The following is a 72,089-nucleotide window of genomic DNA, read 5'->3' as shown; positions in this document are numbered from 1 at the left end:
CTGGAAACTGCATAATTGTGGGTTAAGAGCAAAGTTTGTATTCTTCTAGTACAGTCAAATGTCAAACAGGCATATCAGGATCTAAAGCACAGGTTTCCATTGAGAGCAGCAGCACATCCAACCCTTTGACTTGTGACAATTTATGTGATTAGATACCCCACACTTGTTATTATAACCTAAATGTTATCCTTACTTCTAAGAGTATGTGAGGGTTTATATAGGCTAGGCCCAGAGAGTGGCACTGTTTAAAGGTGTGGCCTTGTTGAAGGAAGTGTGTCATTGTGGGTGTGGGCTTTAAGACCCACATCCTAGCTTCCTGGAAGCCAGTCTTTTGCTAGCTGCCTTTGAAATTAGAGGTGGAACTCTCAGCTCCTCCATTCCCATGGCTGCCTGAATGCTGCCATTCTCCTACCTTAATGAAAATGTGTTAGACATATGAACCTGTAAACCAGCCCCAATTAAATGTTGTCCTTTATAAGAGTTGCTTTGGTCATGGTGTCTGTTCACAATAGTAAAATTCTAACTAAGGCAGAATACTTCTTATATATGAACTAACACTTTTTCTGACAGCCATGTTTTTGCTTTGTGTGTTTATATATTATATACACACATGAATGTGGCTATATGTGTGCACATGTGAATCTGTGTGTATGTGTATGTGTGTGTGTGTGTGTGTGTGTGTGTGTATGTGTGTAGTTCAACTTCCACCTACTGTGATCAAGCAGTCACAATCCACAAGAATGGTCAATAATTATAGATTATATGGTGTGTACCTCCCAAGGCTGTCACAAAAAAATTTGCCATCATTGGTGCTACCCTGTGTTTTGTGTCTATAACTATAGTGTGATATAGCAGCTTGTGGAGCCCAGCAGCCCATCTCATCACATCCCAAATGGAGCATGCTGAGTCAGTTATTGGAAAAAGCCTATTGGCTTTCTGTCCTCAGGGCAGGTTGCTCACTAGCATTAATTGAATGAGGAAGAAGCTCATGGATTTTTACTGGTGAAGGACACATATTTTTTTTCTATATCAGACAAGCATCCATTCAAAAACTAAAGCTTTTAATTCAGAATCATCTAAAGATTACAGAATGTGATGGAAAATCCAAGCTGAGTATGTAGCCTCAGTGCTCTGTATCTGGCAAATGGAAGCCCATTACAAGGAATAACAATGACAGGAGATAAACAAATATTATCATGAAATAGATTCTCATAATTTTGTTTAGAAATTTATTATGCAATAACTAGCTTTGTGCAGTCAACTCCTGTGATCCCAGGATCGGAGACTTGTTTCTATCAACAGAGTACAGGTTCTAGGATCCTAGGAGACGTACCAACTCTGGACTCTATTTGAAAACTCAGGTTGTCTTCAGAGCTCCTCAGGAATCTCTCACTTGTTACTAGTTATCTGCCTTGAATTTACCAAGAGGTTTAGTGCAAATGTCACCATCTTTTGAGGGCCTGTATTCCATCTCCCAGGAAATGAGCCTATGCCATTTGCGTCCTCTCAGCCCCCTCCTCATACACACAAACAGATCTGTATTCACAACTCTTCCCTCTCCTTATCATCCTAAATTTCCTACTTGCAGTTGCTCTCCTAGCAGGGAATCTTTCTTCCATGTTCTCGGTGGTCCCCTGTTCAGATAACAAGAATAATAGCAAAAGGGAGACAACACCTTAAGTTTGCTGTAGCTCTTCTCTCCTTGCTTGACTGCTGAGCATCTCAAAGGTGGAAAAAAGGAAGGTGAGGAGATGAAGAGGGTTAACTAAGGCTCCCCTCTAACAAGGACTTGAAGTTATTATCAGGATGAATCCCAGCAAAACTCAATGGACATCTTTTAGTCACTTTTCTGAACATACTTCATACTTCCTGATCTAGAGATGGCCTGCTGTGACACCACACTGTGTCTCACACTTTACCCACGCCCTTCCACTGTCTTCTCCAGCTCTTCGACTTGCCAATTAATTTATCACAGGCCCATGACTCTGTCAAGAATTTCAGCTCCATTCTCAGTTCTAACCCAACCCATCCGCCTCTCTCTAGCACACCTGTCTTAATTTTAGAACTTGAACTTGTCTATTTTGCATTCAAGCAACAACTTCCCAACTGTTCCCTCCTGCATTGGCTGCACACTGAGCTTTCGGTGGCCTCTCCCCTGACGTCTACAGTTCTTTTGACAATGCAAAAAAAATTTATTTCTTTAGAAATTGAATCTTCTCCCAAATCCTATTTCCATGAAACCCACACAGCATATCAAATACAAGATTGCATGCCCAGGCCAAATGTGTTTTGGAAGTGAGGAAGTGACCACCGACAGGCCTTTTGGAAGTTGTTCCCAACACAATAGCTGCCAAAAGAGACCATTATGACAGTTTAGTCTAGCGATCTTAATTGGTTTTATTTCCTAATCTAGATCTGGGCAACACTGTTCCATAAAACGAAATAAGTGCTCTCATGGGCAGTGTGGAAGATGACGCTGTTACAGTGAGAGAAAGGTTAAGGCATGAAACAACTCCCACCCCAAGGCAGCCTGGTCACTTCCAGGTCACTTCCCTTGTGGCCAACCTGGGGAGGCAGTAGTAGGGAAAGAGCTGATTTTGTACAACTCAAGCCAGATTGCAAGATCTGCATAAGGAATGCAGAGAGGAACCATCATCTTCAGACAAAGCTGCTTCATGTGGAGAAGGTTATTTTAAAACAATGGTCTCCCGTAATTTCAGCCTTAACTTACCTGGGTACCTAAGCATGGCCTTTGCTTATAGCCAGCATGCAGAGAGTCATAGCCTTCTCAACACCATTACTTTGTTTTCTCTCTCTCTCTCTCTCTCTCTCTCTCTCTCTCTCTCTCTCTCTCTCTCTCTCTCTCTCTCGCCCCCTCCATCCCTCTCCCTCCCCTCCCCCTCCTGATTCCCCCCCTAATACTCTTCATATGGAAGTATGTGTTCTCTCCTAAACTAAAGCTTAAGTTTTGGTCACTGCTGTGCAGTGAAGTGAATGATCTGTCCATTGGCCTCTTTACTCTGCAAGACACTGACTAGGCTTCTCGTATGACCCAGAAGTTTCTACCCAGAACCCCTCTCACCTCTCTAACCTGCCTTCTTTTGATGTTTCCAGCCAAGCTGTGGCTTTCATAACTACTTACTCTCACCAAAGGTTCTCTGTGCTCTTTCTTCCTAAGATGTTTGATTTATGTCTATGAGTGTGGATGAGCTCAGCAAAGAAGTGAGCATTAAGAGACAAAAAAGCCCAGGGAAAAATCCTTAGGGGAAAAAAAAAAACTGAATTTAGAGCATCAAAGAGAAGACATTGGAGAAAAGGTAGGGGAAAAATAGAAAAATTATCAGACAAAAATAAGTTGCAGAAAATGCTGAGAAAACAAAGTTAAATATAATGTGATTATTATTTATGTGTGTGTTTATACATGTATATATCCCTGTGTTGGAATATATATGTGTGTATGGATATATATATATATATATATATATATATATATATATATATATACATACATATATATGGATATATATGCATTTATGTATGTATGTTTATATATTTGTGTGTGTATGTGTATAGATAGGTATTTATGTATATATATTTGTGTGTGGGGGGTGTCTACTTGTGCACTTCTATGTCTTTTACCTTTGGAGGTATTAGAGGAAAAATAGACAACAAGAAGAAATAGGTTTGATATCAGGAAAGTAGTTCGTGCTTTTTAACATGAGAAAACACAGATAAGTAAATGAGACCCAGTGGAAGTGATTGCATTTAGTGACTATGTTCACTTATCCTGGAATAGTTGTTCCAGATAAGTGGACTGGGATGGTAATCTGCCTGCTGGAGTGAGGGAAGAAAGATAGTCTCCTGCCTCATGAGCCAAGGAAGTAGGGCTAGTGACAAGGACTAATAGAGAACTGTGTACCAAGTTCTTAAATGACTATGAATTATAAAATGCCATCTTTGTAAAAGCTGAAAACTAAGACTGATCACTAAGACCATCAGGAAGCTAAAAACAGAAGAGTTCCTTTAACCTTTATGGATACTTGCCATGGGGACCAGGTGGAAGCCCTCTGCTACAGCAGATGGCTAGTGCTCAGACAGAAGCGATCACATCCGAGTCAGTGCCCTTTTGCTTGAAGGCACTGTCATACATTTGAATGATCCAGGAAGAGGCTGCATACCCTCTACAGGGATTTGTATAGATGATGAATATTCAAGCTATTTTCTTCGCCATTTGTCTATACATTTCTTCTTTTTCTCCTTTGTGTGGTAGTTCTTGTTTTTTATCTCTTTCTCCTTCTAGAAGTTCCAATTATAACATGTCTCAATACATTCCTTCAGGTTTGTTTCTACTAAGCTCCCATGTTCAAATTCTTACCTAGGCCCAATGCTACACATCTGTAACAGACCCTGAGTCAGCATGATTAATGGGAGTTTTAGGCCAGCCTGCCCTACTTAATGAATACATAGTTACCATGAGCTACATCATGCACTGTGTCTAATATACGTATGTGAGAATAGATCTAGATCTAGATCTAGATCTAGACAGAGACAGAGACAGAGACAGAGACAGAGACAGAGACAGAGACAGAGATAGAGATAGAGATAGAGATAGAGATAGAGATAGAGATAGAGATAGAGATAGAGATAGAGATAGAAATAGAGATAGAGATAGAGATTTTTTCCCCCAGTTTTTACTTGGGATGTTTTGACAGACTTTTTTGAAGCTAAGAAAATCTTGATTTTTTTTGACTCATAAATTATTTTCTTGCTTAAGAAAAAGCAAAAGAGGAAGTTTTACAAATTCTTTTAGGTAGTTATCTGTTAGCATGTAAAATTTGTACCCAGTTTCAACACTGACTGGCCAGGCATTTATTTTTTTATTCATTACCTCTCTCTAGAAACTTCTACCTATACTACCTCTGACTAAATCAATCAAGTCCCATCCTCCCAGGGCCTTTCTGTCTTCTCAGTCGCACAGTTCTTCTCCCTGTGTCACATCTAATTTATTCTAGGAGGCACTGTTTTTCTCCTCTGCCTAGAAACTTACTTTGTTCATTTTATGTATGTTCACCTGTGCCGCCCTCTATGCGTTTCTGGTGTGATGTAGTATACCCCGCCTTGTGCTACACAACCACATGTGTCGTTTTCCAGCTAGAACACACAGTTACAGGGCTTAATGCCATCTATACAGCCAAACTAACAAAATAGTGAATGAACGCATGAGGGACCAAGTAGTAATGGAAAAGATGCAGGATTAAGTCCTATTTATATAGAACCATGAGGGCTTCTTAGCAGTCAGCTTGTTTATAATATCTGGGCCTTTTTTGAAGAATTGAATCCATTATTTATTAGCTCATTTTTCCAATACAACATGCCAAGTTGATGGTATCAGTGATGGTGGTTTGAGTAAACGAATACCTCTGGCTTGAGTAAACGAAGCACATGGACAGCAGCACCCTCCACTCTTAACCCATGATCCTTAAGATTGGTCACCAACTTAACTGTTAAAACCATGTTAGAAATGTGATTGGAAAAGAGAATAGAATAGAGGCATCCTTGATGAGGGCCATTTCAATCAGTTAGTAGGAGACCATATTGTCAATGGCGTAGGGGTCCCCAAGTTAATAATCTATACACTTAACATCTGGTTTTATTCCATTCAAGTTTCAACATGCACATAGCAGTCTCCCTTCCAATGAGAAAATGAATATCCACAAGCACAGATTTGTCCTCACTCTTGGACAAGAAAGTAAAAATTATTCCCGTGTAAAAGATGGTCCCAGTAGCTTCACCTTGGAAACATTAAAGCTCATTAAAGTTGAGGCAGTTTGAAAGGCAGAAGAGTCAACAGCTGGTTGGAAGCTAATGAATAAGAGGGTGGGTCCCTCTGAGATTAGGAGAAATAGATCCTTTATAGGGATCTGTGTGTGTGTGTGTGTGTGTGTGTGTGTGTCTGTCTGTCTGTCTGTGTGTGTGTCTATGTGTGTCTGTGTCTGTGATGTGGAGGGGATGTTAGGAAGGCATGGAAAGCTAGAAGGGAAGTTTGTGATCCTGCTCTGGTTCCTTCCACAGTAGAATGTAGGATTGCATGCTTTCTACAACTTATTACAATTTTGAGGGAATAATGGGATAGGAACATTATCAAGGAATTTTTTTCTCAAGACAAGTATGCTACTGAAAGAACGTAGAGTGTGATTTAGAGCAATCATAAACCTGCACAGAAGGTGCATCAAAGCACAGATTTGTTGTTTTGTTTATTTACCAGGAGTTTTGTCCCCAAGGTTAATGACATGGATTGCAGCTTCACTCATCGAGGAGAGCTTGGGAGCTGAAGGAGTTGTGAAGTGTTGTCACTGGAATTTGAAAACTTCCCCAGCATGTCACCTTGCCTATCTAAAAAGCTCTTTTAAGTGAGCCAAAGAGAGGTAGTCGAGAGAGGCACAGAAATCCAGGATGAAATGATTAGGCCTCCTTGGTGTACAGTCCATTTCAAAGTAACAAATGTTTCCCAATCACTTTCCTGTGAAGTTGTATCCACTTCCTGTCTCTGCCTATTTCATATGTGTTCATAATGATATATTGATTCCAGGGCCAGCTTGAAATGGGATGAAGCTGCCCCTCCAGTGGCAAATGGGGGCTTTTCTCCAGAGTCTGCCTAACTAGTGCAGATTTTCAATGTGCGATCTGTCAACTGAGTGACGGGTCCTTGAATGACACGAAGAAACAAATTTGAGAAAAAGGGAGAGAGAATGGGAAAAGAGAGACGATGAGACCTTTCTAGTTTCAGAGGTGAATTGAGTTCCAGGGCTGGGTTAGCAATTGTCTATCAACTTCTGTCCAACTCTTTTTCAAAGTCAAGCATTCTAAATCTGACAACTCAGGCACACACTGTCAACTGCAGCTTATCTCAGTGTTCTAATACGACACTGATGGCCAACACTAGGATGATTACCTAGCCTTCATTTATTTAGTGGTTCATGAGTTATATTGATCAAGCAAGCAGAAGGCCTTAGGGAGTTTCCCTTCTAACTTCAGAAAACTTTCATTCTAAATAATTGGTAATGGGGAGTGTATGCAACAAAATATAGAGGGAGCAACCAACCAGAAGCTGTAGAAAAACATTAGGCACATAAAGACCAAAATAAAATGCATAAAAAATGCTCGCCCAATTATGTGTGCTGTACAGTTTTATTTCTTTCAGCTGCACGTGGTAACTTTGAAATGGAGTAGTTTCAGTTAGATGACAACTGTTTCTGCTCTAATGAACAAATAAGATGGATGTCTTCCAAAAGCTTCCATTACAGTGGAGACTCAAAGGCATCATTTTGAAATGCTTCTTGATCTTCAGTAGGGAGAAAGCTAACACACATTAAGTCAGTACTAAACACTGAGGCCTGTAAGAGATAACTCATGTGGCACATCCTTTTGTTTACTAAACTATGAAATATATTTTATACCATTTTCCTAGAGAAAATTGGGTTTGGGAAAAATAGGTAAAGTGTCCAAGTTTATACAATCAGGAAGTGATGGAGCTTCAGTGAGAACTTTGTGGCCTGTGCTATTGTGTCCCAAGGAGTAGATTAAGTGTGTCCAAGGATGTGTGGACTTGATTCTTTTATTAAAATACATCACAGGAGCTAGTACCCAACTTGGAGGTAGAAAATAAGATTCTGTTGATCATTTCAGTTATACAATATATATATATATATACATACATATATATATATATATATATATATATATATATATATATATATATATATATATAATTTAACAAGAGAAAATTTGAAAATTCCTGTATGTTAAACTATCATTAATCCTTTAAAATCTTAATATTTTTAGAAGTCTTTAAAATTGTTTTGGAGCCAATGCATTTCCTACAGGGAACAATATCAATAATTCTTAAGTACTTCTAAGTACTTGCATAGTTTTTACATCACAGTTACTAATCTGAGGTGAGGAAACAGAAATATATTAATAAATGCAGTGGTGGAATCCTTATCCTGTGACAACAGCACAATCTCTCTGGGAGAACAAATATTTCTGTATCTATTTAACACAAAAATGAAAAAAAAGGGAACTTTCTGTATATTTTATGCAAGAAAATTGGCTAATGCTGTACCATTAAATTTAACCTGTGGAATAACTTTGGCATTATTTAAGTTATTTTTTTCTTTCAAACATATTCCGATACTGTATAAAATTAACCCCTTTTGATACACAGAAGAATAGACATGGACGTACAAATTGAAGTCATAGAAAAGGTCATTATTTTCTCTGATTTAACAATGACAAAGCATTCTGAATGTTTTGAAAGAATAGAAAGATAAATTACCCTCCAGTGCATGAGTATTTCACAATGAGAATACCATTTTAAGATGCCTCTGCTTTATCCTCATTAGCATAATGGTAAATGCGGCTGAAAGTGAATTGGATATCTAAGTCAGTTGCTAAATTTAGATTTTATCTTGTGAGGACATTGTTTCCTTTAGAAATTGGTAATTTTACTCAGAGTTCTGATAATTAAGAACATCCCAAAGACTTTGTCACATGCTCTGAGAACAGATAGAAAGAAGGAAAACAAACATATGAAACTGCAACTGTTGGGAATGGAATCCAGATCCTCAGACAATGTGAGACCATTAAGGTAACCGATGAGTCTGCTCATCTGTTTTGACAAATGATGAGATTTTCTGGGTGACTCTTGGGAAAAAGACAACTTGCCTTTGCCCATTGTAACTTTACATGTAATCCAGTCTTTACCCTGAAAAATCACCCAAGTCTGAAATCGTTGAAGGCTAAATGAATGAGCCTTTATTATTGCCATTAAGCAAAATTATCTTCTCTCAGGGCTTGAGTCTCTTTCTAATGAGCACAGACAGCAGAAGAAGAAGAAGAAGAAAAAAAAGAAAATCTTCTTTGGTTCAGAGATGTTTCAAAATTGTCCTTTATATTACCCACTTTGCCTTCCAATCAATCATTTGCTAAATATTTCCTCTTGCTTTTGTTAATCCAATTCAACAAGTGCATCTATGGTTTTGGAGAAGAAAATAGTAACACTGAACAATTATCTGGCTTGCTGCCTGATGCAGAAACCCATCACAAATAATTCAATAATTCAGGCACTGAAGTGGATATTTTAGCCTGAGCTTTTCAGTTTGGTTACCCATCCTACGTTATGTAAGTATACAGGATTTTCTCTGTGTTTAGTGCTGTAAATCAGTGGAAAATGAAAAGAGTTCCTAGGTGTAGTGCAGATAAAAAGAAGACAAAAGCAATTTTGCTTCTGCATCTCCCTTCCTGGGGCTTTAGAGTTTCTGATTATTAATCTGCCCTGGGAAGTTTCTTTCTTTGCTCCTCTCCTGTTATATTGAGAACAGGTGTTCCAGGAGACCTACTCTTTCTAAATCTAACCTTTCAATGGATAAGCAAATATTGCAGAGGCTGGGAAATCAACAACAACAACAACAAAAAAAATCCTTCCTTTCCCCACTCCTCACCAGAAAACAAATATCAATAGTATATTAAAGAACAAGATGGATCAGGGAGCAACCTCTGTGCTATTGAGCCACCCAGCACAATAGGCCTGGGGCAAGGAGAAATCGTAACATGTTATTGCCAATTTCCATGGTGCATTGTCATATAGGTTTACAGAGATGGGACAAAAATTCCAAGTTCACAGTTGGGCCTGGAGTTTAGGGAAGCAAAACAAAACAGGAATGAGACTGGAGGTAACATTAGAAAAATGTAATCAGTGTTTCCACCTTTCTAGAAAGTAACTCAAGCAGGAATGATACTAAGTGTAGGGTGTGACTCCATCTTCTGCAGCCATCCTGGTTTTGTCTTCCAATCTGAGTGCCATGCTCCTTCCTGCAACTTCCATTCCTTTGCACAACTCCTCGAGAGCATGGCTCTGAAAGTCCCAGGCATCGATGCCAAGTAAGCTGCTGGGGCTCTAATGCCAGCCCCGCAGTCAGCCTAGGACAGGGGAGCAGTAGCCGTTCTCCTGGGCTTTTCTCAACATAAACAAGGTCATCACAGAATATAAAGGCCATGAAGAGCAAACACTTAACTGTGCCCCAGACAGAAACAACCCAATTGTTAAAATAGCCATGGGATTTTAGTGACCATATAATGTTTATAGTATCATTACAAACATTTTCATAAAAAGTAAATAACTGTGATTTTAAAGTGCTTGGTTGCCTCTTGTGAGTTGAATTAATAATCAGAGACACACATGAATAAGGCAAAAGAGTTGCTCTCTTGACCCCTGTTAATGGATCAGAATCTAATCCAGGGAAGCTGAAAGCCATTGTGCTGGGCACAAAACACACTGGCATTGTGCTGTATTTCCTGGTGTGCACAGAGTCATAGAAATGAAGGAAAGATCACCTTGAACAACTCACTGAAAAGATTTCCTGTTGCCATCCCTCGGGCTTCCAGCTGGAATGTCCAAAGGTGTTTGAAACTCATGGCCTCCCTTTGTGTCTCAAATGCTCTAAACATATACTAACTCCTAGAGTTCCTTCCTTTGGTCCTGTCTTCTTCTGGGCTGTCTCATTTAGTTCCTTAATAGGAGGCAATTTCTGAAGATCTGCATACTAATTCAAAGTGTTCTCTGTCATTTCTCATCCTGGCACCTGATACTTTTCAACTCCATTCATCACAATTTTTAGCATCTCTTCTATTGCTGGACCTTTAGGACATTTGCAAGCAACTTCTTTGAGTTAAGGCTAAGAAAGCAACAGTTATTAATGACCCCTTCTCATCTTTTTATTATGTTGATGAGTGGTAGCTGTTACCAGAACAAGCAAGTTTTACTTTGCATCTGACAGAGAGATACAGACACACAAACACACGAAGGAAACCCCACTCTGAAGTATGTGAACTTATCTTGGGGCTCAAGAGAATCACATGGAACAGTGATTCTCTACCTCCCTAAGGCTGCCATGTGTTAATTCAGCCCCTCATGTTATGGCGACCCACTTACCATAAAAGTATTTTATTGCTTCTTCGTAACTGGAATTTTTCTAGTGATATAAATTATAATGTATCTGATATGCAGAATATCTGATGTGTGACCGACCCCAAGTGGGTCACACATCACAGGTTGAAAACCACTGGCATAGAAGACCATGGATAAGACTGTATCAATTTTTGTTCTTTTCTACTTGTTTGTTTGAATGAGAGCTTTGAAACCTACAAGAAAATATATGAGCCTAAGACATCAAAGGAAAAAAAAAACTTGCTTTTATTTTTTTATTTACTCAATACCTTATGTTTTATATGAAAGACTATTCCAATTCCTCATAAACACACACACACACACACACCACGGAAATTCTGTGTATACCAGTTTAGTATTAAAGAAACATAATGAATATTAGAGATGAATGTGCTCACAGCTCACATGTGCAGTTTAGAGGGAGATAGAACACCACCGATTGCTGCTCTGCGTGGATGTCTTGTGCTTTGTGGTTCTGAAGAAAGTTTCTGCTGAGGACATCTAGCAAGGGCACACACCAGTGGAGAGAATGGTTTCCCCTGAAGGGAGATATTCAATCTGTCAGCTTCCCTGAAATGAAACAGAAACAGAAAAGAAAAGATTCATGACAGGAAGATGAAGGGAAATTACTTCTTTAACTCTGGCTCCATTGAGCCTCAACTGCTAGACATATGGAAAAGATTAAGCATGTGTGTGGGTACAGTCCTAAAGCAACACTCTCCTGCCAATGTGTTGGCTTAAACATGAAGTGTTTGCCTTAGGCTCACAGTGTTAAAGCTTGGTCCCCGGGCACTGGCATTGTTGGAAGGGAGTTCTGCATACTTTAGGTGATAAAGTATTATTGGAAGAGAAGGTTCTTGGTTTTGGGTCTCTTTTGGGGTCTGTGAATTTCTGGGCCCCTTCCCTTCTCCCTCTGCCTCCTGCTTTCAATGTGGTGAGTCACTTCCCTCCAGTGTGATTTCCCTTTTATGCTTTTCTCCTTCACCCAGGGTCCAGAAGCAGCAGGACCAAAAATTGCACATGGAAACTTCTCAAACTCTGGTCTAAAACAAAGCCATCCAATTTTCCCTCTATTCTCTCTGGTCAGAATGATTCAAGATTAACATTAACATAGACAGGGGGTGGCTAGGGGGAATAATTTACCGGTGTCTTTGTTAGGTAATAGAGGTGCTCTTCTATCTCCTGGGAAGAATCTCCTCTCATAGCCAGTTTTGTTCTATACATCCACTTCTTACTAAACAATCACCTATTCCTTTCCTTTTAGGTAAGAATATAATCAGATTTTAAGTATGCTAAATTAGGTCTTCAAGGTCAGCATGTGAAGAGGGTGCCTTTTAAACAAGGGATCTTTGGCTCTGCTAGAATGCATTTGGTATTTCCTTTTTTTTTTTTTTTTTTTTTTTTTTTTTTGTTTTTTCTTTTGAACTATCATGATTGAGAGACAGTAAGGCTTTGTATATGCTAGGCAAATACTCTATGCCTGAGAAATATCTCCAGCCCCTTTTTGCCTTTTAGTTTGTGGTAGAGCCCCACCAAATTGCTGAGATTGGTCTCACTCTGTAGCCCAGGCTAATCTTGAACTTGTAATTTTCCTGTTCCAGTCTGAAGAATACCTGGGAATGTACAAGTTATCATCCTAGAACATATCATGTTGTGACCTAAAATATTATCAATAACCTTCCTCTGTGGCAAGCAATATGTCTAGCCAGACCCCAAAGATGTATAACCCAGGGTTATGTGGGAAGTCAGGGTGGCCATCTGTAGGCAGATACTGTCAGTGACAGTGACTAAACATTGTGAATGGACATGCATGCATGGCTTACTATGAACAAAATGAGATTCTGAAGTGGAACAAAAACCACAAGGGAGGTGTGTTAAAGCTATGAAATCCAAGGTCAGAAACACTGCAAAAAAGAAGCAAAAGCTTTTGCTCATGGTTTCAGAGATCTTATATTTCAGCACATTGCTTTGACCAGGGTTAAGGCTAAACATCAAGGATGTGTAATCCATGGCAAAACAGAGCGTCTTACCTTCCAGCAGACAGGGAAAAGAGAGAAGGATGTAAAGGAGGAAGTCATGGAAGGATGGGCCTTATGGCTAGACACCACTGACCCATTATCTCAACCCACCTCTCACTGTTATTCACCTCTCAATAATGTTACCATCCTATAAATCTATCAAAGGATGGATCCCGTCCCTAGCTCACATCCCTAGGGATGCAATCAGAAACTCAAAGCCTATCAGCTGACAATCAAGGCTGCACTCCAGAAGTCATTGGGGGACATTTTGAATTTGAACCAAAGCAGAAAAAAAGGCCTTCCTATCATCCTGGGATCATGAATGCCCAAGCTATCATCTGTGGATAGAGGATCAGACCCTGGTTCCTACAAATCCTTCCTGGCTATTAAAGAACACTGTTCCCACCCGGAGACGACTTCAGGTCGCAGAGCAGAGCCTGGCCCAACCACCAGCCGGAAAGGCAGCTCGTACAGGCTGAGCTACTGTGACCAGGAACAAATCTTAGGAACATCTGTTCCCACCCGGAGGTGACTTCAGTACGCAGAGCAGAGCCTGGCCCAGCTGCCACCCGGAACCTGGGCTGCTGGGGAGTAGAGAGATCTCTGAGGAGTGCACACGGAAAGTGTACCAGGGACACAGACCAGATACAAGGGAAAGGCAAGAACATATCACTGACAGCAAAATGGCAAGAGGAAAGAGAAAGAGTATATCCCAAGGAAACCAAGACAATCTAGCAACACCAGAACCCAGCTCTCCGATAGTAGCAAACATAGGAATTCCAAACACTCCAGAGAAAGAAGACACAGACCTGAAAACATGCCTCAAGACGCTGATAGAGTTACTTAAACAAGAAAGGGAGGAAAAGCAAAAAGATTCAGAAGCTTTTAAAGAAGAAACAAGAAAAACACTCAAAGAACTCAAAGAACGAGACGAAAACAGAACCAAGGAAATAAAGGAATGGAAGAGAGAAATTAAAACAGAAATTGACACAATAAAAAAAGCGCTAAAAGAGATAACCCTAGAGTCAGAACACCAAAAAAAGAAATCAGGAGTCACAGAAGCAAGCATTTCCAACAGATTACAAGAGATCGAGGAGAGAATCTCGGGGACAGAAGACAACATTGCAAACATAGACAAAACAGCCAGAGAAGATGCAAAAAACAAAAAGCTCCTAACCCAAAATGTCCAGGAAATACAAGACACAATGAGAAGACCGAACCTAAGGATAATAGGAATAGAAGAGGGAGAAGAGTATCAACTAAGAGGCACAGTAAATATCTTCAACAAAATCATAGAAGAAAACTTCCCTACCCTCAAGAATGAGATGACCACGAGCATAAAAGAAGCCTTCAGAACTCCAAATAGGTTGGACCAGAAAAGAAATACCTCCCAACACATAATAGTAAAAACATCAAGTGCCCAAAGTAAAGAAAGAATACTAAAAGCAGTAAGGGAAAAAGGTCAGGTAACTTATAAAGGCAGACCAATCAGACTCACACCCGATTTCTCAGCAGAGACTATGAAAGCTAGAAGAGCCTGGACAGACATCATGCACTCCTTAAGAGAGCACAAGTGCCAGCCCAAGCTGCTATACCCAGCAAAACTATCAATCACCATCGATGGAGAGACAAAGATATTTCAAGACAAATCAAAATTCACACAATATATGACCACAAACCCAGCACTACAACGAATTACAGGTGGAAAACCCAATACAAGGAGGGAAAATACAGCCTAGTAAAAACAAGAAAACTCCTAAACAAGAAAACTAAAAAAAGAAAAAAAACACGGACACAACTCAACCCAAAAAAGCAAAAATGGCAGGATACAGAAACAATTATTCCTTGATATCTATTAACATAAATGGGCTCAACTCACCAATAAAGAGACACAGACTATCAGACTGGATACATAAACAAAATCCAGCCATTTGCTGCATACAGGAAACTCATCTCAGAGACAGAGACAGACACTATCTCACAGTAAAAGGGTGGGAAAAAAACTTCCAAGCAAACAGCTCCAAGAAGAAAGCTGGAGTGGCTATTCTAATATCGAATAAAGTAAATTTCCAACCAAAAGTTATCAAAAAAGATAAAGAAGGACACTTTTTACTCATTACCGGGGAAATCTGTCAGGAGGAACTCTCAATCCTTAACATATATGCTCCAAATAAAAAATCACCCACATTCATAAAAGAAACTCTACTAAAGCTCAAAAAATACATTTCACCCCACACAATAATAGTGGGAGACTTTAACACCCCACTCTCACCAATGGACAGATCAGGGAAACAAAAACTGAACAAGGACACTGCAAAACTAGCAGAGACTTTGAACCAACTAGAATTAATAGATATATACAGAACATACTATCCTAAAGTAAAAGAATACACCTTCTTCTCACCACCCCATGGCACCTTCTCGAAAATTGACCACATAATTGGACACAGAACGAGCCTTCATCGATATAAGAAGATTGAAATACTCCCATGCATCCTCTCAGATCACCATGGTCTACGGCTGGTCTTTAACAACAACAAAGACAACAAAATGCCCACATACACATGGAAACTAAACAACACTCTGCTAAAGGATAGCAGGGTCAAAGAAGAAATAAAGAAAGAAATTAAGGATTTTCTAGAATTCAACGAAAACGAAAACACAACATACCCAAACCTATGGGATGCAATGAAAGCAGTATTGAGAGGAAAACTCATTGCTCTAAGTGCTTCCAAGAAGAAACTGGAGAGAGCTCACATCAGCAACCTGACAGCACAGCTAAAAGCCCTAGAACAAAAGGAAGCAGATTTACCCAAAAAGAGTAGACGGCAAGAAATAATCAAAATTAGGGCAGAAATAGACCAAATAGAAACAAAAAAAACCATTGAAAAAATCAACAAAACAAAGAGTTGGTTCTTTGAGAAAATCAACAAGATTGATAAACCCCTAGCCAGACTAACTAAAGGGCAAAGAGAGAGTATCCAAATTAACAAAATCAGAAAGGAAAGTGGAGACATAACAACTGAAACTAAGGAAATTCAAGAAATCATCAGATCCTACTACAAAAACTTATACTCCACAAAATTGGAAAATCTGGAGGAAATGGACGAATTCCTAGACAGATACAAGGTACCAAAGTTGAACCAGGACCAAGTAAACCATCCAAATAACCCTATAACACCTAAAGAAATAGAAGAAGTCATCAAAAGCCTCCCAACCAAAAAAAGCCCAGGTCCAGACGGGTTCAGTGCAGAATTTTATCAGACATTTATTGGGGATATAACACCAATATTCACCAAGCTATTCCAAAAGATAGAATCAGATGGAATATTACCCAACTCATTTTTTGAGGCTACAATAACCCTCGTACCTAAGCCACACAAAGACCCTACAAGGAAAGAGAACTTCAGACCAATCTCACTTATGAACATTGATGCAAAAATACTCAACAAAATCCTTGCAAACCGAATCCAAGAACACATCAAAACCATCATTCATCATGACCAAGTAGGCTTCATCCCTGGGATGCAGGGATGGTTTAACATAAGGAAATCCATCAATGTAATCCACCATATAAACAAACTTAAAGACCAAAATCACATGGTCATCTCACTAGACGCTGAGAAAGCATTCGACAAAATCCAACACCCCTTCATGTTAAAAGTCCTGGAAAGAACAGGAATCCAAGGCCCATATTTAAACATAATAAAAGCAATATACAGCAAACCAACAGCCAACATCAAACTTAATGGTGAGAAACTTGAAGCAATCCCACTAAAATCATGGACTCGACAAGGCTGCCCACTCTCCCCCTACCCATTCAACATAGTACTGGAAATCCTGGCTGGAGCAATTAGACAGCAAAAGGAGATCAATGGGATACAAATCGGAAAGGAAGAGATAAAAACATCACTCTTTGCGGATTACATGATAGTGTACTTGAGTGACCCCAAAAATTCCACCAGAGAACTCCTACAGCTGATAAACAAGTTCAGCAAAGTGGCTGGATGCAAAATTAACTCAAACAAATCAGTAGCCTTCCTATACTCAAAGGACAAACATGTGGAGAAAGAAATTAGGGAAAAGGTACCCTTCACAATAGTCACAAAAACTATGAAATACCTTGGTGTGACTCTAACTAAGGAAGTGAAGGACCTGTATGACAAGAACTTCAAACCTCTGAAGAAAGAAATTGAGGAGGATCTCAGAAAATGGAAAGATCTCCCATGCTCATGGATTGGAAAGATCAACATCTTAAAAATGGCCATCCTACCAAAAGCAATCTACAGATTCAATGCAATCCCCATCAAAATTCCAACCCAGTTCTTCATGGAATTGGAAAGATCAATGTGCAATTTCATCTGGAATAACAAAAGACCTAGAATAGCGAAAACCATCCTCAACAATAAAAAAACATCAGCGGGAATCACTATCCCTGACCTCAAGCTATATTACAAGGCAATTGTGCTGAAAACTGCATGGTACTGGTACAGAAATAGGCAAGTGGATCAATGGAATAGAATAGAAGATTCAGAAATGAGCCCTCATGTATATGGTCACCTGATTTTTGACAAAGGAGCAGTAAACATTCAATGGAAAAAGGACAGCCTATTCAACAAATGGTGCTGGTCCAACTGGCACTCAACATGCAAAAGAATGAAAATAGACCCGTTCTTATCTCCTTGTACAAAGCTCAAGTGTAAGTGGATTAAAGATCTCCACATTAAACCTGATACACTGGAATTATTAGATGAGAAAGTAGGGAAAACCTTAGAACACATAGGCACAGGAGAAAATTTCCTAAACAAAACACCAATGGCTCAAGCTCTAAGGTCAAAGATTAACAAATGGGACTTAATGAGATTGCAAAGTTTCTGTAAGGCTAAGGACATCGTCAAGAAAACAAAACGGCAACCAACAGAATGGGAAAAGATCTTCACCAACACCACATCAGATAGAGGCCTAATATCTAAGGTGTACAAGGAACTCAAAAAGCTCGACACCAGAGAATCAAATAACCCTATTAAAAAATGGGGTACAGAGCTAAACAAATCTTTTTCAGTTGAGGAACTCCGAATGGCCGAAAAACATCTGAGGAAGTGCTCGACATCCTTAGCCATCAGGGAAATGCAAATCAAAACAACCCTAAGATTCCACCTCACTCCAGTCAGATTGGCCAAGATCCAAAACTCAGATGACAGCAGATGCTGGCGAGGCTGCGGAGAAATAGGAACACTTCTCCACTGTTGGTGGGGTTGCAAGCTAATACAACTACTCTGGAAATCGGTCTGGCGATACCTCAGAAAATTGGATATAGTACTACCTGAAGACCCAGCTATTCCACTTCTGGGCATATACCCCAGAGACACTTTAATACACAACAAAGATATATGCACCACAATGTTCATAGCGGCTCTATTTATAATAGCCAGAAGCTGGAAGGAACCCAGATGTCCTTCAGAAGACGAATGGATACAAAAATTGTGGTACATATACACAATGGAATACTACTCAGCCACCAGAAACAATGACTTAACCAAATTCTTAAGAAAATGGCTGCATCTAGAGAAGATCATCCTGAGTGAGATAACCCAGTCACAAAAGAACAGACATAATATGCAGTCACTGATAGTGGGATGCTAACCCCAGAGGCTTGCACTCCCCCAGAAACAACTTACAGACTGTATGAAGTCCAAGAAATAAAGAAAACAAAAACTATACATATATTCACAAAACAAGAAGACTTTGACTATTTCCATGTTGCGTTTTGTTTTGCATGTACTTTACGCTTATTGCAACTAGTACGTTTTCAATGCATACTGTCAAGCCCTTGAAAAAAATCAAGTACCGACTAAAAAACATATTCACATGGTTTTATGTAAAATTTATTTTAATGTCTGAAAAAACAGTACTGACAAAAATGTATAATTTTAAGCAAAAAATGTTTAAAATCTTTACATCTATCTTTGTTTTGAAAAATAAAATCGTTTAAAAAAAAAAAAAAAAAAAAAAAGATGTACAACTCTCAGCTCCTCCTGCACCATACCTGCCTGGATGCTGCTATATTCCAGCTTTGACATTGGACAGAACATCGAAACTTGTAAACCTGCCCCAATTAAATGATTTCTTTTATAAAAAAAAAAAAAAAAAAAAAGACAAACCCTAGCAGTTCTTTCTTCCTGAAAGAGCCACCCTCTGGCCATGCATTGCCTCTGACAGGAGTAGACACCATGATGATGTCATAGTGATTCTGAACTTTGATGTGCGCATTGCTATCTGTGTCTTCTCCCTGCTTTGAAGTGAGCTGTCTTGGCAGAGATGGTCTTTTGCTCCATTGTTTGTGAGTTTTCTCCGAAGCTAATAAGTGTGGCATATCTCATGAGCACAATGAAATAATTATGTCAAATCTCACTTGAGAAATGCTGATGTCTATCAAATAGTTATGAATTCTAAGAAGAAGATTGTGTGTGTATGAGAGAGAGAGGAGCATACAACTCATTTTCTCGTTCATTTACTCACTCAACAAATACATAAGCCAATGCCATAATTGATGCGGATAAAATGAGAAAAATACATATTCAAAGAAAGGTGTTTCTCAAACAATCAATAATAGGCAATGTGCAATGTTGATTGGATAGGAATATAGAAATAATGTTCTCAAATATGCTCATATTCTAAATAATAAGAATTCAATGAACTTGGTCAAAGGTTGGGGAGAGCAATGTTATAATTATGTGCTTAGGAATACACATGGACATTGTGCATATTATATTTTCTTGTAAACCTTGTGTCTCTTGATCCAATAAAATTAAATATAAAAAAAAAAAAAAATAAAGAACACAACCTTGACCTGTATACTGCTGCTCTGCACCCTGATCTGGAGAAAATTTTTTAAAGATTTATTTTTATTTTAATTGGATATTTTATTTATTTACATTTCACATGTTATTTCCTTCCCAGGTTTCCCCTTTGCAAACTTCTTATCCCCCTTATGCTGCTAATATGAGCATGCCACCCTCCCACTCCTGCTTAACTATCCTAGCATTCCTCTACACTGGGGTATCCAGCCCTCACAGGACCATGAGATTCCCCTACCACTGATGCCAGATAAGGCCACTTCAGTGCTACCTCTAACTCCTCCGCTGGAGTTCCTGTGATCAGTCCAACAGTTGGCTTTGAACATCCTCATTTATGTTAGTCAGGTTCTGGCAGACTCTCAGGAGACAGCTGTATCAGGCTCCTGTCCACAATCACTTTTTGGCATCAGTAATAGTGTCTGGATTTGGGGGCTGCATATGGGATGAATCCCCAGGTGGGGCAGTCTCTGGATGGCCTTTCCTTCAGTCTCTGCTCCATTCTTTGTCCCTGTATCTCCTTTAGACAGGAACAATTCTAGGATAACATTTTGGAGATAGATGGGTGGTCCCATCCCTCAACCAGGAAGGCCCACCTAACCTCTTGATATGGTCTTGACAGCTTCTCCCTTCCTTTTGTGGGACATGTCAGCTAATGTCATCTCCGTGGGGTCCTGGGAGGCTCTTGCTTTCCTAACATCAGGGACTTCCTGGTTGCTACCTCCAGTTCTCCGTTCACCATTGCTATACACCTCTGTTCAATTTTCTGACCCTCTGTACATCTCCTAAATCTTGTTCCAAACCTGATTCTGCTCCTATTTTCCCCTCCCATTTCTATCTTCCTATCAAGTCCCTCTCATCCTCTTCTTTCCTTGATTATTTTATTCCTCTTTCTAAGTAGGACTGAAGCATCCACTCTTTGGTCCTCCTTCTATCTTGAGCTTCATGTGGTTTGTGAGTTATATCATGGGTGTTCCAAGCTCTTTGTCTAAAATGCACATACCAGTGAGTATATATCATGTGTGTTCTTTTGTGAGTGGGTTACCTCACACAAGAGGATACTTTCTAGATCCATCCATTTGCCTTCAAATTTCGTGAAGTCATTGTTTTTAATATCTGTGTAAATGTACCACATTTTCTGTATTCATTTCTTTCTTGAGGGACATCTGGGTTGTTTCCAGTTTATGGCTATTATAAATATGGCTACTATGAACATAGTAGAGCATGTATCCTGATTACATGTGTCTTTTGGGTATGTATCCGGGATTAGTGTAGCTGGGTCCTCAGGTAGCACTATTTCCAATTTTTTGAAGAACCACCAGAATGATTTCCAGAATGGTTGTAACAGCTGGTGATCCCACCAGCAATGGAGGAGTGTTCCTCTTTCTCCACATCATCACCAGCATCTGCTGTCACCTGAGTTTTTGATCTTAGCCATTCTGACTGCTATGAGGTAGAATCTCAGGGTTGTTTGGATTTGCATTTCCCTGATGACTAAGGATGTTGAACATTTCTTTAGTCACTTCTCAGCCATTTGATATTCCTCAGTAGAGAATTCTTTGTTTAGCTCTGTACCCATTTTTAACAGGATTTTTTTCCTTTGGATTCTAACTTCTTGAATTCTTTCTATATATTGCATATTAGGCCTCTATCCCATGTAGGATTGGTAAAGATCTTTTCCCATTCAGTTTGTGGCCATTTGATCCTATTGACTGTGTCCTTTGCCTTACAGAAGCTTTGCAATTTTAAGAGGTATCATTTGCCAATTCTTGATTTTAGAGCATAAAGCATAAGCTATTGGTGTTCTGTTCAGGAAATTTTCTTCTGTGCTCATGTATTCAAAGCTTTCACCCCACTTTAAATTCTACTAGATTCAATGTATCCAGTTTTATGTGGAGAACAGAACTCCGTGACATCTTGCCTAGAGACACATGATTTAGAGATACATGATCATCACGGTCATTGATTGTTCTATATGTGTCAAAAGAGTACTTTTATCATGCTTTGGAGTATGGCTTCACACCTTTTCATTGAAATTTCTTTATTCCCACATGCCTTCTCCTTAGTCAGCCCTTAGTTTAGCATTTGTCTGAGATGTTAATCCTCTCCATCTGAAATATCTGATTCTAGACTCATTTTCAAAGGCTATTTCTCTGAGCCTTTGATTCTGACTTGGTATCCATCCATGCCCATCTGTGTTCTGCCACCTCTCAACAATAGAGAGTTGTGGGGTATCACCACAGAGTCACTTGCTGTCTTTATCATAGTGCTGTTGTTTCTGAAGTGGTCTTGCTCCAGTTGGCATGTGGTCTCATTTCTGTGTCCTGTATCACAGATCTATTCATCCCTCTGTGAAGGAAGCATGATTATGCCTGCTCCAAATTAAAATTCAACAGATGTGGGGCTTTCTAGTTACAGTTTTGCAACAACACCAAAATATAACAAATCACTTGTTTGTAATAACTTTTTTATATCATTTTATGTTAAAAATTCCACATTCAGGTCTTTAAAGATGACCTTCAAAGCCATACCTGAGAACCACAGGGAATTCAAGGGCTGAGTCTAAGTCACCTTCCTGCATTTTAGCAAGCCATCCTGTAAAACGTTTATGTATTGGTAAACTAAGACTTTCCCTGTCTTCCAGGTTAGCTTGCTGATGTGAATAAACTCAAGGCTTGAAAATGCAATTTGAAATAAAAAAAAAAAAAAAACAAAGAGAATATGGAAGAGTGGTTTATTAAGAATGTATTTTATTCCGTGCTAATGTCAATATAAATGCAAAGTAAAACCCAGCTGGACTTGACTGCCTTGGAAAGATTCTGTAATTCTTCAGAATTTCATTAATCGAGTCACAAATAACTGGGTTGCTCTGTATGCTTGCCCCACCCCCACATTCCCACCTTCATTCCATACTCATTTTAAATAGTTTTAATGGCCTTAGAAGTATTCATGAATTCCAGTTGCTTCACTCCCCTAATCATGTTGTCGGCTTAAAATTCACATTTAATTAACCTCTTCACCCAAGGCATAAATCAATAATAAAACTCCAAATACTTACCATACCCACAGTGATTTCTATTTGGAGAGAAACTGTTGAAAATTAGACAACCATGTGCCTGAAGAAAAGTAGAGGACTAGAGGGGAGGAACAAATACTTCAAGACTAAGAAAGAAGCAGTGCTGGATTTCAGAGTGAATATTCACATACTAAGTCTTCAGTCATAGCATGTCTTAAGTATAGGTTTGGAAAATGCCTTATTTAGAAAAACAATAGGAGCTATATGATACTGAAACAGAACTTAAATGCCTAGGAGAGGAACAAGATAAGAGAAGACTGCCTTACAAGTTGGAGAAAAGGCTGTGTTGTCCAACACATCTAATTCGAATTGTGCCAGGGACATACTAGACTTATGACCTGCAATATGCACTTTAACACCTCTAAGAATTGAGTTGCTTGTCTATCAAATACAAATAGCCATTAACTACATGGAGGAAACATTTCATTGGTATACATACATGCACGTGTATATTCCTGTGCACAAATTTTCACACCAACACACACACACACACACACAGAGACACACACATGAGCACACACACACAATATAAAAAGAAATATAAAGACTGGTTCTTGAAGGTATGAAGTCAGTTTTTCCTTACCTGGGAGAACAGTCACATCCAAGTCTTCCTCCTGTTTCACTGAAGAACTCCATTCATTCACAAAGTGATGTATTCAGAATGGTGTAACTTACACATTAGGCAATATATCTATATAATTAACACACTTATTTGAAGGCTCTTTAGGACATTTAAGAGCTATTGAGCCACCACTATGACACTGGTTTCTACTGCATCCCCACTCCCATCTCTCATTTCAGCAGCAATTTATCCATTTCCTATCTTTACTGGTGGTGTGTTCTTTTTTTTTTTCCCGGAATTTCACATAAAGTTAATCATACAATGTTGGTCTTCTAGGCTGGCTGTCATAACTCAGAATAATGCTCTTGACATTCTCCCATGTTGAAGCATGCCTTAGCAGTTTATTCCTTTATATAATAAATAATATTCCATTGCGTTAATGTAGCATCTTTCCTTTATCTTTCACCAACTGAATCATACTTTGGTTTGAATTTGAGTGTGTTACTAATAACATTATGAATAACATCTATAAGTTTGAGTTGAAATTTTTTGAACCTTATTACTATATTTTTAGGGTAGAATTGCTGGGTTATATACTGCTTGCTTTTAAAGCTTTAGGGAAAAATAACTATCTCAATATGATTCTACTATTTCATACCTATACCAACACCAATACCATTAACTAGTGTTCTGAGTATTATTTGGTATTTCATTTTTGATCAATGAAGAGCTGTGTACTTGGCATAGATTTGGTGCACTGTGCAGTGCACGGTATCTTCCAATGACCACGGCCACTGACTGAGCTTCCATCACTGTAGTTATTGGCCATGAAGACATTCACTATGTTGTCTTTTCAAAGGTTTAGCCCATGTTTTAATTAAGTTGTTTTACTAATGGTCCATATTTACCATACATTACCAAGTCCTATAAAATGACAGATAATATATAAAGATATATTATTTATATTGTATATATAAAAGGTAGATGATATATAAATAAAATATTCTCTCAGACTCTTGAATTTGCTCTTTTGTTATGTTACTGATTTTTTTAAAGAAAGAAAACACCATTTTCAATAGCTCTCTTCCATCGACATTGCTTTCATGTCTAGATGGTGCTTTCACTGTTATATTGAAGATACATTTGACTAATTCAAAGGTACTATGATTGTCTATTTAGTTCTCTTCTAGAATTCTTCTCAAAGTTGTTTCTACATTTAGGTCTAGGATACATTTTAATTGACCTTTTTTGCTAACAGTTAAGAATCTCAGTGCATTTCAAGTGTATTTAAGCATATATGTATGTGTGTGTGTGTGTGTGTGTGTGTGTGTGTGTGTGTATGTGTGTGTGCGTATAAAGATTTATTTATTTATTTTCTGTAAATGAATGATCCATCTGTTTGTACAGCTGCATGCCAGAAGAGGGCATCAGACCCTAGGATAGATGGGTTTGAGCCACCATGTGGTTTCTGGGAATTGAACTCAAGACCACTGGAAGAGCAGACAGGGTTTTTCTTATCCATTGAGCCATCTTTCCAAGCCCCATAATACAAGTGTGAAGGGGGGAGAAACTTGTTGAGATTTTGGTAGATATTATGCTGCATCTACCGTTCAATTTGGGAGCAATTGCCACGTTAAAGGCATTGTCTCATGCACCATACACCTTCCACCCTCAGTGTTTCTCCTGTGCTCTGTCCAGTGATGTTTTCCATCAGTCAGAATACAGATTTCTGAGATAAATTGCCTCGCTTTCTGTTCCATGCTCTTCACTAATTTTTAATCAGTGAATTCTAGACTAAATTTGTAACAAAGCTAGAAAGGAAAGGAAATCAAAGTAGGAAGTGGAGGAGCAAGAATGAAAAGAGGCTAAAGGGACGAAAGAAAAGAAGGAATGGGGAAGATGGAGGGAGATTGGCACTCTCTCTGAAGGAATGCAGTATGAACACTCTAAATTATCAGGCTAATGTCTGCATCATCTAGGGAAAGACACTGCAGGGAAAATGGAAAGCTGGGTGTGTTAGATGAGAAGATACTGCTCAGTCTATAGCTCTGACCACTCCCTAGGCCACTGGACATGAAGGTGTTGCAGAGGTATAGGCAGAAGTCTCAGCAGCTTGTGTCCTTCTTCTAGTGTTTAATTGATAACAGAATATGCTTATAAAGCAGAATGTTAAACCGAATACCCCAAAGTGGCAGGATAACAAAAACCACAATTTCTTTACTATGGATACAATTTTTTTAGTATGGTGTATCCAGATTGTAACGGCCCCTTCCATACCCCTTATGACTATATTAAAGAAAAAAAAAGTTCTAGATGGGTACTGTGGTACATGCCTTTGATCCTAGCATTAGGGGGACAAAAGTAGATCTCTGAGTTCAAAGCCAGAGTGGTCTACAGAGTGAGTCCCAAGACAGCCATGGCTATACTGAGAAACCTTCTCTTAAGAAGAAGAAGGAGAAGAAGGAGAAGGAGAAGGAGAAGGAGAAGAAAGAGAAACACCTTAAAAAAATAAAGCTACCATGAACAATTTTTGTATAATTTTCAAAAGTTCTAAAGAAGTTTATCATAAACTAACATGAAACGAGAGATCACCTGTTTTACTGTAACTTCCAGTCTTAATTACTATAATTTCAGATTTCTATTTTTTTCTGAAAGGATGTTCTTTAATTTTGATCTCATTATTGCACATTTTCTCACTACTCCTAAATTTACCCAATTTGCACTTTAATTATCATGACATTTTTATGTCTTCATTTCCTTTAAAATATACTGTAGTAACAGCTGCTGAAGATATCACATGCTTTTGTCATAGGATGGAAACATCACATTTATAATAAGCAGGAAACTTCTTCCCTGCTTAGTAGGTTTCATAGTACAGGACAGAATTATTTCAGTTTCTGTAGGAGAAAACTCATCAACACTCCTTCCCAGCTGTAAACCCTGCAAAGGACAATGTGGCAAGATATACCCATGAATACAATACTTACCTGAACGCTATTGGTATATACAGCTGCTTTCTGATTGGATCCAAGGTCTGCTCTATAAGTGGAGATGTATGCCTGCTTCTATAAATCTGGATAAGCACCTGTGGTTGAGTCACTCATATACCCCACGAGTAGACCTACTACTATTATTTTGATAAATGGACAAAATCTCAAGCCACCCTTTAAGTTTACATCTCTGTAACTACAAATTAGTGCAGCTCTTGTGCCTCTTCAGAGAAGTTCTATGTGCAGCAAATGACAGATGTCCTACTTTGTTTTCTATTGCTGGGGCAAAACTTTCTAACCACAAGCAAGCTGGGTAGAAAACAGTTTATTCCATCCTACAATTCTCCATCACAGTACATCACTTTGGATTGGGGGGGGGGGGCAGAAACGCAAGCTGGGAAGTAACCTAGATCCAGAAATCGAAGCAGAAGCCATGGAGGAATGGTGCTCACTAAGGTACTACATTGTTCTCTGTCTGCTATTTTACACAATCTGGATTCACCTTCCTGGGAGTGGCACCATGTGTAATGGGCTGGTATCTGCCACATCAAGTCATTAATCAAAACATAAATGTCCCACAGATTTGCCTAATGGCCAGTCTGGTGGGGATATATTCTCAGCTGAGGTCCTCTTTTCCCAAATGACTCGAGTTTGTGCCAAGTTGACAAAACAAAACCCCTAAATAGTATGGCAGTTAAAGCAGAGACAACTAATTGGTTGAAGTACAAAGCATGGGATGTTCAGTTTTAAATGGAAAATGTATGTTATCTCCTTTCTTCTCTAGGAATACCTTGGAGAAGGAACAAGTGTGAGAGCCTTAAGTTAAGGGAGCACTCTAGTGCAAGTGTATTGTACATGACATGATCACCGTATTTAGGCAACAGACATGAATACTCCCACAAAACTTGCAAGGATTAAATCAGTCAACATTCCAGCAGAGAGAAGGGACAATGTCTAAAGTCCACACTCCTAACTGAGGACCCATGGACAGCTGATGAATTCTAGGGGATGAAGTGTGGGTTTTAATGTTGTGGCTCTGGTAGTACCACTCTAGTGGAGAATGCCATGACCATGAGTATATGGGCATCAAAAATTAAAGTCAGTAAGTTATTAAAACAAAGAGAACACAAAGTTTAATTAAAGAAGAAGAGTTAGTGATAAATCTGGGAATATGTAGAGGAAGGAGTGGAGGCTAAATATTATCAAAATACATTGTATGCATGTGTAAAATTTTCAAATACTATATTTGAATATGTATTCTTATATATGCACACATGTCACATATATATGTATATTATATATAATATATATAATCCTAAGTAACAGTTATTTGTATTAAGACAGAATAACAAGGATTAGATTCACACTCCTACCTTAACTTGTAAACTCAAGGTGCAGCACATGTAACACAGTGGTTGTAAAACATAGGCAGTCTGGGCTGTGATTTATGTAAGAAGGGAAGAAAATGGTGTCAACACAAATGTGAAGCACAAATCTGATTCGGTTGATTGTTGACAACAGGGAACACAGTAGGGCTTATCCCTCAGTGGGCACGAAAGAGGCTGGAATCAGAGGTGAAGAAGTCAAAGCCACCTAGAATGTGTGGATCGGGTTATTATAGAGAGCAAACTGGACAGAGGTAGACAGCGCAGCAGCTTTTCTCCAGCTGAAAGATGGATGCAGAACAATAGAAACAAGAAAAGGATGCAGTAGGGGTGGTGAACCATAAGTCCACGTGACCTGGAATCCTCCATCAGAAAACATGTAATGACTTCTTAATTCACATGTCTTTAGGAAGTGCTCTGCAGGGACATCATGCCTAGTCCAAAGGCTCTCGAACTCACTCTCACCACCCTTCAAGGCTGTATGGGATGCATTGAAAGTGACATCAGTGCTTTAACTGCACCTCAGGAAAATGTACGGCATCCTTTACAGCAATAGTGAAAAAAAATAAACCTCAGATCCCCAAAATATATAATCCACAATGGCCGACTTCCAAAAGAAAATTACCAGATGTTACAACAAGCAGAAAAATATTATATAGCAGAAAAATCAGTCAATATAAACTGACATGGGAAGGACAGTGATGGTAAAGTTAACAGGTGCAGCTGTTAAAATAACTATCATAAATGTGCTCAGGGTGCTGAAAAAATGTACCAAATAAATATGATTAAATTAGAAATAAATGACCAAAAGGATCCACATAACCTCTGTAAGTTATAAAACCGTAGGTTGAAATAAAAAACACATTCATTGGAATTACAAGCCAATTGCACGTAGCTATATTTAGGAACGATGGGACAAAAATATCTTCAAATATTCAGAAGTTTTACAAGCTGTGTGAGGAAGAAGTATAAAGCAAGCAATGTCCAGGAACAACCCGAGTAAACTGAAATAAATTGTAGCCAAAGAAATAAAAGTAGTAAAGCATAAACAAAGTTCAAAAGACATGTACAAAGTTCTAAGGCAAGGATTATGGCCTATTGACCTTGAGAAACTAAGAACAAGAGATGATGGAGGAAAATTTTGTAATTGATCCAAGAGATGAAGCAAAACAACATGATAGCCTAAAATTCTGTGTATTGTGAACATATCTTCAACAGAGAAGCAAAGATTATTCTTAGAGAAATAAAAGCTGAAAAAAATATACTGTGGGCAGGCTGGTCCTTCCTAAAATGCTGAAGGAATTTTTTTTTTTTTTTAATTTGGGAGGGGGTGGGAAGAAGCATATAACCAAAGCAAGGAGAAATACCTGTAAGCAAACCTAAAATATATTTTCTCATTGCTTCATCCTTAAAAAGAAAATACTGACTGCTTAGAGGAGGAAAAAGGCTTAACCATTTTGTAAAGAGCTATATTGTTATTTAGAGGTAGGCAGTTTGGAGAAAAGAAAAAGATCTACTAACTGTCTTATGATCAGGAGTCCATAGATTAGCTGCAAGAGAGTCAGAAGGCTGTAGGTTGGAAGTCAAACATGGACACCACCAGAAGGGAGGAGAGCAAATAGTAGCAGGTGATGTAAAATAATGTAATGATGTAAAAGAATGAAATTACAGGAAAGACTTGACATGTTTGTGAGGTTAATTATTCCAGTTCTATGGGTTGGACACCTTCTGGACTGCAAGAGATTTAGGGCGTGTGTCACACTGTGGAGACACTGCAAAGAACTCTAAAGGAAAGCTTCTCTCTGGGCTTGTGGTGTGTGTGTACATATATGATATATGGATGTACGAATGTGTTGTATGGAAAGTATGTGTTGCATGCATGTGCATTTAGTCACACGCCTGTGCATATTCTCACACCTGTGTATGCACCTGCAGAGGCTAGAAGTCACTATCAGTTTTCTTCCTGTTTTGCTGTGTGATTTTTAAGACATTAGATACAGATCCCCCCCCCCCCCCATGTGAAACTTCCAAGGGATTTTCACAAAGAGCTTTACATAAAATTTTAGGGGGAAAAAATCAAAATAACCAATCAACAAATCTAAGCACCTGGCTTCATATCTCAGCCTTCAGATGAAAATGTTAAGTGGTTGTACTTCATTACAGGATGTAGTGGTCCAAGGAAGGGCAGGCAACTTTCTTAAGATAGATATCATATCTAGTTTTGCTAGAATAATGTATTATCTGAAACTATATTGTTCAATTGAACAGGAATTTTCTTGGCTTACAATTAGTTGTAGGAACTCAGAGATCAAGGATTGAGTGGCAATCTTTGATGACAGTCTTGATGCTTTAGTAACAGATGTAGAAGTCCCAAGGTCAAGAGAGGCCAAGTATTGTCTATATGTTCTTTCATACAGAACACATTCCAACAACAGTGGCATCGATCCACTCATAGTGGTAGATTATTGGGTAACAAAACTACCATTAAAGGACCTGTCTCTAAAATCTGTTAAATTGTTATTTAAATAATGGATTTTAGGAGGGAACAAATATTCAAATACTATCAGCATATTTTCTCTTCTCACAAGAGTTAGAAGTGAAACCTCAGAGTTCTTTCCTTGACTCTTGTGTTTATTGGGTTTGTCTCCAGTCCTTCGACAGATAATTCTGGGTGATTGAAAATTTAAATCTACAATCCAAAGTTTATATTTGTAAGTATTTAAAGAAAGTTCTGCAAGAGTGAGTTCAGAACCCTGCCCTTCTATTCTTGCATGCTTTAGGGAAGTTGGGGCAAACTAAATTTTGCAAGCAGCATTGAGTTTTATGAAGCAGAAACTTTATGGGGATATTGGGAATCATCTTATGGACAAGGGCTTAAACTAGAAGGAATTATGCCGGTCTCTATTCATTTGTGTTAGGAGTTTGTAGTTTTTATAGGGAAAAAGTGAGGCTGAGATGAAATAAAAGCTTAGAAAGGCTGGCTGGCGTACCTTCAGTGAGGGCCTCTCTTTCAATCCTCCTTTCAATAGAAAGAGGAGACACTAAGAGCTCAGCCACAGAGAAATGACTGGCTGGATCTTGTTAGTGTCTAGGGATTTTGTTTGTTTGTCTTTTCTGTTGGTTTCCCTAAGGAGGTAAATTTCAGATCCCTTACACACACTACACATTTTTCCCCCACTGAGTGACAGACGCAGCCTTAATGCAGCATTTAATAATGCATTGAATATTTTTGATGAAACTAAAAGAAAGACAATGATTAGTAGCTTGAGTGGGTGACAAGTCTGGTTTCTGAATCCAGAGGGAGCCAACTAAGAAGACTTCATATATTGGGTGTGTATGTTGATTAAACAGGAATTGACACCAAATCAAATGATAAAACTTGGTATCTTGGTTTTGATTTTTAGTTTTGTTTTTGTATTAAAAGTAGGTTTGTCTTCAAAAATATGTTCTAGTTATAAAATTTTTCCCCCTACTCCTACCAGATACTCCCTACATCCCATGTACCCAAATATAACCCTTTATTTCTCTTTCTCATACAAATGGGCAGCTGATAAGTAAATAGATAAATAGGTAAATAAGTTAAGGTATAATAAAAACAAACTACAATAAAACAAAGTAAATGGGAAACAAAAAAAATTCAGAAAGGCATAAGAAACACATACAGATGCTAACACACACACATTTGTACATCTAGAAAATCCATAGAAACAAAATCAGAAACCATGATATGTAAGCACAAGATCTGTACAGGGAAAAAGAAAAGAAAAAGCCCAGACAAAATGGTGAGAGACAAAAACCTCTAAATCTGTCATTGAGTCAATTTTTGTTGGCTTTTAAGTGTGGTCTGTATACCCAGTGAGATCTAGTGAAAAAGAACTTTTCCTTTGCCAACAATTATCAACTGGAGAAAGCTTCTGGGTTAGGGACATGACTTGTGTCTGCTCCCATATCAGCACTGGGACCCCAGTTTCCTTAGACCAGTTCAGTTCCTGCGCTTGCTGTCAAAGTCTTTGTAAGTTCACTTTGTTGTTTCTAGAAGGTTCTTTTGCCTGGATGTCTTCCATCCTCTCTGGTCTGTACATTGTTTTCATCTCCTCTCCTGCAGCATTCCCTTAGCTGTAAGAAGAGGGCTTTGATAGACAACTTCTCTAGGACTAAGTGTTCCAAGGTATCTATATGCACATTGTCCAGTCATATGTCTTATTTTTCCTGCTTACTGCAGGTGGGCACTTCTCTAATGATGGCTGAACAAGGTGCTGATCTATGAGTATAACATAATATCATTAGGATTCATTTAATGGCCATGTTTCTTTAGAAGAACAATGATATTTGGTTTTTCCACAGGTCCATATTCTATGTAGTCTCATGTTCTTGGTGAACACAGGCAGAATTGGGCATGGTTACCTTTCATGGAGGAAGCCTTAATTCCAATCAAATAGTGTTTGCCTACTTCCAAAACCTTTGTGCCAGTATTGTACTAGGGAATCTTGCAAGCAGGTGACCTATAGATAACAGGTTTTGTAACTGGGTTGGTTGTTACTTTTCTCCTCTAATAGTTTACCAAATCCCTTCCTAAAATTAATTATTAATAAAATATAAAAAATGTTAGGATATAATTTACAAAGACATAAAAAGTAGCTCAAAACAACTGAGTTGGAATCTGGTAACACATATAAGTTAGTAATCATTTTCCATTGAAATATATATTTTATGTCTATAATTATGAGAAATATTAAAAGAAATACTATTTTTGTTTACAAGATATGCCTTAATTTACAAAACGAGTAGAACAAGATTGTAACTGACTGCATGGATTTTTTTTTTTTTTTGCATTTTAACTTGCTTCATCTTTGGTAAGGATTCTCAAGGGTAGGAAAACTAGATTCAACCCAAAATGTCACTGGCTGTATGTTTCTCCAAAACCTTTTGTAGCAATGTTGATCTCAAAGATGGTGGTGTAATGTTCTTCCTTCAAAAATAGATTAATGCTACTTTGAAAAGATTTGCAGGAGAGGTGTGATTTTTTCTTGTTTTCTGCCACCTGAGTACATAAATAAAAGACCTATAGCAGATGCTGCTACCTTGTTCTAGAAATCTATAGTCTCTAGAATCCTCAAAAGATATGCTTCTGTTTACAAAGTAGAGAGTTTGGGATTGTTACAGCAGCACAAAATGAATTGCCATAATATTTAGAGATTTGGATTGCTTCTGTTTTTCTTGAGGTACCCAGATATCCTAAGGAGTATAGACGTTCCAAGAAACTTACTTCTCTTATAAGACTGGGGACAGTGCATTGAACATACCAGGGTTCTATCTGCAAGTGATAGCTTAGCTCCAAAACATAAGTCTTAATTTCTTAAAGCTGCCTGGTTATTTCTAATTTCAAGTGTGTATGCTAGATATAAGATATCAGTCATGGTCATTGTTTTAGGGCAAATGTTTTCAATGTGTCTTGTAATTTAACTTAGATTGAAAAGTACATCAACATAAAAGTAATAATGTTGGATGCATTTTAAAATTTTGGGTATGTCAAAGTAAGAAAGATATGACAACTCCTGTTTATAAAAGTATTGCTACAAAACTACTATGAGTCAGGAATTGCTTAATGGAAAAAAAAGTGTCAAGAAAATAGGACCACCAATATTTTAAAGAAGACCACATAATAAAGAACACATCTATGGTAGTTCTCTTTTCTTGCTGCTGTGAATAAAGGAACAGCAAGCATGGGCTTCAAAGTTTCTCAAAAGTCAGATATGATAAGCTTTGTGTACCTTTCAGAAGCACTACCATTGTATTTGTATCCTATCTGATGGCCCCATTGTATTTCAGAAGCACTTGTGGCCATTGTATTTTCAGTTTTGTTTGAAATAACCAAACTGGTTTTCCTACAGATTCTTCCAGTTTAATTTCTCAGTAGAAGTTAAATTCTCTCTCCCTACATGCTAATCAGCATTTGTTTTCTTGATGGTGACAATTCTGACTGGAAAGTAGGGTAGTTTCTTTGAATTTCCCCCAAAGGCTCAGAATATTGAAAAATGTTAAAATATTTATTAGCCTTTTCTTCTTTCTTTCTCTCTTTTCAAAAACTTCTGTTTAGTCTATTACCCTACCTGTTGATTTTTAACTTTGTTTTTGTTTTGCTATTTGAATTTCCAAGGTTTTCTTGTGTGTGTGTGTGTGTGTGTGTGTGTGTGTGTGTGTGTGTACAATCATGTAAAAACCAGAAATCTACTTATCTGGAGGAAGAACGAAAAAAAAAAAATAGAATAAGACCAACAAGTATGTAAGTGAAAATACCATAATAAAACCCATCACTTTGTAAGCCAATATAATGGCAAGGTTGTATTTAGCAACACACACACACACACACACACACACACACACACACACGCACATTTGTACATACACACATACAGCTGTGCATGTAACAAGAATTAAATTAAAAAAAGAGAACATGGATTTGAGCAGAGCAATAAGGGGCATATGAGAGTTTAGAGAGAGAAAAGGGGAAATTATAGTCTATAATTTAATCTTAAAAATTAAAAGCAGTAATATAAAAAAAACCTGATACCCCATGAAAACATAAAAACTACAGTGTTCATCAACCTTCATTAGTCTCGGTAACCACTGTGTTTTGAACATGTGGCCTCCAATTCCAGGTGTAGCTAATATGACAGTGGTGCTGGAGTTCCTCACCCCAGGGGCTGACTCTGAGGATCTAAAAACACTAGGTCTGGTTGTTAACCCCAAAATAAAAGGAAAAAAATGAAATGAAACTAAAATCACCAAAGCTATACTGGGAAGACAAAGATGCCTAGAGACAAATGGGCAGGCATGGATAGTTCACCAGTTTTGATGAAGTTCTGTCTGGTTGACCTTTGTCCTTGGATTGAATACATAGAGGCTTTATAGTTGTTTTATAAGTTATTAATGCCTAGGTATATACTAAAATTTTTTCATAAAGTATTCATTCATAAGACTTATTTTCAGCTTCCCAGGTGACAGTGGAAAAGATTCCACAATAGAGATAGAAACAATGTGGAGGCAGCAGTATGATCTCATCCTATCTGATGGCCCCATGGAATACATTCAGACCCAAGTGAAGAGTCATGTAGAAGCACCATTGAAATCTTTGAAGTATTCCTAGTGTTAAGTGGTGTTTAATGTATGAAAGCGCCTTGCCCACTAATAGGGTTAAAGTTCCTGTAAATGAGCCTCCATGTGGCCAACAAAAAAAGGTTCTTTATAACCTTCTGCCATGTGAAAAGGTCACAGAATGATCCTTCCTATGGTTTGGCTATGAAACATCTCAACTCCCAAATGTGTTAAGAGGTTGGAGCTCAGCTAGTGGTGGTGGTCTTTGGGGACTTCAGAATTCTTTATGTGGTAGAGTATAGCTAGATAAAGTAGGTCACAAGGAGTGTGTCATTAGGCACTATACATTTTTCATGCATTTTAGCAAACACCTCTTCTCTGTGACATAAAAGAGAGTGTCCTAGGACATAACATCCAGCCTTCATTATGATCTTTCTCACCACATACCCAGAATCAGTAGAGCCAAGAAAGTAAAAACGTGAAATCATTAGCCAAATTAAATTCTTCCTCCTTTTAAAGTTGTTCATATTAGGTTTCTAAAAATCACAACAACGGGAAGCTAAGAAGACTAAACACTAGTTCCTTATTTTTAGAATCCCTGACCTCCAGAGTAGGAAAAAAAATGTGTCTTCTTTACAAGCTAAGTAACCTGTGGTATTCTATTAAAATATTGCAAACACGAATTAATCCTTGTTCTACTTCATATTAAATTATTTAGTTAATAAACATTTGACTCAAAATAGTAATATGAACTAAACTTTATTTAAGCAATGTTATGAGATTTATGGCTCCCAGAGAACCTTGCATAGCTTTTTTTCATGCCTCCTTTTGGTGGAAAAGAAGCACTCTGGTTTGCAGATGATTATACATCTACTGGTGATATTCTGCGAGGACATATGCCATAGACAATGAGGGCATTAGTGTATCTACAGAAATTACATACACTTTCTGAAATGCACTTGTTAATATTTGCCCATACTGAAGTGATGTGGGGCATTTTTAGCCTTTCTGGTTAATTGGCAGTGCTTTTCACATAATTCAACTTAGCTTAAATAAAATTTAACCTCTCCTATTTTAGGGTGAATGAACAAACCCTTTCTGAATTTCCAGGAGATTTAAGAATATTCCAAACTCAGTAGAGATCAGAATTTTATATTGAAATTAATTTGGGGGCAAAAATTTTATAAGATGTCCAGCATTTCAGAAAGTTTGAACATTTGATTAAAGATGATTTACACATAGCTGTAAACCAATAGTTATTTATTTGAATGAAATGAAAAAGAAAAACTTGGAAGTAAAATATGAGAGGTGAATTTAATTACAAACACATAAGATTTTCACTGGTGAGAACATCCCAGTCTTTGAAGTGGCCCAGGATGAGACCATGTGTAGAAAATACTAGAAGCCTCTCTGAGAAGACAGTCTCAGCTTCCTTGGTCAATTGCACAAAGGGTTAAGATCTCTTATAATTAAAAGGTCAATAAAGAAAAAATTGCCCCTTTAATAAACAGCAAATCCTAAATTTTATCTTGTATAAAGATATTATTAATACGAAGTTCACTGAAGCATATATAAATAAATATAAGCCATTTTGACAGATTTAATGAAGCAAAGCAAAATTCCCCTTTCTCTAGTTTGTCTGCAACTCTGTACACACAGGAAGAGTTTCATCTCACATTTTCCCTCATTTTCATTCTGAAATAACCAGTCATTTTGCTTCAGGAAAAATTACTCTGCTTTATCCTTCACAAAATGCAACATATATTTCTTTCATATTCTTCATGCAGTCATTTTCCATTCACTTCTATTTCTAGTAGTTTCATTTACATGTGTTGGAGCAGTGTGTGTGTGTGTGTGTGTGTGTGTGTGTGTGTGTGTATGCGTGTGTGAGTATGTGAGAGTGTGTGTGTGCATGTGTGTAAAATTTACCATTTCTAACTTTTCTCTTCTCCAAAATTAGGAAGTAGGTAATTATAACTATCTTTTAAATTCTATAGGAAATTTTATAATTTTTCAGTATCTCAACTTCCTCTTTGTACAAGTTTTCACTAAGATAAAAAGAACATATTTATTAAAAGAGACATTGCCTTAGGGATTTTGGCATGATATTAGCAACAAGAACCCACAAGTAAACAAATAAAATTACAACTTTATAATGCTTATTCAAAAATTACCTACATGTTACTGAGTTTCTAATATTTGATTCATTTCATTCTTATAATTGACCAAAAAAATAGTGTAGGGAATTTTGTTTTTGGCAAACATATAAAATTCAATATTGGTAAAATAAAATGTATGAAGACAAAATTTTATTGAAGTGGCACTTATAATTTTTATAATCCCAAATGTCTACTAAACATAATGTTTTTATTTTAGTAATAAATGCATAAAGGGAAAAAAAAGCAAATTTTCAGGCTAAATGCTGTAACTCAAAAAACCACAGCTCTTTTTAATTAACTAAAATTAAACTTTCCTATTGTATCAAAGATTTACACAAATCAAATAAATAGAAAACCTTAAGTATTTGGTTTCTATACATATGAGTTTTTCTGAACACCTCATTTAAGCACTTATCTTCCCTCTATATCAATTAGAATAAAATTTCATAGAGAAGTTCATAAAATTAATTTAGCAATATCATATAGAACAAAAATAAAAATAAAAATCGCGTGAAAAATGAGGTAGATGTAAACAGCCTCTAGCTTTCATTCTGAACCTTTCTCCAGGGTACAGAGATAATTCCAATAATGCAAAACAAAAACTCATTTAGTGTATTTCTGTAAGCACAAACTCTTAGCTCCACCCATACTTTATGTTTCCCTCCACATTGTGTTTCTGATTTATGAGACAAGTTGTTTGGGATCAGTATGGAAGACAGCTTTCCCCTGTAGGTTACTGGGGAGACTGGAGACCTTTAAGAATTTCTTTGATACTAACATATTAGAGGCAATGTGATACATTTAGCCCAGAAACTACTCACCCCTCTAGGTGCCTTCATGTGTATAGACAGACTATTCAGGCTCTTTCGGCAGAGGCTTTTATTTTTTAGCTTCAGGTTATTGCTTTTGAACATCCTTAAATTGCATGAGAGACCTACCTGGGCCAGAGGATGCGAGGTAGCATCAAAGGAAAGGACGGTGACAGAGTCAAAGCTGCAGGTTTCAGGCAACATCAGTTATTGGAGGATCTGGATTCCTTTTAGTGGCTTCTTAGTTTTTGTTGACAGAAGAATTTCAAAACAAACTCAGGCAGAAGCTGGGGGATCACTTTATTAGAATTTGGGAGAAAAACAACAGGGCAGGAAAGCCATAAGTCTTGGCAGTTGCTATGGAGAAAAGGAAGAAGGTATTTTTGTGTTAGAGGCCGAGAAAGCAGGCAGGTCCTGTCATGGAGATCAGTAACCAGCTGCGTGTGGTTAGGGGAGAGACAGTCCTCAAGAAAGGTTATCTGGACAAGCAGGCTTAGAGCTAGAAAGGGAGAAGGAAATGTTACTTTGTTTTTGCTCTTATTGTTGTTGTTGCTTTTGCTTTTGCTTTTGCTGTTGCTGTTGTTGTTATTGTTAAAAAAAAAAAAAAAAAAACTGGAAGGCTGCAGGCTGAAAAGATGGTTCCACCATTAAGAGTACTGGCTGCTCTTCCAGAGATCAAGAGTTCAATTTCATCTTCTGGTGTGCATGAAAACAGAGTACTTGTATACATAAAATGACCATCCCTGGAAAAACAAGTAGTCTGGAAGAAAAGAAGGGTAAGGCATAGCTTGGGGGTTTGAGACATGTACCTGTGAAAGTTTTTATATTTTTTAGTTTGTCTCCTTCCTGATGCTGATTCTCTTCCAGAACGGTTTAAGTCGGCTGCACTCCTGGACGCTTCTGTCTTTTGGTGACTGAAAGGAGCTGTGAGAGGCTTTATTTGCATCTGCCGTTTCTCAGACATAATTTCTGCAACTGCGATGTTAGAAATACAGGTTGAGTTGGCCATGGTAGCACATATAGCTATTGGGTTGTTTTTGTTGTTGTTTTGTTTGTAAACAATTTATTGGATAATTTATTTATTTTAAATTTACCCTCTTTTCTGGTTGCCCCTCTGGAAACCTCCTATTCCATCCTCAGTCCCCCTACTTCTAGGAGGGTAGTCCTCCAACCACCCAACCACCTACCCACTCCCATCTCCCCACCCTGGCATTTCCCTACACTGAAGCATTCCCAGAACCAAGAGTCTCTCTTCCCATTGATGTGCAACAAGACCATCCTCAGCTACATAGCTGCTGGAGCCATGGGTCCCTCCATGTGTACTCTTTGGTTGCTGGTTTAGTCCTTGGGAGCTCTGGAGGTTCTGGTTGGTTGATTTTGTTGTTCTTCCTATGGGGTTCCAAACCCCTTCAGCTCCTTCAGTCCTTTCTCTAACTCCTCCATCGGGAAAGTCATGCTCAGTCCAATGGTTGACTGCAAACATCCACCTCTGTATTTGTCAGACTCTGGCAGAGCTTCTCAGGATCCAGCTGTATCAGGCTCCTATTAGTAAGCACTTCTTGGCATCTTTGTATCTGAGTTTCATGTCTGTATATGGGATGGATCAAGCTAGAATTATATGGGGGAAAGGAACCTCAATTCATCAAATGCCTTCATCATATTGGCTATAGGCACTTTTCTGATTAATTATTAGTGTGGGAGGAAGGACACTGTCTGCTGGGATGGTATCACACTTGGAAAAGTGGTCCTGGTTGCTGTATGAAAGCTCTGAACACCCCAGAAACAACTCACAGACTGTGTGAAGTTCAAGGGAAAAAAAGAGAATATATTTTAATTAAAATAGAACTGTATCACATCCCCCTTTCCTTCCTACAGCCTCTCCCAGTTTCTCTCCTATCCCCTCAAATTAACAACCTCTTTTCCTATATTATTGTTATGTATATACATATGTGTATGTATATGTACCCACAAATACTTAATTACAACCTTAAAAATGTATTAGTATACTTTTATGCAAAAATGCTTAAAATTTGTACATTTATCTTTGTTTTTTAAAATAAAGTTTTTCAATTAAAAAAAAAAAGAAAGTAGGGTGAGCTAGCCCCAATGAGCAAACCAGTAAGCACTGTTCCTTTATAGCCTCTGCTTCAATCTCCATATAGAGTTTTCTCACTTGAGCTCCTACCCTGACTCCCTCAGTGATGGGCTGTTACCTGAAAGTATAGGATAAAACCAACCATTTCCTCTCCAAGTTGCCTTTAGTTAAGATTAAAAACAGACTGGGCACTATATTAAGTTCAAGGTCATCTCAAGTGACCTTATCAGGAAGAAGGAAAAGGAGAAGGGGCAGACAGAAAGTGAATAAAAAGAAATCATGAAGAAAGTAAGTTTTGAATATTTATCTATAGATAAATCTAATGATACTAATAGTGGAAATAAATAAAATCATACACAGTGCTCAACTGTTAGGGAAAAAGCCAACGGGAAAAAGAAAGAACACATTAGCAGACAGAAGGCAAGTAGCAATGTGGTAGAGAAGGCATGAGCCAAAATAATTTAAGACTTATATTTTCAACAATGCAGCAAAAAATCAAATATAAGCCACTAACTAGAAGGAAAAAATAAAACATTTATCTGTGACAAGAATTTACCCAGAACATAAAAAGAATACTTATAACTTAGCAAGCTAACAAAAAACAAACAATCCACATTGGAAAATGAACTTTGCATGGGATTAGAGATACTGTGCATAGACAAGCGAGTGACAAAATGGTCATCATTACTCCTGAGGGAGATGAAAGTTAGCCTAACATGTAAAGGTATGAAAATAAATGTTAAATGATGATATTAAGGCTACACAACTGCACACTCTCAGGTTAAACCTCAGTGACATATAAGCATCGGTGTGAATCCTCATATATTACTAGTGAGAAAGCAAAATGGGGGAGTCATTTTGAGCAGTAGCTTACTGTATCAGACATTTTAAGGTAACCAAATGCAACCTAGTCATCACACTCCTAGAAAATTAACCCAAGGAGATTAAAGCATATGTTGACACACACTGTGCTGTTCACAGTAGCTTTACAATTACAAACAGTGCAATCAGTTCAAATGGCTATCAGCTATTTAAAAAATAAAATGACTAGAATATGCATGCAATGGAGTGCCAGTTTTAGATTCTGCGTGCATCTCAAAAGCATTATTCTAAATACATAATGCATTCACACTGACACTTGCTTTATAAATCCACTTATGAAATGCCAGAGAAGTTAAACTCAAGTGGCAGGGCGCAGATTAATCATTGTCAGGGTCTTTATGTTGGAGAAGAGACTGACTGCAGATGACTGGAGAGGATAGCTGTGGACCCTGGGATGATGAGAAGGTTCTACACCTTTACAGTGGTGCTTCATTACTCCTGGCATAGTTCACTTACAGTTGGTCTTCCTTGTAGTGTGTCATTTCATTTACCTAAAGATGACTTTCAAAAACAAGGTACCATCTATTATGTTCTAGTCTTTGTGTTAAATTTTGCAGGGATCAAGCCATACTTAATGTTTGTGCAGTCCCATTGAAAAAATATAGAGAATAACTTAGTAACCACAGCACATACTATACGATGTGACATTAATAGATAAATGGCTCTTAGTGGCATGGACAAAATTACTAAATGAAACACTTAGGACAGAAAGGCATGCATCTGTGCCTCACTGTGAGACATGAACATCATTACAATCACATCTGCCACAACACACAAAGCTATACAAAGGCAAAAACGTCTGTACATCAGAATTACAAAATGAACTTAAAATTTCAATTGTTTTGCTGTGTACTTTTAATACTCCTGTATTTTTATTCTTACCTTCAACTTTTGAGCTACAATACATGTAATTATAAATATACCTGCTTTTATAACTAGCACTCATGTTAAGATTCAGAAAGCTTTCGGACTCTTCTTTTAAGGTCTTTGCTTGCTGGCTGATTATTTATTGGTGTTTTGACATTTCCAGAAGATGATTCTGTCACTCTATAGAAAAAAAACTGTATGGTGAAATCAAAAGTGTCATTGTTCCTCGTAGGAAGTGTTTGGGATGAACAGTTTTGACTCTGTCAGCTTCATTTGCGAGAGAGCTAATTTAGGAAACATTTGTAAGCACTCCCATGGTGAAGCATGCCTTTGTGAGAGAGGTAAATATGAATACTCTGCCCTTGGAGAAGCCACTGAACTTTTTCAAACCATTTCACTGCAGGGGACTATTATAATTTTCACGGGGAGCATGTTGAGCCCTAAATAGAATGGGTGCATAACTTTCTGCACCTCCTTTACACTTTGGTATAAGAAAGAATTGCCTTTCTGGATTGACCTTAAAGGGCACATTTTTAATATAGTAATAATTAATGAAAATAATCATTCACGCTAATGAAACTGATGATTAGAAGCCGTCTTCAATTTTAATTAGCATTGTAAGTGCTGCTGTGGAAAGTCTGAAGAGCTGTTTGGAAACTGAAGGTCTGCTGTTCCTTGACAGAGGGTGACAACTTCTCAGGCAGGGAGCAACCATCTTGAACAAGACTAGATTGGAGCATCCTATTCTATCCCCTACTGACTTCACATGACTGGTGGAAAGAAAAGTATATACCAACTAGAAATGTCTTTTATTTTCCTCAGAAAGAAGGTACCATGGCCTGACTATTTGTGGTACCCCAAATTTTACGTATTGAAATGTAATTCCCAAGTTGAAATTTTAAGAAGGCAAGAACTTTTGGAGTGATTGCATCATGAAGTGTCAGGGACCTTAGAAGAATGGGTAAAAATGAAACATAACATTGGAAAAAGGCCAAAAGGCTGAGGATATCCGACCTTGTAGGAAAGTTAACTCTTACTTTATAATTCTCTGCGCTTGCATAAGCGCTGATCTGTGGTGATTAACATATGTTGTATTGCAGCAGGGAATTCAGTGTAGGATTTATTACTAGAGCTCCTTTCTCCTTTGCTCTGGAGCTTTACCTCTTTTTGGTCAGGCAAGAGGAAGGCTTGGAGCTATTAACTCCTTGTGAGCCAGGAAAAAAGTCACAATCAGAGAAAGAAAATCTTTTTAACTTAAGCAAATATGCACAGACATATACACATTCATATACACATATTCTTGGCAGGTCTGGCCACCTACTTAATCCAATACTTTCCCAAGTATTTATTCAGAGATGGGTATGTGTATGTATAAATATGAATGTATGTAAAAATATGTATGTATGTATAAATATGAAAATATACCCATATATATTTGTTGGATGGAGCAAAAGCCCTCATAAGCAAGTTCCATTGAGCAATCACCAATGGATAAAAACCTTCACTCATTCTGTATGAAAAATAAGCTACAACCTTTATTTCTTAGAGGAAGAGAAAACTTCTACATTTTTGTTTCTGAATGAAAAAGTTTGTGAGTATTTATATTTTTCATGGGAGAATAAATCACATGGTTTGCGAAATATTTTTACATTCTAAAAGTTTATCATAAATTGAGTAAGAAATTTCAGTAGGAATGTTTACATGAATTTCATTAAGAGTAGTTATCCAATTAAGCATTTATTCTCTGTTACTAGCTCCAGAAGTTCATTAAGACTTTAAAATAATTATTCTTATGTGATAAGTTAGCATGGTTCTATCGAGGCAAATCACCTGCCTTATGTCTCACTAGTATTGAGGTTTTGTATAGATATATCCAGTCAATGTTTCAACTTCTGTCCTTGAACCCACAATAAATTCTTCACTCTCAGTTTATCACTTTTAGTTATCAAACAATGATTTTACACCCAGCCCAGAAAGAAAGTCTTCCCTGATAACAAATCTGTTCCAAGCCTGCTTTCACTCCTAGTACAACTAGCCAGAGACACATGAAAGTTTACAGAGCCCTAATTATAACCTTCTTACTATAAATGGCTCAAAATTACTTGTATAGATTTCAAATATTTATAGAATCCTTATTAGGAATTTTGAAATCATCTATTTGTCTACATAATAATGCTTCAAAAGAGTGCATCCTTGTTGATCTGTACAATATCTGTCCAACAGGGTGGGATAATGTCCTGAAACTAGTAATGGCAGGAAAGGCATTTATCAATATTAACATTCAAGCCTGAGATGAGATTTCTGAAGGCTATGAAATTTAGAATTTTTCTATCACGGAGCATACATGCCATCTTTAAGAAACTCATCTGCTAGCCTTAGCTTTTCCTAGATGGTTCTGGACACTAGAGCTCCCATAAGTAGGATTAGTGTCTTTCTGAAGTGGTCAGTGGGTAATTGTTTGCCTTATATCATATGAGAAAGGACAAAACAAGGAGGTGCAATCTTTGAAACTACAAAGCAGACTCCCACTAGACATCAAATAGCCTCACATCTTGATCATTTTTTTCCCAGCCACCAGGACAATGAGGAATGAATTCCTGTTTTTCTAAACTCTGGCTAGTCTATGACACTTTCTTATATACAGATGGATATACCTCACTGGCCCAATCTACTGAGTTTCACCTGTCACTATAATTTTTCTCTTGACAATTCTAAAGTGTTAAACTTCTTATTTTTAACCTGATTTTCTGATAGTAGTTCTTATCTGATCCTGGAGTTATTTCCATCTTTCATTCTGAACTCATCGTGAGTCAGAACTGGATATATATATATATATATATATATATCTATATATATATATATATATATATATATAGATATATATATATATATATATATCAGGATCTGAGGGAATGATAGAATATAACATGTGAAAGGCAGGTGTGTAGAATTCACAACTGTCCCTAGCTTCAGGCTTTCACAAGGAGCAGCTTGATAATCTCAGCACTTTTAGCCATGGCTTTAACAATAGTTTGCTTGCGAACATATTGCTTCACTGAGGTAATATTTTGGAGTTTTTCAGGACTTATCCTAAGCAAAAGGAGTAAGGAGAATAGCAAGCCCTTCTTAGTTTAATAGGATAAACTTTCTGGACAAGCTGACTTTTTGTCTTCTCTCAGATCACTATATACAAGTAACGGTTCTACCTTAAGTAGTGGAGGGCTTGACTTTATGCTGCAGTCTCTTTATCTAGATGGTAAGTAATGATATAGAGGAAGCCACTGATGCTAGAAGGTCTGTATTTGTCAACTCATTTAACTAAATTCAGTTTTTAAAGCATCTTTGAACAGTATTCCCTGTTCTGTTTAGTGGTCAGAGGAACTATACACACAGTATAGGGCACTGTATATCTAAAATAAGCTGTTCCAAGTTTATTTCAACACTACGAGAACATGAGATGACCTTGATGTTGGGACTCAAGTCAGTTCATTTCCTCTATGTCACCATTTCTGATCCACTGTCTAGATTATGACAGAAGACATTCAGCTTCTAAGAAACAGTCTTCTGCAAACATTCTATATGTTGACCATCCCCCCTACATTGTTACTCTTTTTGTAAGCAGCATTAGAATAAAAAAAGATGGTTCATTCACTCTCACCAAAATAAAGAGCTCATTCATGGATCACCCATTAGAGGACCAGAGGACTCTCATAGCCCTGTTTCTGTTAAGAACTTTTTAGAGTGCCTTTGTGACATGTCAACACTGAGTGAGTTGCATAGTCTTTCCAGGGAACATTTCTTAAATGTAGTTTTTCTTTGGAAAAATCTGGGGGCAATGTTTTACCTGCAATCATTCTCATGTGGGACTTGTTTTTAAAAAGTGTCGAGGACTTATAGAAAATTTCTCTATACATTCACCTCAAGTCAGTTTCCCCCATTTTATATATCAACAGAACATTGTCAAAACAGAAACTATAACCTGTGCTTAAACAAACTCCAGGTTTCTGGACTTTTTAGTTTTTCCTTAGTATTTTTTAATCCCAACTTCTAATTGTAGCAGCTTTCTGTATTACATTTGTTTTCTTTTTTTCGTTTGTTTGTTTTGTTTTGTTTTGTTTTTTTTCATTCTGATGTGAGATTCTTTTCAGAATCTATACTCAGTCATTGTTTGGGATGATTAACTTTATAATTAACTGTATACAACCCAGAATCATCTGGAAAAAGACTCTTAGTGAGGAAGGTGCTAAATCAAGTTGGCCTATGGACATGTCTGTGAGGGGTTAACTTAATTGTTAGCTGACATGAAAAAACCCATCACATAATGGGCAGCACTGTTTCCTAAGCAGGGCCATGGGTATGAGAGAAGAAAGTAAGCAAGGAAACATTTCCCTTCTCTTGTCCCTGCCACTGTGACTTTTCCACAATGATGGCCTGCCACCAGCGCTGTGAACTGGAATGAGTCCCTTTCACACCCATGTTGCTCTTTTAAAGGTGTTTCATCAGACAACAGAAATGAGATTATGATAGCTACATGTTGTCTAAGTTCATCCAACCTTGGTTACAGTGTCAGTGCTTTGCTCTTTTGTTCTATGCAACCAGCACACTTCATTCCAGCAGTTATTGCTCTCGATGAACAATCTACTCTTAGATGGATAAGAGAATATGTTAAAGTGTTCTTCCTTCACCTTTATCAAGGACATAGAGAACATAAGCCTCTTCCTCAAATCATTTTTCCTCATTCCTTCAGAGCAAAAACATTTAGACTAAATTTGCCTGAACTAGAAAAGCAGCTGAATTTTCTCTAAAATCAATACAGTGTATCCACAATATCCACACTGAAATGTACAAAAATCTCTTGATATTTAATACCTAATATGTTAGTCATTCTGTCTTTTCTATCGCCCAAAGATTGTCCTTAGGCCACAACCTTTAAAGTGCAAAGTTCTGTAGACCCCATAGAAAAACTGGAAGGGGCATATTGATCAGTCAGGGCAATTATGATGTATGATGAGAGATTCCACTTGGAAGTTCATTGTAGCAGAACTACTAAGGATGAGATGAAAAGGTTGTCTCTTTAAAGTGCATATAAACACCAGCATTTAATCGCTTTCTGTTTTGTTTTATTTGCTTTGAGACTGGGTATCATAGATCCAAGTCTGCCTTCAAATTTCTTTTGTAGCTAAGGCTGGTCTTGAACTCCTGAGCTTCTTGCCTCTACCTTTCAAGAGCTAGGATTACAGGCATGCACAATCATGCCTGGCTTAGTTGTTTCTTAAAAAATTCCTTTGAATATAACATTTACTTCTTCATTAACCAATGTCAATTCACATGCACTCTTTTCACTATGGTTATAAAACACTGGAAGACAATTACTTCTGAGAAGATACAAGTTTGTGTTCACAAAAAAGGAAGGAAGTTGTGAGGCAAATTTAGTTTACTGAGTTGGCTTTTTAACTGAGTGAAAAGATGTGTGATAGCTGAAAAAATTAAATTATAGCTTTATTTTAAAACATTTATTATAGTTATATAGTATTGAAAGATTACCTAGAGAAAACACACAGTTAAAAACTACCATTTGTAGTACAGTTTACTAGTGAGCCATTTTTGGTTAAATTTGAGTTTGGGTTTGACATTGCTGCATAATAAATCTTTCTCACTTCAGATCTTACTGAAAAGAGTTTGAAATTTCTAATAAGCATTAGACTGGAATTTAACTAAAACTTCTTTGAAGTAAATAATTTTTCTCAATAAATTTATACAATAAACAGAATGGTATGTAAACATTTTAACCAAGAGATGAGAACATCTAGATTTTGAGTTCATTAATTAGTGATTGGGTCAACAACACATTGAGGCTAAAACAAGAGCAGCAGTTTTTCTAATATGTAGTAGCAATTTGCCCTGATGATCTCCAACACTTCTCTTCTTAAAAAGTGGGTTTTATTAATGAAAACCTGATCTGATTTCATCATCTTCTAATATTCTCAGTTATAAAAATGATTCTACTTCTCAAGACAATGTATTTTCACAAATGACTCCAATATTTGTACCTACTTACCCCTCTGGGAAGAGGATAACCAGCCTTTGCAATGCTCTTTTGAAATTACCTACTATACTTTCTAATCTTTCCCAAATGTGCATGAGGAGTGTGCTCACAGGTCCACTTGTTTATCTTCCTGCTGTGCTCCTATACCTGTTTTGCTCAGAGAAGAAGAAGAGACAGAGCAGATGTTTCTACAAGTTCATGTGAAGTTGATCCTAGCAACTGCCCCAGTTTTGGTCCATGACTGAATGATACTTTCCCAGGTCATCCTGTAAAAGAGTCATCCTAGGAAGTTCCTTCAAAATTAGCAATTCCTGTGATCTTTTCAGTCACATCTCTCAGCTGAGCATCAGCATATTCCTCATTTCTTCTGTTGGCAACAGTAGTCCTCAGCTAGTTTACAGCCTTAATTTCTTTACTCATCTCTTACTACATTCCAGGAGATTTCTTACACTATGGCTAAGTCATTAGCCATGTGTAATGGGGGACCTCATGTCAAAGCAAAAGCTAATGTCAGACTTCCTGCTAAGCAGATCATCTGAACATAAGGACATTTTCTTCTAGACTCTTCAGTAGCTGTTATGTACAATAATTATAGTATTTTAAATACTTACTATATATATTTAGTCTTAAACTCACATCAAATATTTGAAATATGTATCTCATTATGCTTAAACAATATGTAATGAAAACCAAATATTGTCCTTACATGAAATTCTCAATTGTGTTATCATCTGTTCTAGCTCATTAAGATAAAAAAGAAATACTAATTTGGCAGAAGTAAAAGTCTATATATTTTAATTTATCCATAAAATGGGTCAAGGAATCATTATTAATATTCAATACGCTACTAAAACACGATTTTTAGCTGTTTTTTGTTTGCTTGTTTACTTCATTCTATTCATTGTTGGCATGTAGCAAGACTGCAGTGACTACACTTCAGCTCTGAACTATGATGATGAACATATCCACATTGTATGCTATTTAGTTTATCCTGAGTTGAAATTCATGCTTTCTTAGAAGAAAATCCAATGATATAGATGTTTCTATTTCCTTGGCTCAAAAGGATTTTGATCTGAAGCTGAAAGCAGAGAACTGGAATCTTTCTTCTTCCTCCATGTCCTATCTGTCTCATTTCCTTTGTCCTCACAGCAATCCTATTTTCTCTCTTTTATATGTAACCAGATTGTGCTAGTTGGTTTTATGTAAATTTGATGAGTCTAGAGTCATCAGAAGCGCAACTGAGAAAATACCTCTGTAAGATCTGGCTATAGATAAGCCTGTAGAACATTTTCTTAGTTTGTAATTGATATGCAAAGACCCAAATTGTGGGTAGTACGGTCCACTCCTGGGTTGGTGGTGCTTGGGTCTATAATAAAGAAAGCAAACAATCCTTGATGAACAAGCCAGTAAGCAGTACTCCTCCATGGCTTCTATATCAGTTCCTGTATTTAAGTTTCTGCTCTGTGTGAGTTATTGCTGTTATCAATACTTGTAATGATGAACTGTTACATGGAACTGTGAGTGAAATAGTTTCATTCCTCCTCATGTTGCTTTTGGTCATGGTCTTTCACCAGAGCAATGGTTAATCCTTACAAAAACATAGACCAGCTTGCCATCTTCAATGACTTTTTGATATTCTTATCCCTTTCTCTGGGTCAATAATTACACTAGCTAGCTTTAATAGTAGAAAGAGTTCGAAAGAAAGAAAATACCAATTCATAATCAACAAAAATAGAATTCCAACCATTATTTTCTCTCTAGAAATATTGAGCATTTATTTACCATCATAGAGAAAATACAGACATTATCATTTCTTTATTCCTGTACTGTGATCATCACTTACAGTACTTGTTATCAGGAAGTTACATGTAGAGGACATTTGTGTTTTATTTCATTCTATTTTTCTTACAAAGTGGCTGATCAGCTCAAAGTTCATATCAAATATGGCTTTATTTTGCTTCTTCTTAAAAGGAACAAAATGGCCCAACTCATTACACTCATCGGACCACAGTGTATCCTGTCAGAGCCATCATCAAAGGCAATATTGCTAATCAACTGTAAAAGTGTTTGCTAGCTCTATTATTAACTTAGTACTGATTATGTAGCATTTACTTGCCTGTATCACTGTAACCTTATGCAATGTGATCTCTGGGAGAGAACAAAAGCATTCTGGGTAATTAGAAGCATGATGTTAAGTTAAAGTCAGTGTATCTTTCTCATATAATTGAGTGCCGTTACCTCTCAAAGCTTATGGCTTTACTACATGCAAATGAGAATTGAGGAGATTAATATAGATCTCAGAAGTTCTTGACTTTATGTATTTCCTATGAACTTCACCAAATGACATTTAACTGCTGATATGAGAGCTCTAGAAGGGAATTGAAACTACATTTATATTCCTAACTTCATATAGTCCCCAACCATAAAGGAAAGGTCATTGTCTCCCAGCATGTTCTCAGTGTGAGGTGGGAAACATAGAGAATCAATAGACTAAGAGCGATCTGAGTTAACGGAGTCATGCACTTAGAGAATAGCTGGAATGAAATACCCCAGAGTCTTTGATTTTTTCCTTTTAAGATTCTTTAATTTTTGAATCAGTTTAGTTTCTGCACAATTTGGTGATATCTTTTTAAAAAGACAGGCTTGTCAAAGAAACAACACTTTCTGTAATCTGACCCCATATCTTCAAAGTTCTCTCTCTTTCTCTCTCCCCCTCTCTGTCTCTATGTCTGTCTCTCTCTCCCTCCTTCCTTCTCTTTCTTCTTCCCTCACTCTCTTCCTCCCCATCATAGGTGCTATGGATTAATATCCAGAGCCTTATAAATATTGAGTAAATGCTCTGTCACTAATTAACACTCTATCTTAAAGTTTGTCTTTGAAGTTGCAGTAAAAATATTGACCTTCAGAAAATAAGATGTAGAAGGATATATAGAAAATGTGGACAGGACTCACTCTATTAAAAATAAGGTTATGGTGTGCACCTACCTAAAAGACTTTCCTATAGTTCCTGTTTCTTTACTTGTGGAAGAAATAGCTGTTTCTCAAGGCTCAGGCTAGAGGCACATGCTCTGTAGGTGTCCTAGAGACCAGAACAATAATATGTTTTTGGCACATCTTTATTCTGTACAGGGAATGGATTTAAATTTAAGAGAATACAAGCTTCCTATTATTAAATGCAGCAATTTATACTATTAAAAGACTTCATTGGGAGTATTAGTCTTAAATAGTAATGTACTGTTTATAAGGGTTTTTTATTTTATTTTATTTTATTTTTTATTTTTTTTGGTTTCTGCTTTATGTGCCTTTTCTCTTTCATAATTGTGAATCAAAAGTTCCAGGTCCAGAGTGATATTCAGAAATAGCTGATATACCTGATTTTTCCATTGTTTTATTGGATATATTTATTTATTTATTTATTTATTTATTTATTTATTTATTTATTAAACTTTATTTTAAAAAAACAAAGATAAAAGAAAAAAATTTAAACATTTTTGCATAAATGTATACAAATAGAATTCTGTCAGTGCTTGGCTTTTTTTTTTTTCTTTTTTATAAGGTTTGATACTCTGTATTAAGGTCTTACTAGTTACAATGAGCAAAAAGAACATGTAAAACAGGATGTAACCCGGAAATTAGTCAATGTTTTCTTGGTGTGTAAGGATTGAGCATGACGGGTTTTTTTTTTTTTTTTTTTTTGTTTGTTTTTTTTGTTTTGTTTTCTTTTTTTCTTGAACTTCACACAGTCTGTGAGTTGTTTCTGGGGCAGTCCGAGCCTCTGGGTTTAGCATCCCAATATCAGTGACTGCATATTATGTCTGTTCTTTTGTGACTGGGTTATCTCACTCAGGATGATATTCTCTAGATGCAACTATTTTCTTAAGAATTTGGTTAAATCATTGTTTCTGATGGCTGAGTAGTACTCCATTGTGTAAATGTACCACAATTTTTGTATCCATTCATCGACTGAAGGACATCTGGATTCTTTCCAGCTCCTGGCTATTATAAATAGAGCTGCTATGAACATTGTGGTGCATGTATCTTTGTTGTATATTGGAGTGTCTCTGGGGTATATGCCAAGAAGTGGAATAGCTGGATCTTCAGGTAGTACTATGTCCAATTTTCTGAGGAATCGTCAGACTGATTTCCAGAGTGGTTGTACCAGTTTACAACTCCACCAACAGTGGAGAAGTGTTCCTTATAAGGGTTTTTTTAAATAGTGGCATCAAATCAGGGGCCTCAGTGGCAAGAAAGGGTATATAGTTAGCCCCCCCTGAACTACGCAGATGCATTCAGGCTACATACCCCACACAGTCCAATATGCACAAGCACAAGACTTGACCCATATGAACCATGACAGACACCAATTTAAGATTTTAAGCCTAAAGTCTACAAACATCTGTGCAAGTTATTTCACTAATCAGGATTTAGGAATAGGGCATTTCCTTAGGAGCATGACTTTGTCATATATTTTCCTACTTCCATTGGTTGGGGTATTCAACGATAGCAGGGGATTGTCCTTGTCTAATATTCATGTCTTCACGATGGGACTACCAGGATGAAACTTGTGTCTCTTAACTTGCCAACCAGGATGTCAGGTACCTACACATATAGCTTTTCCAAGTAGTATGTCAGTGACCAGGGAGGTATTGGGAACTTACACTTTACTAGACCACTACTCAAAATAGTAGTCTTATTTCAAATAGTTTTATATATTGGAGTAAGTGTCTCTTGTTGGAGTCCATACCAGAAGCAGTTTTTACATAACAGTTTATACATAGGTTCAGGAAGTGCACTTGGGTGGTGGGTTTAGATCCAAACTTATTGTGAGTAACTATACAAAAGAGTTATACTGACTTCTATGGTGATTGGTTTCCAAGAGCCCAGAACATAACAGAATATGTAATCAATCTTGGCATTAGAAAGTTTCCTAGTAATAGTAGAAACATATGAGAAAGTTTCCTTTATAATAGAAGGATTTACCTAAGTCTCAACACATTAAAGTTTTAAAAAATGTTTAAAAGTCTCAAATTAGGACTTCTGAATGAGAGTGTCAAAGTTTTTATACTTCTCATAAAAAGAATAAGAAGTATATGTCCCTAAATTTCAGCTAATCATCTTCCCTTTGTTATCAATTTTGAAAGCACAGTAATAAAATGCAATAAATACAAACTGTTACCTAAAACAATCAAATATGTGGTGAGGAAAGCTCTCTCAGAGGTACGAGCAAATAAATAAACACATATGAGTCTTACACTTAATGTTTTTCTATCTTAATGAAATGCTATATATTCTATTCCTCTGTCTTCCTATCTTTTAGTTCGAAGAGGCCCTGGCATACTTATATGTACCATATCAGCTTTAGAAGTAAGGTTGAAGCACAGAGGCTGCTTGGAGGTTTAGTCTGTTACTAACCATATGACAAAAATGTCAATTGTGGCCACACATGTAAACAGATTAAATGTCACAAAGCCTCTGACAGGTCCTTTTATCCTCTTTGCTACATAATTGGGAAGCAGGCAGCTTCGTTAACCGTTAATCATGCACTAGAGTAGAGTAGACCCAGGTAGACATTGAAATGAACAGTGACATCACTAATTTCCATAATACCTCTACAAGTTTTCTCTCTCTGAGAGTTTTCTTTGTTCCACATCCTCACCAGGATGAGCTGCCACTTGCTTTATTGATCTTAGTCATTCTGACAGGTGTAAGATAAAATCTCAAAGTAATTTTGATTTGCATGTCCCTGATGACTAAAGATGTTGAACATCTCTTTAAAGATTTCTCAGCTATTTGAGTTTTCTCCTCTGAGAATTATTTTAAGACATGTTTTAAGACATTACTCATTTTTTTTACATTGGGTCATTTGTTTTCTTCATATCTAGTGTTCGGAGTTCATTATATATTTGGGATATTAGCCCTTTATCGAATGCATAGTTGTTAAAAACCTTCCATTCTGTAGGCTACCACTTTGTACAAATCGTAGTGACCCTTGCTGGGCAAAAATTTCATGAGGTCTAATCTGTTTGTTGTTGTTGTGTGGGTTTTGTTTTGTTTTATTTTATTCATAATATCTGCACTATTGGTGCCCTACTCAGAAAGGTTTTTCCTGCACCAATGAATTCAAGGCTGATCCCCATTTTCTTTTATATCAAATTCAAAGTGTGTTGCAGGATATTTGATCATACTGTAAACTTTTATTTACCGTCAAAACCTGTTTCTCGTTGTGGTGTGGTTCAGCTCTATAACATACCTTTAATCCCAGCATTAGCGAGGCACATGCCTTTATTTTTAAACAATGAGAGTAAATTTATAGGAGGAAACAGCCATGTTTGAAATTTATGTCTAATTGAGTGAAAAAGTGATGAATCAGAGAAAGACCTGACAATAGTACATGCCCAACTCCATGAGAAGATAATTTAAGAAAGCAGCAATTGTGTGCAGACACACACACACACACACACACACACACACACACATACACACACACATACACAGGAGGGGGGGCAGAGAGTTACCAGAATAGTTACAGAGAAACAGTTTGCAGAGAGAGAGAAAGAGAACAAGCTAGACTCAGGTGAAGATAAAACAAGAAAAAGAGTGAGAAAGAACCAAAAGATTAGAAAGGATTGTCAAAGTTCATATGAGACCAAGCAAAGCAGAGTAGTCCAGGGGAGACTGAGAGAAGCCAGATTAAATCAGTCAACCTGGAGAGAAGTTTGAGCCAGACAGCTGAGTTGAATTAGCAAGCCAGAGTTCAGAAAGGCCTAATTTGGACCCCTGGGGGTTCCCAGAGACTGAGCTACCAACTAAAGAGCATATTCTCACTGGTCTAAGGCCCTTGACACATATGTAGCAGAAGACTACCTTGTCTGGACTAAGTAGGAAAGGATGTACCTAATCTAGTAGAGACTTGATGCCCCAGAGTGGGAGGATACCCAGGGAGGCACCTTCTCATGGAGTTGGGCATGTACTATTTATTGTCAGGTCTTTCTCTGATTCATCACTTTTTCACTTAATTAGACATAAATTTCAAACATGGCTGTTTCCTTGTATAAATTTACTTTCATTGTTTAAAAATAAAGTTATGTGGACAATAACTCTTCCACAGGGACCAGGAGTGGGGCAGCACTTGGGATGTAAAGAAATAAATAAAATAATTCTTTTTATTTTACAAAAAAGAAGAAATTGGAAGGGTGAATTTATTCAACAGGAAATCTCAAAGGCTTAAATCATTCTAGGCTTAAGTGAGATTGTATGGTGGCTAGAAAACTCTAGGACTGGGCCTACTTTACCAAAGGGGAGAAGCAATTCTCAGAGACAAAAATTGCATCAGGCAAAAAAAAAAGTTACTTTTACAAATGGGCAACCATGTCTTGTTCCCAATTTTAATGGAATTGCTCTTATATTTTTCTCCATTTAAGATGATACATTGTCTATGGATTTGCTGTAAACTGCCTTTATTATGTTTCTTCATTATGCTTAGGTATATCTCTTGTATCCTGAACCTATCTAGTACTTTGTTTCATGAAGGGGTGTTGGATTTTGTTACTGGACTTAACAAAGTCTCATTTGTACTGAGATGATCATGGCTTTATTCTTTCAGTTGTTCATATGGCATAATAATCCACATTACACCGGTGGATTTTCACATATTGAACCATCCTCGTATCTCTGGGGATGAAGCCTACTTGATCATGGAGGATGATCTTTCGACATGTTCTAGATCTGGTTTGTGATTATTTTAATTAAATATAGTTGCATCTATATGCAAGTGGGAAATTGGTCTGTAACTCTCTCTTTGTTGAGTCCTTATGTGGATTAGGTATCAGGGTAACTGTAGCCTCATAAAACAAATTAGGCATTGTTCCTTCTGTTTTTATTTTGTGGAAAACTTGAGGAATATTGATGTTAACTCTTCTTTGCAAGTTTTGTAGAATTCTACACTAAAACTCTCTGGCCTCAGAATTTTGTTGTTGTTGTTATTAGAAGATATTAAGGACTTCTTCTATTTCATGAAGGGTTATAGTTTTTAAATGTTTTATCTGGTCTTGGTTTAATTTTGCCAAGTGATACCTGTTGAAAAAAATATCCATTATTTTTTTGATTTTCCAATTTGGTGGATTTAGAGATTTTTAACGTATATCTTCTGATTCTTTGGATTACCTCCCTGTCTATTGTTATGTTTCTTCCCCTTCCATTTCTGATTTGGTTAATTTGGATATCCTTTCCTCTACTTTTTAGTTAATGTGAATAAGGGTTTGTTGATCTTATTGGTTTTCTCAAGGAATCAACTCTTTGTTTCATTGATTCCTTTTATTATTCTTTTGTTTACATTTTATTGGTTTTAGAGCCACATTAGATTATGTCCTGTCTTCTACTCCTTTTCTGTGTGGTTTCTGTTGAGGTCCTCCCACCCCACCTACCCACCTTCCAGCATAGCTGTATCCATTTATTCTGTGCCTGTCAGCTATTTCATACTGTTGCTGTAATTTACCTGCCAGTTATTGACACAGAGAAAAACTTCACTCTGAGAAGTGGCTTCCTGCCCACTTCCCCTGGTATGTTTTATAGGTTCTGTATGGGGTTTGCTAATCTTAGGACTTTCCACAAAGCTTGAAGTAGGACCCATCGAAATAAAGATCAAAAGGAACTGTTATGTCTAAAATGGCTTGAGTCATAGATGGTCATCAGCCAACACTTCCTGCACTTGCTTATGAGTTCATTGTGGTTTTTTTTTTTTTTTTTTTTTTTTCCTTTATAAACCTGCTCCGAGACATGTTGATGTCACAGTTCAGATAATTCTAAGCTATGTCCCTGATCTGATCAGCACTTCGTTGTATGTTTAATAATCCATCCCTGTCTGACTGAAATAAGTGTTCATGTGCTTTGTGGAGCAACTCTCAGACCCCAATGTTTCCTTCGTTTTATCCTAGAGCTTGCAGGTGTGATGTTATGTTGTTAGTATGAAATTACTCCAGTTCCTTCATTTGTTTGTTTAACTTTCCTCTTAGAACTGCTTTCATAGTATACCAGAATTTTAATAATTTTGTGTATTCATTTTTGATCAATTTTAGAAAGGTTTTAGTTTCTTTATTTTTTTTTCTTGATTGAGTTTTTATGTAATAGGAAATTTTGTAATCTTTCTGTTTTCGCTGATACCCAGCTTCAATGTGGGGTGGTCTGATAGGATGCAAGAAGGCACTTCAGGTGTTTTAAAACTTGCTTTGTTTCTTCGTGAAATGTCAGTTTTGAAGTATCATGAGGTGTAGAGAAGAAGGTGTATTATTTTGTATTTGGGTGAACTGTTCTGTAAATATTTGTTAAGTCTGTTTGGTTTATAAAATGTTTTACCTCCAACATTTCTCTGGTTAGTTTTTGTTTAGATGACCTGCCTATTTGTGAGAGTGGGCTATTGAAATCTCCCGTTCTCAATGTGTGAGGGCCAATATCCAACTTAAGATATAGTGGTGTTTCTTTTACAAACTTGGGTGTTCTTGTGTTTGGGAGATGACATTAAGAATTGAAATATCTTGGATATTTTATCTTTAATGAGAATGTAGTATTCTTCCATATGGGCATAATGTTTTGTGCACTGTTTAAAGTTTACCTTTGTGTTATTCAAATGCGGATTGTTGTGCTTTCATATCTATCTTGTTTCAATCTGGATAAGGCATTGTAATGCTTATGTTAAGAATCTCCTCTCTCAAGTTTCTGTAAACAATAGTTACCACTTATTCTCTCCCTTGTCAATAAAAGCTGATCATCCAATGGTTGGGCAGAAGAGAATAGGGTGGGACATTTGCCAGCCAAGGAGAGGGGAGGGAGGAAGGAGAAGAGAAAGAGAGACAGCCATTAGAAGAAAGGAAGGAGTTCAAGAGAGTTGAGCTGGAGAATGAAGACACAAAATGGATGTATTATGGTAATTTGAGGTGGGAGGTAGGCAGATTAGTTTAGGGAATTAATGTAGATAATTGACTGTCCCAATATTGAGGTAAAGTTTGAAAATAAATCTTGGTTTCTCTGTGTTGTTACTGGGGAATTAGCAAAGATAAAGAAAAACAGCCACTGTATCAATTTATAGCATACATTTATAATAAATTTACAGTTCCCTATATCTTTTAATTTGTTTAGATTCGAAGTATATTTTATTAGATATTAAAATGGCTGCACCAGCTTGCTTCTCAGGTCCATTTTCTTGGAGTACCATTTTCTAATCTTTTATACTGAGGTAACATGTATCTGTTAGGCTCTGTCTATTTACTAGGGAATTGAAAGTACTAATATTGAGAAATTTCAATAAGCAGTCTGTGTTGATGGTTGTTATTTTGCTAGTGTGTAGTGTGTGTGTGTGTGTGTGTGTGTGTGTGTGTGTGTGTGTGTGTGTGTGTATGTTTCCCTTTTTTCATTTTCTGGTCTGGGACTATTTATTCTTAGTGCCTTTTTGGTGGGCTAAATTTCTTTAGGTTTGAGTTTTATTTCTACTGCCTTCTGTACGGCTGAATTTGTAGACCAGTACTACCTAAATTTGGTTTTATCATGAAAGTTCTTATTTTTTCCATGTATTATCATTATAAGTTTTACATCCTATATTGATATGTGCTATAAATGTTGTCTCTTAGGGTCTGTAGAATCTCTGTTTAGGCTCTTCTAGCTTTTACATTTCCATTGAAAAGTTGGGTGTTATTCTAATTTGTCTGTCTTTATATGGTACTTGGTCATTTTCCCTTTCAGCTTTTGATATGTTTTCTTTATTGTCTATGTTTAATATTTTGATTAGTATGTGCTAAGGAGAATTTCTTTTCTGGTTTGGTGTTCTATATGCATGTGGTACATTGATAGACATCTTCTTTAGATTATGGAAAGTTTCTTTTATGATTTTGCTGAGAATATTTTCTTTGCCTTTGACCTGGATTTCTTCACTTTCTCTTTTTATCTATTATTTCAAGATTTGGTCAGTTTATAGTGTTCCAGATTTCTTAGATGCTGTGTCCAAAGTTTTCTTTATTCTTTTCTTTTCTTTTCATTTCTTTTTTTTTTTTTTTTTTTTTGATTGAACAGTTTCTTTAAGGTACTCACTTCTGAATCATTTCTTCAATGCCTGAAATTCTGTTTCACCTCTTATATTCTTTTACCACTTTTAGACCTTGAACTATTTTATTCATTTGCCTCAAGTTTTTCTTTGTGTGTTCATAGATTTCTGTAGTTTATTTTTTCATTTGTATTTTGAAATCTTCTAACATATTCATAAAGGCTTTTTGTCTTGTGCTCCAACTATGTTGCCATACTTGGGACCTACTGTAGTACGGTGGCTGGAAATAGCTGTTAGTAGAGATATATTATTCTGGAAGCTATATAGGTTGTGTGTTTATGTTAGCATCTGTGTTAGGAAAGATTGTAATCCTAGATTTTGATAACTGGTCTTGTCTTTGTTGAGTGGATATTTTATTTCTTGGGTTCTGTTACCTTCTCTGGATCTCAGGAGACAGTAGTCTCTCTCTCTCTCTCTCTCTCTCTCTCTCTCTCTCTCTCTCTCTCTCTCTCTCTCTCCTCTCTCTCTCTCTTTCTCTCACTCTTTCATTTTATTGTCTGGGATAGTTTATTCCTTGTGTTGCCTGAATGAAGAGTCTTCTGGTATCCTGATTTGTGTAGCCACCAAGACTCCAGGTAAAATGCTTATTTAAATATTGGAAACTGATACATAGGAATGGGAATGGAGGGTTTGAAGGAAGGAGGAGAGCTGGGTGTCCTACCAGAATTTTCTTAGTCCCCCGGGAATAGGTGTAGAAAACTAGGAGAGGTCATTGCAGGTGGTCTGCTACAGAGTTGGGGTTGAGACTGTGGAGTGGACCTCGAGCAAAAGAAGAAGAGTCAAGATCTGTAGTTTGCCTGTTTCCCTAGCTCGAGTTATCAAGGATATTCTTGCTAGAGTTGAGAATTGGAGGCTGGGACAAAGCAATGAATAAGGAACAGAGAAGATTTGTCTGATCTACTGGAGATGGAGGCAGGAGAGGGGGGCTTCAGGAATCTGCTGCAGAGGTAGGGATGAGTATGGATGACTTGATTTTGTAGATTAAAATTTAAAATTCTCTTGCTGAACTTGAAGGTAATCTTAAAGATTAAAAACATTTATTTGTTTTTTTTTTCTGTAGCTTATATTTAATATTGCATTTAAGTCCCCAGTAAAAATTTGCTTCTTATGTGTTAGGAACAGGAAAACCACAATAAACTCTTCATCAGGGGCCTAACATGTACTGAGAATTCAGTGCTTGAGGTTACTGAGGAAGACAGGGTTAGCAGACAGCTCCATAACTTCCACACTCAATGCCCAAGCAGCGTTCTGGCTCCCACTCCCAAAAGAACAGTTTATCACCCCCCCACACTGACAAATGCCAAAATCTCTAATTTCTTTTATTTTTAAGGCCTAATCCTAACGTGTGTACTGTCCCTTATGTATATACACTTACTGACTAAGCTTTAATCTCTCTAATCCTAAGATTTTTTTTTTCTACCCTATAATCAAAATTCTGGCATCCACTTGAGTGGAGATCTGAAAGGTGAGTGTGAAACAATACCCTGAGTTACTTGACTCTGGGTAAAGTTGCATCTCCCCAGCACTGTACCATTGTAGAAGGCCCTTTTCATTGCCTCAGATCAGGGATGCACACTGCTAACATGAATGCCACTGATGGTCTTGCCCTTGTCCAGCAGCAGCAGAGTTGATCAGATGTTTCTTCCTATTCTGCATTCTGTATCAAATTCTGAAAGGGACTCACAAGGAAAGCCCACACTTACAGGGAGCATCTGGGCCTTGCTTCCCTGATAAAGGTGCAGAGCAATAAATATAAATTAATTGAAATCTTTCTGTATGAAAGATTTGTCTCTTATCTCCTATTTATTCATTTGGGTTCATCCTTCCTTCTTTCCTTCCTTCCTTCCCTCCCTCCCTCCCTCCCTCCTTTCTTTCTTTCTCTTGTATCAGTCTAAATTCATGGAGAAGTGTTTTACAGTTTTATAACTGAGTTCAATAGATCTGCCTCCGTTTGTGGGTACAAAACTAATGAGCAAAATGCAAAGCTAAAGAAATCAGAGGTTTATTACTTTTGGAAAGTGGGAGAGGATACTAATTATGTGGAAATTGGTGACCCCTTTACACAGGGAAAGTATTAGTATTTTATTGTGTGGCTTAAACATATTCATAAAGCAAAATACAGGGAGCTAAGAATATGTTCCTCCTCCCCCCTCCTTCTCCTCTTCCTATGCTTTTGTGACAGGGTTTTACTATGTAGCACCTAGAAGATCTAGAACTTGCTTCATAAGAGCAGGCTGACTTCAAACTCACAGATTCCTCTGTCTTTTAACTTCAATTTCTAGAATTAAAGGTATGTGTCACTAGCCCTTGCATAATGGATACGTTGTTGGGTGTATTCTTATTAAATTGTGCATTTCTGAACATACTCTAGTCCAGTGTTTTTTTATTTTTTTTTTTCTTTCTCCATTTCTTTTTTTCTTTACCTTTTTTTTTTTTTTTTTTACAATTTTCACTCTCTTTTTTGGTGGAGCAAACTTTGCAAAGTAAGTATATAGGCACACAGAATAGGTACATATATAAAACATCTATAGATCACAAATTATAAAGAATTTATTTGAAAACAATTCATATATATATATATATATATATATATATATATAATTTTTCCATTTATTAAATATTCATGCAGGTTTTCATACTAATGAGACATGCTTATTTTTACATAAATAATTGATTCTTGGCTGAAGAGTGTCTTCAGTGTCATTGCTATAGGTTGATATTTCATATCATACTCATCAATGCTGAGAATGCTGTTATGCATAAGTAAGTAGTACAACACAGGATAAATATGTGTAGAAACATTTTGAATTTTTGTTGGAATTTCTGTCCTAATTCTAAATCAAAATTCACTAAATGGCTATTTATGAATATCAAAACAATTCACTGGTGACTGTTTTTAGTCTAACATTTTAATACAATATAATCCAAAGCTATATTGATGATACATACAGAAGATAGGCAGAAGGAAAAATCTGAATTTTTGTTTTTCCTGATAAAGTTGTTACATTTCTAGAAGAGAAGAAAGATTTATATGTACAGTAAAAGCATTATGCTGCTACCTACTGCGAATTATTATGAGGGCATGCACAAGGGAAAATGCAGGTGTGTGTGCAGAAATAAGGGTGCAGTGAAGTCATGTGACACAGCACAGGTGAGCAACATCAGAAACACTAGCCATTTAGGTGTTTGACACTGAATTAGCTTTTGCCTGTTGCTTGTGCAGGTTTTAAAATCTGTCACTGCTGCCAATGTTTTTGCTTTCCCCATATTCAGTTCCAATATTCCTTGTTGGATTTTGATCTTGAACTTAAGAAGGTGTACTCTGTGGGTTACCTTGACAAGTGAGTCAGACAGTTATGGGAATCTTTGCTCATTCTAAGTTTCTTCAAAGTGTTTTAGTAGGGAAGAAATATAGAGAGACAAAAAAAGCAACTTTATCATCTTTAGAGCTATATTAACAGTACCTTAAAGGGACAGCAGATATTCTGGGTATGCAAAAGAGCAAAAGTGCCTCCTTGCTCAGTAGCTGAAACTTTGATCTATCCATCCATCCATCCATCCATCCATCCATCCATCCATCCATCCATCCATCCACCCATCTATCTATCTATCTATCTAGATATAGATATATAAAATTTAATACTGATGTGTGTGTGTGTGTGTGTGTGTGTGTGCGTGATTGTGATTTTTGTATTCTTATATTTGAATTAATTTTCTGCCATGTAGCCAGCAGGCCTTGACTTGCAATCCTCCTGCCTGAGCTTCACAGCTGAAATTATACCCTGAGCATTTACTGTTCAGTTCTTAATGCAAGAATTTTTCTAACTAGCTGTGTGTTTTTTTAATTGGATATTTTATGTATTTACATTTCAAATGTTATCTGCTTTCCTGGTTTCCCCTCCAGAACCACACGTTCACATTGCCCCTTCCCCTGCTTCTATAAGGGTGCTCCTCCTCTAACCCACCCACTCCCACCTCCACACCCTGACATTCCACCACTGGGAAATCCAGGCTTTACAGGACCAAGGTCCTCTCCTTCTATTGATGCCAGAAAATGCCATCCTCTGCTACATATGCAGCTGAAGCCATGGGTCACTTCATTTGTACTCTTTGGTTGCTAGTATAGTTCCTGGGAGCTCTGGAGGTTCTTATTGGTTGATATTATTGTTTCAAACCCCTTCAGCTCCTTCAATCCTTTCTCTAAGTCCTCCATTGGGGTCCCCATGCTCAGTCCAATGGTTGGCTGTAAGCATCCACATCTGTATTTGTCAGACTCTGGCAAAGCCTCAATGGAGACAGCTATAAAAGGCTACTATCAGCAATCACTTTTTGGCATTGACAATAGTGTATGGTTTGGTGTTTGTATATGGGATAGATCCCCAGGTAGAGAAGACTGCTATGAACATAGTGGAGCTTGTGTCCTTGATATATTTTGGAACATCTTTTGGGTATGTGCCCAGGAGTGATATAGCTGGGTCTTCAAGTAGTACTATGTCCAGTTTTGTGAGGAACCACCAGACTGATTTCCAGAGTGGTTGTACCAGCTTGCAATCTCACCAACAATGAAGGAGTGTTCTTCTTTCTCCATATCCTTGCCAACATATCCTGTCACCCAAGTTCTTGATCTTAGCCATAATGACTGGTATATGGTGGAATCTCAGGGTTGTTTGGATTGCATTTTCCTGATGACTAAAGATGTTGAACATTTCTTTAGGTGCTTCTCAGCCATTTGATATTCCTCAGTTGAGAATTCTTTGTTTAACTCTGTATTCTATTTTTAAATAGGAATGTTTGGTTCTCTGGAATCTAACTTCCTGAGTTCTTTGTATATATTGGCTATTAGCCTTCTATTTGATGTAGGATGGGTAAAGATCTTTTCACATTCTATTTGTTGCCATTTTGTCCTATTGACTGTGTCCCTTTGCCTTACAGAAGCTTTGCAATTTTATGAGGTCCCATTTGTTGATTCATGATCTTTGTGCATAAGCCATTGGAGTTCTGTTCAGTAAATTTTCCCCTCTGCCCCTGTGTGTATGTTGATATCAAAGTGATACATGATTGGAAAGTAGAGAGTGTGGCAGGGACAAGTTTTTTTTGTTTGTTTGTTTGTTTGTTTGTTTTGGTAAATGTGAAGAGAAGGAGAAAGGGAAATTCAGGATGGAGGCAACAGAGAGGGATGGTTTTATCTCGTCTAAGTAGGCAGTTTTTATATTTATTAATTGGCAGTGAATTTACTGTTTGGATATATTGTGGATTGAGTACTTAGCATATAAATCTGATAAGTTATTGATTGTTGAGTCATGTTTTTACTGGACTGTGGAGGGCAGTGTGTGAAAGCAATGGCTGAGAAGCAGCTGGAGCATGTAGTTCCAGCTTTGTTGCCTGTGTGGTGGCAACACTCAGGGCCCATGGAATGAGATCTGTGGGTGCTCAGCTTGACCACTAACTGCCTATAGGACCATGTGGGATCTGATGCCTGACTCCACACTGGAGTGACTCCTGTGGAGTGAGACAAGGAGACTGGAAGCAACACAACCCTTTTTTGATTTTTACTTCACCAGGTGTTCCAGGCTCTTCCTCAACTTTTCTTTTATTAGTTTTAATGTATCTGGTTTCATGTGGAGGTCCTTGATCCACTTGGACTTGAGCTTTGTACAAGAAGATAAGAATAGGTCAATTTGCATTCTTCAAAGTGCTGACCTTCAGTTGACCCAACACCATTTGTTGAATATGAACTGTGTTTCTTTTTAAGGAAAGATACATTATAGTCAAGACCAAACTTTCTATATATTACAAAGCAGAGAGACCAGGGGAGGATCCATTCAATATCCAATGTTATCTAGTCAAAACCAGCCATGGAATGTGCACTGATGTCTGCGTCTTAACCTTACCAATATCTTACTCTGCTTCTCTCACATTTCAGGGTTCATGATGACTTTCTCGGGCATATACATTAAAAAGTACCTTTTGTTCCTAGACTACAGACTTTTGTAGTTTACTACAATTTTATGCCTTAGTATAAATGTTGGACTTTGCACCCTTGTCATGAAGAAGACAAGAATAAAATCCAGTAATTTTTAACAATGACAAAAAAAACAATAAAAGACCAATACCTTGATAAGGATAAGGAGATGGGTTTCACACAAAAAAAATATTAGTCATATTTGCTCAGTATATATTTGGATGCTATGACTTACTTCTTTCAAGTTCTTTTGCTTATCATTTCAATTATAGATGTTCCAAATAGATCCAGGGCTTGGACACCTAGGTGTGCATTGGTGAATGCAGAAATTGTCTCTTCTATTTAGGAATGTATAATGTAGAATCATATACAATGTTACTGTGGTAAGGAGACATGTGGCACCCATTCTTGCTGTCTTTAAGAAATAGATGATTTACTGATAAATTAGTGCATAAAGCAGCATTGCAAACTTAAAAGTCTCAGAAGTATAATAGAATATACTTATCATCTTCTTATGAAGATGACAGAGCCTTATTGTATAGGTCAGTCACTTGATTGCATGTCAATAGCTCATTCTAATGTTAATATGCTTGGCTCCTTTTTTCTTTTTTACCTATAAGTGGCTAGTTCATAGATTTCACGCATTAGAGAAACGGAAACTAAATAGTGTTTATTAACTGGTATTTTAAAATTATTTTAGGTATTATGGGTTATATAAAAATGAGTAATTCCAGTCCTTTATGGTAACAAGTGTTCTAAAGTATATTTTACTACTTACTATTCAGATTCCCAGCCTCCAGACCAATGGCATAAATACAATAAACACTGAGCAAACAACCATTCCTAAATATATATGTGAGTGAATCAATATAATACTGGTATTTTGTGGGTGATTCTTTAAAGCATTTATATTGTAGTTGTGCATCAATGCAAATTCTGCATTAAAAATCTTTAAATTATTTATCTAAGTCTATCACTATCTTTGCATTTTAGACAATAAATCCTGCAAACTAAAACTCAAGGTAGTGTTTTCACGGAAGCTCTTGTAATCTAATCACTAAAAAGGAATAAGATGTCTCGGAGGTAACATTTTCTTAATTATTTCTACTATAATTAATTACCTATAACATCAACTTTCCAGTAATGAAGAAACACTTGATAACTAACATCTTTTTTTCCCTAAAGTATGTATTGTGCTTCAAATTCAAATTCTTAAAATCAGATTTCCCAACTGTTCTAATTTCCCAGAGTTTGATATAAGACTGAAGGATATATAAATATTTTTAGTACTAAAATGCTTTTACCCTTTTATTGTTTGAAGTTCTCATTTTAAGGTGATAATTATATATCAGGCCATAACTAACACCACTGGGGAATGTCCCTACAAATTGTAGTGTTCAGTCAGCTACAGTTAGTTCTTGGTGTTTGATATAGGCAAAGCCTCTAACTCAACATTAGAATAATTTCCATTCTACTAATATTTCAATGGCTTATCCATCTCTAGGTACAATGTACTGAATCCCTATCTGAGGGAATATACTTCCAGCTATACCTAAGACTCTTTAATAATGGGTCATTTTTATTGCTCTGTACTAAATAAAGCTCATTTCTGGCATTACCTTTAAGGAGCTTTTAGTTCTTAGGATTTTACATCCTAAAATGTACACATTTCCTTTCTCTGATTTATTCTAGTTGAAAACATCTCTGTTCTATGTAGAATTCCTACTTCAAATAGAGATGTATGGATGCTTTTATAATGCCCACAGATTTCAGAAAGAATGAGTGTGGAACAAGACTCATGCTCTTTAGGACATTGAAGGGGTCTTTCCAGCTCGTCAACATAAACCTTCAACCATATACTTAATAGAAAAACAGTAAGGGATGAAATTAGTTGTCCCATACTGGTTGGTACTTGTATCATGAACACTGAATTCAACTCCATTGCTTCTCACCCCTCTGTTCTCTATTATGAAATGAAGCAAAAGAATCTTGGGATTGACTTTTTAGGGGTGCCAAGCAGGATCCACATTCTAAAGTTAGAGGAATTTTAAGTGGGGTTTTAGCAGATATGAATGCTTTTTTTCTTTCTTGCATTAAATCTTATAAATTTTAAGGAAATTTCTTTGGCTGTAGTATAGGTTTTTTTTATTTATGAATTTGGAATGAGTCCCTGTTTATATTACTCTTAAGAACTTTTTTGCAGGACAGATCTAAAATAGAGAAAAGGTCCCCAGATTCAAGTTGAGACGAACTTTTGAGGAAAGCTAAAGGCTTTTATAAAATGGAACGCAACACCAGTCACCTATATTCTAAATCCTGGTGAATGCCCAACACACAGAAGGATAAGCCCTGGTCTTTGGTTTGGCCTATTATCTTTCTCTGATCTGACATTTGAACTAACCTCACTGATCTCCAAAGATTCCATTTCCTTTCTTGAGGATTAGGTGAATTGTCCCCTGTCTTCCAGGAGAGCATGCTATTAAGACACCCCACAATTATGATCTGATACAAGCTCTATCCATGGTTAATATTCAGAAATGGGTCATTTGCTGAGTATATGAGTGCACCAATGTATAGGGTTTTTAACTTAGCCGTGTTTTAATTTTCTGGGAATGCAACATAAAACAAATTATCTCTTCAGAGCAAGTAAATCAAAGTCAAATTGGTGAATCATAAACCTTTTTTATCTTTATTTTAATTTTAATATCTGAAGTTAAAATATAATTATATTATTTTCCATTTATTTCTCTCTCTAATCACAAATATACTCACGTCTTTCTTCTTTCTCCCCTTAAATTTATGTTCTCTCTCTCTCTCTCTCTCTCTCTCTCTCTCTCTCTCTCTCTCTCTCACACACACACACACACACACACACACACACACACAGAGAGAGAGAGAGAGAGAGAGAGACATTTGACTCCTTTTCTGCAATTATTCCTGAGCCTTAGGCACAGGAGCTGTGTTATAGACATATCCATTGAGACTATGAGTGACCATCTTTAAAAAAGTGTGGTCTGTGTGACAAAATAAACATTTTAAGGATATATCATGAAGGAATAGGTCATCCAGAGAAAAGTCAGGTTTTAGTAATATCAATCTTCTAGGGACTCACACAGTTGGGCTTGTCCTTTGGCTTGTTAAGTCTCTCTTAATTTCAACTACTGATTTGCTCCTGGTCAAGCTTAAAGTTGCCCATCATGGAAATCAGTTTTCAGCAAACCTTGTCTTGAGAACCAAATCTGTTTCAGTGCTGATTGTATAAAGTTTTATTAGAACTCAGCCATGAGCATTCATGTATGTATGCTTCCCCCTGTCCAATGCCTGCTTTCAGACTATAAGGCAGATTTGACATTTTAGGATAAAGACTTCATAGCCAACACTCCCTAAGCTATTTCATGCTAATTTTCGATGGAAAAGAATTTTGAAAAGATTCTGAACACTGGCTGAAGGTTCAGTGCTCATGTTGGATTTGCAAAGCTCAGAGACATTCGCCTACTCAAAAAGCCACTACTGATCCTCTACCTCACATCTCTTCACTGACTGAGACAGCATTTCACACCCAGACCATTTCCTCAATTTCCCTCTCATAAAAAGAGAACTCTGTGCAGCATGTCAGGGAAGAAAATGATCCAGTAGGAAGGAAATGCCAACATTTCCTTTGACTTCACTACTCTTCTCCACATGGGTGGTACCAAAACTTTGCATCAACAGCAGAATCCCATGTTCTTTACAGATTACAATAACCATGCAGCATGGAGATACTTAGTTTTTTCCTCAGTTCTCATTGAAGAGTGCTCTCCCACCCTCTTCTCTCTTTTCCCCCACCAACCCTTTCTCCCTAAAGATATCATTCTCCCTCTCCCATCTCCCCCCCTGTTTTCTCTTCCTCCCCTTCTCCACCTCTCTCTGTCCAGCACACACACAATGATGACCTGTGTGGACCTGTGCCTTTCTTCATTTTTCAAGCCCCCACCCCCCAGGTGCTGACTGCCAGCCAGCAAAAGTGACAGATGATGCTAACTTTCAACAGATGCCTTTCTGACCCCAAAGATAATGGGGATGACAAATAATAACTTTGTAATTACCTTAACTTCAAGCAAAGCAGAAGCTGGAAAAATAACCAGATGACAACCACAGGGAACATGTGGGACTGAGTTCCCCATTAAGCATGTTTAAGTATCCCCCGTGCTGAGTAGCACAAGCACTGTGCCAAGAGAGCAGGGAAAGGCAGCCCAATATGCGCCCAACCATAAATCTTCTTGGCCCCATGATAAACAAACAAGATTTCAGCATCTGCATGCACAGCTGATGAGAGCTGGGGAAATGAAGATTAAATGGGGACCAGGGCACCTCTGGCACTAGAAGTTTTACAGAGCTTTGGATTATGAAAGTCCTCTAATTAAAAATACATTTTAAATGCTCATATTTTATTCTCTTCTTTGTTTCTGGGACTGGCCTATAAGAAGAAACACTAGGAAAGGCAATAAATAAGGAGTATGTGAATTTTGAATACAGAGGATTTCACTCTGGGTGACCTGGCTAATGGAGGAATGTTCTGAGAGTGGTTGTTAGATGCAGTGTGCTATCGCTAATCTTGACCAGTCACTGTGACCACTGGGGTTCCATGCTTCGAGGAGAATGCAAGGATTTGGGGTCACAGTGAGACTTTACTTGGCAGCCTCTGGAAAGATGTTTTTGAATAACTTCATAGATGAGATGTGACTTGGTGATGATTATTCTTGTTTGAGGTCGTTATTGTAATTAGTTCAAATAAAATTCATGATTTTTGCCATTTGCTTGACCGAGATCAAAGAATCTCTAAATAGAAATAAAAATTAGTGTTCAATTTTCTGGTTAATTTCACGTGTTAACCTGACTGGGCTGTGGGATGTATGTAGATTTGATCAAACTTACTATTAGGTATTAGAGGGTGTTTTAAAATGAAATTAATATTTAAATCAATAGTTTAAGTATACTGCCCTTCCTAACACTATACTTGAAGTAATTATGCTGCATTCAGAAAAGAAAAACAAATAACAAACAAACAAAAACAGGTGACTGTTACCTCAATAAGAGAAATCTTTTTCCTAATGGTCTTCAAATTAGGGTATCAGTTTTAACCCTCCCCTTGCATAAGAACGGAGGTATAAAGCTTTCTCTGTCGTCCACATGAATGACCTTTGTGTATAAAACCCACTGCTGCGTCTGGTGGATCGTCACCTTATTGATTCATCAGGCCAGGCTCCAGAACCATGTGAGCCAATTCCTGTAATACATTTCTCTACATGGATGTGCCCTCCAGTCGGCTACTTTGCTCTGCTGAACCACTACTAAATCTCAAATTCTTCTTTGGTGTCTTTGGACATGGAAGTGATAATCTGATTATCTGACTATGAAAAATGTCCCTGTATATCAGCTCACTGATTCGAGTTAATGTCTTCATCACTGAACCCACACATGCTTCACACGTGCTTCACACATGCTCCACACATGCTTAGGAAGACCACAGTCATACTTACCTTTATCATTGATCCACACGTTTCATTTTGAGTTTTCTACCTCCAGCTGAGTTTATTAACAGTCTCTAAGTTGTAGGCCTTTATCCCACACAAAATACACTCTTGTATGATTGCAATAGATTTTGTTATTTTTTTTTTATGGACCTTAGTAATAACTACTTCTCCTAAACTGCGTGCTGTTCTTTCTGCAATAAGAGACTTTACAGCATAGAAATGTCTTCTCAGGCTACAGTGTCAACCATCACTTTGTTGTTCTTCCTTAGATCTATAGTTTTTCTGGTTTTGGTTTTCTTTTAGACCATAGAACTAAAGCAACCACCTGTTGTGGAGTTTACAGACGCTTGACTGACTTCTGTGTACTCAGCTAGGGCAGCCAATTTTCTGTTTATTCATTAATTACTACATACATGAGCTACTCTTGGGAACATAGTGAGCTTGCCACAGAAGATTTTTACCATGTAAATGAATTACTTAATCTGAAACATGACATGGGAATAGAGCCCTACCTGTGCTCTCATAAAAGGGACAGCATCATCTCGGCAGCACTGAAGTCAATGGCTTATGAGTCAGCTAAGCCACTCCTCCTCCATCCCTTAGGCCCAATTCCACCCCCCAGCGTCTCTGCCATTGTTCCCTTTGTCTTTCCTGCCATCATTGCCTCATCTTAGGCCCTCATCCTTTTTACCAATGTTTTCTTTTTTTTATAACCCTAAACATAAATTACTGTTTAATTCGCTCTCTTGTTTTGAACCGATCCCTTCTTCATACTTCTGCCAAAGCTATGTCTTTGAAATGTAATTCTTACCAACTTCCTGTATTGGTTAAAACTCTCCAGTGGTTTACCACCATAGCCACACTAAGTTCCCTGAATTCCTCAGAGGGACACTTGTCATTTTCAATACCTTTATCATCTTGTCACTTTTACCTTTCCGGCTTTCCAAGCTTCACTTTCCCAGTAGGAACCTGTATAGGCTGGTTTTGTGTCAACTTAGCACAAGCTTGAGTTATCACAAAGAAAGTAGTCTCCCTTGAGAAAGGCCTCCATGAGATCCAGCTATAAGGTATTTTCTCACTTAAAGATCAAGGCAGGAGCACCCAGCCCATTGTGGGTGGTGCCATCTCTGTGCTGGTAGTCCTTGGTTCTATAAGAAAGCAGGCTGAGCAAGCCAGGGGAAGCAAGCCAGTGAGCAACATCCCTCCATGGCCTCTGTATCAGGTCCTGCCTCCAAGTTTCTGTTCTTTCTGAGTTCCAGTCCTGGCTTCCTTTGGTGATGAACAGCAAAGTGGAAGTGTAAGCTGAATAAACCTCTTCCTCCACAACTTGATGCTTGTGCAGGGATAGAAAGCCCAAAGAGCATTCTTTAACACTGGGTGTGGATGCTGCACTTTATGTTCTGGTCTTAGCATCTGTTTGCACCTGTGCCTCTTCTCTACATTCATAGCACTGACTCCACCTCTCTAAGCCTTTCAGGAAGGCAGCTGATGGCCTCTGGCTAGATAAGGAGCTCTTTTCTCCACCTGCAGAATATTGGAGCCCATATGCATCTTGGCAAGTCAGTCAAGACACAGAATGGAAATGGCACTTGTATACTGAATTGTGTCGTAAAGTGGATCTATGTAAAGTATGCAGCATTTTAATGGTGGTGCATATTAAGTCTTCATTTGAATGTATTCTT

This window comes from Micromys minutus (genome assembly GCF_963924665.1).
Source record: "Micromys minutus genome assembly, chromosome: 14".
Taxonomy (NCBI): Eukaryota; Metazoa; Chordata; class Mammalia; order Rodentia; family Muridae; genus Micromys; species Micromys minutus.
This window is presented reverse-complemented; position numbering follows the sequence as displayed.